The sequence below is a fragment of the Crocodylus siamensis genome, chromosome 1 (genome assembly GCF_052110815.1).
Source record: "Crocodylus siamensis isolate JL-2025a chromosome 1, ASM5211081v1, whole genome shotgun sequence".
NCBI classification, from domain to species: domain Eukaryota; kingdom Metazoa; phylum Chordata; order Crocodylia; family Crocodylidae; genus Crocodylus; species Crocodylus siamensis.
The window spans coordinates 52146171-52218259 of record NC_143395.1 but is presented as its reverse complement, the minus strand read 5'-3'; positions in this window follow the sequence as shown (position 1 = coordinate 52218259).

The window sequence follows — 72089 nt, the reverse complement described above, 5'->3', positions numbered from 1 at the left end:
AATCTTAGGGATAATTTAAGTAATTATATTCAATGATAATAGCTTTAAATTCGGCAGAAGGAATAATCTGGAAAACATATTAAATATCTAGCAAGCTGATTTTACTAACTTTTTTCTAGTTTAAGTATAATGTTTAGGAGGACATTTTTAATAATATATATACATCATTGCTCATAAAAGTGTAATAATATTCATTGTCCACAAGCTCTACATTTTATTATCCTATTAGAGTAAGTCATGGTTGTTACATTACTCTTCACTTCCCTTAAACCAGTATTTTGCCATGAGAAGAATAACATAAGTAGGAAATATAGCTGACAAATGCATGGTAAAATTTCATAGTTTCATAGTTTCTAGGGTCGGAAGGGACCTGATCAGATCATCTAGTCCGACCCCCTGCCATGGCAGGAAAGAATACTGGGGTCAAACGACCGCAGCAAGATGCGCATCTCACGTCCTCTTAAACACCCCCAGGGTAGAAGCCTGCACCACTTCTCTTGGAAGTTGGTTCCAGACCCTAGCCGCCCTGACCGTGAAGTAGCGCCTCCTGATATCTAACCTAAACCTATCCTCTGACAGCTTGTGACCGTTATTCCTGGTCACTCCTGGTGGGGGTGGGGAACAGTGACTCCCTCAATGCCTGCTGATCCCCCCTGATTAGTTTATAACAGGCCACAAGATCCCCCCCTCAGCCTTCTCTTTTGGAGGCTGAACAGGTTCAGGTCCCGTAGCCTCTCCTCATAGGGCTTGCCCTGTTGTCCCCTGATCATACGAGTGGCCTCCTCTGGACCCTGTCCATGCTGTCGACATCCCTCTTGAAGTGCGGCGCCCAGAACTGGACGCAGTACTCCAGCTGAGGCCTGACCAGTGCCGCATACAGGGGGAGGATCACCTCTTTGGACCAAGCCCTGCGGAACCCCACTGCCCACGTCCTTCCAGGTTGAGAAGGACCCATCCGCTACCACCCTCTGGGTGCGGCCCTCCAGCCAGTTGGCGACCCATTTGACTGTGTGGGTGTCTACACCACAGCCCCCCACTTTCTTAATGAGAACGGGGTGAGAGACAGTGTCAAAAGCCTTCCGGAAGTCCAGGAAGACTATATCCACTGCTACCCCTGCATCTAATGATCTGGCGATCTGATCGTATAAGGCCACCAGGTTGGTCTGACAGGACCTGCCACTGATGAATCCGTGTTGGTTGCCCCTAAGCATGCAGTCCCCTGCTGGCCCCTCCTGGATGTGTGCCAGCATAATTTTCTCGAACAGCTTGCCTAGGATAGAGGTAAGACTAACCGGCCTATAGTTTCCCGGGTCCTCCTTCCTGCCTTTTTTGAAGATGGGGACCATGTTGGCCCTCTTCCAGTCCTCCGGTACCTCACCAGAACACCACGAGTGCTCATAAAGTTGTGCCAGGGGACTTGCAATGACCTCGGCCAGTTCCTTTAGAACTGTAGGGTGGAGATCATCCGGACCGGCTGACTTGAATAAGTCCAACCCCTTCAGAAGCTCCCTAACTAAATCCTCACTAACCCATGGCCCAGGTGTGCCTCCCCCAGGGCCTGAGGGGGGCCCAGCAGGGAGATGGCTGTTCTGGCCCCTACTTAGGAAGACGGAGGCAAAGAAATCGTTAAACATGTTAGCTTTGCCGTCTGGTTTGACGACCAAGTTTTCCATCGCGTCCTGCAAGGACTCCACATTACCCGGGACCTTCTTTTTACCCCGTATGTATTTAAAAAAGGACTTCTTATTGTCCTTAATCTGGGAAGCTAGTCCCAGTTCCATCTCTGCCTTGGCCTTCCTAACTACCCCCCTACATCCCCGAGCAACTACAGAATAGTCCTCCCTGGTGATGACCCCTTCTTTCCATTATTTCTATCAAATAGTTTTCAAATCAGAGAAATAAATGCAGCCTTGGGAGATAAATCTACAGACTCTGAAATGCTAAACAGAAATTGCCAGAATAATCCTCTGCATGGCCCAAAGCAAGATGTAATTAAGAAGCAATACACTATGAGTGTAATGGAGCATGTACTTATAAGTTCACAGTTCCATTCATCTCATGTAAACAGCTCACAGACTGTACCTTACAGGAATAATTACAAAATGCTAAAGTGCCTAAAATTACAAGTACTGAGACAGAAAAGAAAGGTATTCGATCTCCTTTTCATATTTCTTTATTTTAAAGAAGTTTAATTCTTGTTATCTTGCTTTCTAATTGTCCAGTTATATTGGTTGAAAGTCAAAAGAATGGAAAAGGCTCAGGGAAAATCAGCAGGGGAGATATGCATGCTGTCAGCTGAAAATAGATGTTAGCTGACCTGTTGGCATGGCAGCAGTTTTCTATGCTGCCAAGGGGGACATTACTTTTTGGGAGAGACCTTGGGACTCCCACCCAATATTTAAAATGCTGAAAATTGGATGAAGTACAGAGATGACACTTCATCCTTTCCAGATGGAATGTATTAAGCAGAGATGTATCAAGAAACTCAAGATATACTATAACAGCATGGGACATCAAGATATTTTTCAAATTCCCCATTAATCAGAAGTTCCTCTCAACCAATACAATTGAATTTAATCAGTAATTACAGCAAGTAAAACCTCCATAAAGGAGCATCAACTGTGTTGTCACTTAGCCAGTAAATCCCTGTATACTGAAAGCTCTTTATTTTATGTATCATCACTATTCTTCTATCTAATATTAGGCACACCTATTTAAGAAGTTGATTGAATATAAAAATAGTAATTATAATAACCCAGATGAGCTGTGAACTCATGAATATAGTGAAATGAAAAATTATTTTTCTTCAACCACAGAGAAATCCAAAAGGGAATATGAAACAAAGCAGTAAATTGTACAACACATTCTGCTTTGTGAATCTAAGCTAGACCAAGCTGCTTGAATTAAATAATTAAATACATCAGTATTGGAACTAGATTCACAGTATTAAGATTACATTTATAACTCAGCACTGGAATACTTGTAGGTGCCTTATCCAATGATATGCAGAACCTGGAGCAAAGTGTATCACAACTTACTTGACAGTTGAAGATCTATTTCACCATTTCTCACCTAAGTGGCAATAATGCAGTTGTCCCACTGAAATTTTTGCCACTAACTCACTATCTTGATTCTATATTCACTCATGTAGCTATGATCACCCTCTATTTCCCCTTTGACCATACTTAGAAAGTTGAACTATGACCACATAGGCACTAGTAAGTCCCAAACCTATAAGCTCAGAAAAAGTGTGATGGGTGCTTAACACCAGTGAGTGTGAGGCTTTGTGTTCTGTCTCACCCACAGTGGAGTTTTTTGTATCTCATATTTAATATTAATTGAATGAATAGCAGTGGGGTGCAAGCCAGAAACCAGGGCCTCCTTGTTTCCATGGATGCTTCAACCTCATTGAGGCCCTCTCTGTCTAGCAAGCTCTCTTGCATGTGGCCTCTTTTGGCTACCTATGGATCAGTTTAAAGGAAAATCATTGGGGTAGTGCTAATCCATTCCTTAATAGTTAAAGCATTTTGCTGGGCAGAGAGAGCTGTAGCTTTAAACCTTCTTTGTGGGGAGGGTGGGGAAAGAAGGCTACATTTTGGGTTTTCTGGTCCTTGTACAGATGACTTAAACATGTTGAAGGTTTGTCCTCCTCCTGATATTTTTGATTTCTGATAGTATACATGTGCCTGGGTAGTCCTATTCTGCCACATACAGAAATATAATCCAAACTGTGCATAATGCCAAAAATTGTAATTGTATGTCTACATAAATGCTACTGCTTAATGAAAAATGCATGACACAGAAAACACGACTATGCTGAAGAATGTTGAAGAGCCCCTATTGGGCTATAGAGTCAGCTCCCATTTTCCATACTTCTGGCTAGGCTGGGCATGATTATTGCATTCCTTTGCCCCAAGAAGGCCATTTTCAACATGGAGTATTTTAACAATTCCTGCAGGATCAGTACTCTGACTGCTGTTTTCCTTTGCTTTATCTGTGTCAAGTTAGGGTGCTATACCTTGGGTGATCAAACAGTTTTAGTAATAGGTTAGTCAAAGATTTGTATGAGATAAGTTTGGATAGGGATGATCCCACCCAGAGCCTCCTTTTCCCCCTTCTTAAGGATAGGTATTGTATTTGCCCTTTTCCAGTACTGCATTCTCACCCAATCCCCACAAGTTCTCCAACGGCTCTGAAATTACCTCAGCCAAATCTTTCAGTACTCTATCACATCCCATCCAGCCATGCCCAACTTGAAAGTATCTAAGTCCTCTCTAATCCCTGACCTGTTCTGCCATTAGTCTAGGCTGTTTGTCTTTTTCCCTATCTCTGCTGCTAGGTAGCTGTGTCAAGTGGTAATCGGCCCTATTTGTGGAAATAGAAGTAAAAAAGTCATTAAATATTCTAGCCTTCTCTGCATTTGATCTGTGTGCCAGAGGTTGAGCACCCCTGACCTGGACAAGCTTCCATGATTGTTTATGGAACTGGACTTGTTAGATTAGGTGTCATGGTGGAGGGAGGATGGATGGATTTGTGGAGGTCAAAACCTGCCTTGATTGGTGGTAGATGAGTCCAATGGGTACTCTCAGAAATCTGGATGGTTCAGTGGATGTAGGTTGCTAAAGACTGGTGGTGTTTGAAATTGTTTCAGTGAATGTAGACTCTAATACCCATGTTGGGTGGGTGGTAAGAACAATATGACTGGCATGTCACCATGCTGGGCAGTTAATAGGTGGGGGCACTGAAACTTCTGAGTGGTAGAGTTCTGCAGTCAGGGGCTGCACAGTCTTCAAGAAGGTTCCGGATTGGGGCTGAAGCTGTACATTGTGGGATACCTAGAGGACACACTAATTTGCTTGCTCCGCAGTATTTCTGTGGGACAACTGTACAGATATCTGTTGTGATAAGAGTGGGACAAACTTTTAGTATCTCTGATCCCACATATCTTTTTAGGACTTTGTCCTGTGACAAGTGGTAAGGAACAACAAAACATTTTCTCCCAGGATAAAGGCGACATCTTTTGCAGGTTCAGTCTGAACTCAGGGAGGGGTGGCATGTTAGGGTGCTTCTACATGTGACTGGGGTTTAGTCCCCTAAATTGAAAAAAGATGTTTTTTTAAAATTATAATGATTAAAACTCACTATTTCAATTTGGAGCTTCCATCCTATTACAGTGAGAAGACCAATCCTCCCCCCGTCACTCAGATTGTGCCCATATCTCCTGTGGGTGGGGGGTGAGGTCCTGGCAGAATGAACAGCCCCAGAGCTGTGGAGTCCTTTCCTCCATGGTGGCAGTTCCCCCCCCTCCCCAGGGCCACCCAGGTGGGCAGCTAGCAGGTTGGATGCTGCCCTACCATGGGCTCGGGGAAGAGCTGGCTTGGACTTGGTGCTGCTTCTTAGCTGGGGCAGCAGCTGCCCACTTGGGTGGCCCAAGGAGCTGCTGACACTGTGGAGGGAAGGAATGGCCCTGCAGCTCAGGGCCCACCACCATCTTGCCCACGGCCACAGAAGAGACAGGCAGGCTCTGTGGAAAAATAAAAAAAGGCTCAGGTTCCTCCCCAGCAAAACATGTCCATTTGAGCTGCCAGAAGGCTCTGCAGCCCCTGACCTGACGGGGAAGGGACTGATCTTTCCCTCAGTCACAGTGACACCCCTCAGGGCTCCCCAGGTGGGGTGCTAGTGGATGGGTGCTCACCAGGTCAGAGGCAGCACCCACCAGATCCAAGTCTTCTCCAAGCCTACCCACTGGAAGCTCACTGGGCATTGGTCTCTGGTGAGACTCAGGGAAGAGTTGGACCCAGTGAGTGCTGCCTCCAAGCTGGGGCAGCACCTGCTCACCAGCACTGCACCTGGGAGCCCCAGGGGGCATTGCCACTGCAGAGAGAAAGAACAGGCCCCTACAGAGCTCAGGGGCTGTGTGGCCCGCTGGCAGCTCATGTGGGCAGACTTCACTGGAAAAAAATTCAGAAGCGAGGGTCCCATTCCTTTTTTGTTGTTTTTTGAGGAGACTGCCTGCCTCTCCCATGGCCAGGGGGTGATCTGCTGGCAGGCTCTGAGCTCCCCTCCACAGTGGCTGCTTCCCCCAGGGCTGTCTGGGTGGGTGGCTAGCAGGTGGGTGCTGCCCCATCTCAGAGGCTGCATCCAGCCTGATGAAACTCTTCCCTGGGCCTGAGCTGGGACAATACCAGCTAGCAGCTAGCTAGCAGCTATCAGGCTGCCTGGGCAGCCCTGGGGGGTGCCGTTGCCATGGAGGGAAGGACCAGGGCCCTCCACAGCTCAGGGTCTGCTCTGCCCACTGGCAGCTCACCCACCTGGCCATGGGAAATGCAGGCAGGCTCCACAGAAATAAATAAAAAAAAAAAAGGACCAGGGCCCTTACCACTTCTGCTTCCAGCTCGCCTCTTCTGTGGCAGTGGTGGGTGAGTTGTCAGAAGGCTGCAATGTTACAAATAGCTATACTGCAAACTAAATTACATCCAGATGTGGTTTAGTTTGCAATGTAACAAACTCATTTAAATTGTAACCCCCCACCCCAGCTCATGTACAGTGTGTGACACAATTAAACAGCAAAAATGAACACCTTCTATCATGTGTACAAGTGACCTTAGAGACTAACTGATATAGAGAGACAAAAGGTTTAGTAGTTGACATCCTACTTTGTCAGATGTTGTAAGCTGTCATCTAACAAAGCTTATGCCTCTCAAGAGCAGTGAGTTTCTCAGGTGGCACCTGCCCTTAATTTTGCTATTTAAAGAAGGACAATTCCATGAAAGAGACTTTGGTATTTAAAGGAGAGCCACATCTGATAAATATATATTAGATGGGGCAGTAAACTGGAAAGATAGGCTATGACCCTTCACCTTTAAATACTGCTAATTTAAGCCCTTTCTGGAATTTTCTTTCCAATTTATTTTAAAGATCTAAAGATGAGCATGAGGTATAACTTTGTGTGAGTATACTACTAAAATAATATCCTACAATGTTGAACCCCTATAGTCTCTATACTTCTTTTGGTCACATCCAGATGAGTTTGGCTGTGCAGTATGTGGCACTGCAAACCCATCTGTGGTGCCACACAATGAACATTCAGGCATTCCCCACACTGCTACCTTGCTGCATGGGGGTGTGGGGTTTGGCCCTGGGAGATACTGAAGTAAAAAATAAACCCACATGGGGAAAAAAGCAGGGCAACTTACGTGGCTGCAGTGCACACTGCCTAAAACCAGAGCCTGGTAATCTGGACCCATGCTCTAGCTGCCAGCCAATCTCGTAGCTGCAGAAGCACCACAGCTGCAGCTTCCCTGGCCCTCAGGATTCCAGGTAAGGCTGCTGGGGCAAGCACAGTTGCTGGCTGCAGACTCCTTTACCCCATCCAAGGCAACCTGCCCTGCACGAGAGGGTGCATGACATAGGCATTCCCTTAGGACAGAAAACAGCGGCACAATGTGTGCCAGTGCTTTTTGTCCCCAGGGAATCAAACATCTGTGTTCATCTGGATGTGGCCTATGGGTGGGGAATGATAAATGGTATTATTGTATATTACAGTTCATGTAGAAATCCCTAATAGTGTGATGGAAATCTTACTGGAATTAAGGAAAATGTAAAGTAAATATTAAACAGATTAAAATGTTGTATTTTGCTGGTTTTGAAACATTGCTAGGGGAAAACTCTTGTAGGCAGAGAAATATCTCTCATGGGACAAAAGTAAAGTGTGCCTTGCCTCAATTTCTAAAGCATGCTTTTCTAAAGTGCTGCTTAAGGGTAAAATATGTTTCCCACTAGAACATGACATGATCCCCCTCACTTTATTTTATGCTTCCTAACTAATGCTTTATATAATGTTCAGGATGGAATCATATTGAGCTGAAATTTATGATTTTGCTCATCTGTACTTGTAATAAATTAGCTATGTGATGAAAATCATGACAGGACAAATACATTTTTAAAAAGTTTATTTTTATGGAAGTAACTTAAATACATACAATTGTTTTCACAATATTATGGCAATTATACATAATACCTTTATTGATATTTTTGGGCAAGCAACATAATGTAACAATATAGTTGTTGGAACATTTGATAGCTCTACTACAGGAGGAAATTTTTTCTACAGTCAAAACAAGTGAGGACCATACTTTTATCTCCTAAGCAGAGGACATGAAGGCATGCATTCCTATTGAATATTTCTTTGGAGAAATAGCTATTGTCAGAACAAAAACAGCCATAATATTTCTGTGATCCTGATTAGTGGAATATAATAAGGCTTGGATATTGGTGAGTTATTCAGACTTTTACAAAAAAAAGAAAAAGAAAAAAAGAGCATAGCCTAAAGTTTAAAGCATCTCTATTCTTTCTGGGGATTTCTGTTTTGATACGACAGAAAATACATTGATTTAAATATAACTGAATATAAAGAACTTGATGAATCAACAATACTCGAAGGACAACCTCATTCCACAGACATCAAAGAACCCAAAGGAAAGAGAGTTAAGTGACACTCACTTTTGTATGGGGACACTAAGACCTAGACTAAGTCCTTCATTTTAATTCTATTTCACCTGCTGTAAAAATGGGTTTGCTCTGCTTACAGAAAATTAAACAGCGAAGGCCTTACCTGTTTTAGCCCAAGGGAAAAAGGAGACCCGAGGCTCTGGTCTTCTTCCTTCCCCTCCCCCCAGCACTCCATAGGGCACAGGATCTGAATCTGCATCATCTAATTCCAACGACAATGCCCTAATAACTAGTCCTAAACTATTCTTCCCTTGAAGCTGCTCCTAATGAGCAGCCAGGTGAAGGCAATACATTTGAGGGCAGGAGGAAGCAATCATGCTAGAGGGTTTGTAGTTCATTGAAACAGATGCATAAGCAGTTATGTATAAGCAGTTCTAAGATTGACTACTTCCCAGGATACACTCTAGTGGATGGGCTCATAAGCAGCCCCCAGATCGAGGACCTCTCTCTTTCTCCCAAGGGAGTAAAACACAACATATGCTGTAAATTTTTATGTCTGTGATGCTTTTTAGACTGTTACCTCCAATACATCCTCAAGGGAACTCCATTAACATGTTCCAAATTAATTTAGCATTAGTTTGTGTCAGAAAGCTAGACAAGAGTCATAAAAAGATGGGCTGGAAGGGACCTTAGGAGGACATCCCATCCTGTTCTCATCTGCCCACCCCTGTAACCTGTCTAGGTCCAATTGCAGCCTATTCCTCCCGTCTACCATGCCCACTTCTCCCCACCTCTTAGTGTCATCTGTGAATTTGAACAGGGTGATTTTTACCCCTGTAAAAACACCTAGTCCATCTAGCTGATGAAGATGTTGAACAGTGCAGGCCCTAGGACTGAGCCCTGGGGGACCCCACTGCCCACATCCCTCTTAATGCTTATGTACTAAAATTTATTATATTATCAAATGCAGTTTATATTTGACAGATTGCACTCATTGCTGAAGGAGCACATAAAGGGTTGGAAGGCAAAATAATATTCCTCCAAAATATAAAAGACTAACTGGAGCCTCTAGGTGTATGTTGTGAAATAGGTCATAGAGGCCTCTCCTTCACACCTGACCAGTTGAATTACCAATCAGGTGACCATCCTGAAAAAAATTCTTATGCTGGGATGGTGGTATGTGCTATTGTCCTCAAGGTAAGTGAGTATCTCAAAGCTATAATTCAGTCCTTGCTCACACCAGTGAGCATATCAATCACTGCTGACATGAATCTGTCAGACTTTTGTTGGGTTAGGGATTTTTCTGCCTTATGAAAACGTCACTAGGGCCTAAAAAGTTACTCCCTTACAGATCACTTATAATTCTGCGTCAAACAGTGATGGCTTGTATGTGCCCTAAGCCAAGCAATGAAAAGAAAAAATTAATACAATTCCCTAGAAGGAAAGAAAAAAATGTATCCAACTTAGGCAAACAGCTCACCCTCATTAGGAAAGAAGCCTCATAAAGGAAAGTTTTGTACCTTATAATAGGTTAAATAAATTTTGTTGTAACTAGATTTTTTGTACCAAACAAGCTAGGGCAATCTAAATTGTAAGCAAAAGGCACTATACCCTTGTCTTTCTTGGCTAAAGAGATGGCTCTTTAATGGTATTTATTTAGAATCTAATCCAACTCCTGTTGAATTTGATGAAAATTCTGCCAATAATTTCAGTAATGGGTGGACTGAGACACTACTGAGAGTGTTGAGAAGAAATGGGGAGAAATGCCTTGTATTGGTAGGATTTTCTTAGACATTTGGAAGAGGACTTTTACAAGAAAAAATCTATATGGACTTGGCTAAGTAATCCTATATGACTATATGCTGGAAAGCATAGAGTGCAAGTAGATCACTTGTTTGAGGACTGACTGGCGTGCCACTGCTCTGGGACACATAGGGATGTTTCCTGCAGGCTTATGTAAGAGCTACAGAATTTTAAAATGTGTACTGGTAGTTGACCTAAAAGTTCAGACGGATTTAGGTCATCTCACTGGCACTGGCAAATGTCATTTGGGATTTAAGAACATAAATCTCTTAAAAAGAAGGAAGTAGTTTCCCACTGTTGTGCTTAGGACAGAATGAGGTTCAGCCACAGCAATAAGGCAGATGGTAGAATTCCTGCAATAGGATAGTACAGGCAAGTACCATAAAAAAGGCACAGCTAACCAGCATAAATTCTGAGTATAATCTAGAGCCTATGTAGGCACATATATGTGTGTATATATGTGTGTGTGTGTATATATTTGTGTATATATATGTATGTATATGTTTGTGTATATATATGTATACACACACACACGACAGACAAGCCGAGCTATGCATTTGAATAGGCTTTGAAGTTTATCTCTTGGCAAGTCTCCATATTTAGTTGCAAAGAGGGTGTTTAGCACTCTACCTGTCAGAGGGAGCAATTCTTCCTACTTTTCAGGTTGCTTGTCACTGTTATACATAGGGAAGGAAAATGAAAGGAGAGATATGGCTTCTTTCTCAGCACAGGTATTTCCTAAAATCAAGATGAAATAACCTGTATAAAGTGGTAAGAATTCTTTTGGTGTGTCAGCAGTCTGTTTAATCTTCTTCTTATGTCTCTGTACCACATTTGATCATTTTGTTTCACATGGTTGTGCTTGTTTATTGTACTTTGTGAGGTCTTTCATTGTACATGTGCCTTCAAGCACTGGGCATTGCAGCAGGTGTTTCATAGTCTGAGGCGTTGTGTCACAGTCACAAGTGGTTGAACCAATCATATAGCCCAGTTTTTAATTCATTCCATGGAGTGCCTGAGTCCGATAAGAAGGCAGTTGAGACTTTGCCACCTTTGCTGTGGTTTGCCAGCCCTTGGTGATAAGGAGTTGCCTGATGGAATGTCTATGTTTCTGCTGTCAGGTATTGTCTTCGGTCTCTCAATGATTTAATACAATTTACTTAATTTTCTTTTTAGCTTAAACCTATGTTTAATGAGTTAATAAAAGTCAGTATCTAGAATTCACTGTACCTGCAGATGCACTCTTTCCCACCACAGCAGTTCAAAAATTGTCCCCAATTTTTCACCAGTCAAAGTACGGAACACAGGGGAGCTCACTGGCTGCTTTCCACCAGGTCAACACAGATCCATCTAGTAGTACTCTCTGGGTCCAACCCCAAAGCCAGTTTCCCACCTATCTGGCTATTGAATTATTAAGCCCATAGTTCCTTAGTTTTATCCTGAGAGACACATGGACACCATGTCAAAGTCCTTCCTAATGTCTCAGTAAATGACACTGACCTCATCTCTCTTATCCAGGTGGTGAGTAACTTGTTTGTAGAAGGAGATGAAGTTAGTCAGACATGACACACCCACAACAAAACTGTGCTGACTGTCATTCAGAATTTTGCCTTCTACTAGTTTACTTCATATGAACTCCTTGAGAAACTTTTTGAGGATTTTTCCTAGGACTGAGGTCAGGCTGATTAGCCTAAATTTCTCTGGGTCCTTTCTCCTCCCCTTCCTGAAGATGGACATAGGATTGGCCCTCTGAAACCTCTCCTGAGCACCACAAACTCTCAAAGTGGTCTAGTCATGACTTTGGCTAGTTTGTTTAATGCTTTCAGATGTAATTCATCTGGTTCTGCTGACTTATAGATATCCAGTCTCTCTAGCTGTTCTTTCACCAGCTCTACATTGACTGTTGGTAGGTGATCATCCCTACTGTGACTATTCTGCATCATATTTGCATTTGGCAGGCTATCGTTCTTAGACTGGTGGAATACAGATGCAAAGTATTCATTCAGGAGTTCGTTTTTCTCCTTGGTGTCAGTGGTCAGATGATCAGATACACTGAGCAGTGGACCCACATTTCCATTGCTTTTCCTCCTGTTACCTATGTACCTATAGAAGGACTTCTTATTGTCCTTAATTTCAGTTACTAGCATGAATTTGGTCACCCACTTTTCTTTTCTAATCTGCCCCTTACAGGTGTGGGCCCATCTTACGTAGTTCTCCTTGGGACCTATTTCCTTACCATTGTTGGTAAGCCTCCCTTTTCTTTTTCAGAAGATCTGTGACTTCCCTATTGAGCCAAGATGTCCTCCTGGCCCCTGTGACACCCTTTTTGTTCATAATCCCATAGGGCATTACTCACTAAAGCCCTTAGTTTATTGAAGTAAGATTTTTTTAAGTCAATAATTTTTATCTTATTGACAGATTCCCCAGCCTTGCAATAGACAGTGAAAGTGAAAGTGTCATTTGAATTATTGCATTCAGAAAAATGTGTTTTGATGCTTTTATGTAGCTTCATCTCTAAAACCATTCCATAGCAATCTACTTCAGAAGTTTTCTTTATGTTATTTACATTTTTAACCAACAACTCCCTAATATAAAATGCATAAACAGTGCAAGGAATAAGAAAGGAGAAGCCTGCCTCTGGAAATATCTTTCTGGATCCATGACTCTTGAATTCTTTGTTGCCCAGTGGGACAGCTTCAACAGAATATGTAGAGTGGGACCATTTCATGCTGACATCCTCAACCCAATCCATAGCCTGATTAGTCAATCTTGTAGGAAATGTGAGTTATGCAGTCAAGGCTATTCAAGCTGATGTGTGCCTAAAGCCCGGTTCTGCTTAGGGCTGTGGAAAGCTTCGACTTAATATTCGATTCAACAAATATTCAACATATTTGACCTTGAAAAGTGAAAGTTGAGTCGAATAGCACCTGGTCAAATAGCTGTTGAATAGAATACCGGAAGTTGAATATTAACAGCGCGAGTCACATATTAACAGCTCGGGTCAAATATTCACCAAGGGTTGACACTGAAGTTGTGACACCCCACCCCACCACACCTGCTTGGATCCTGGTTTGGTGGAGCAGCTGGTGTTCTGCTGCTGATGTTCTCCAAGCTCCAGGTGCAGACGGAGTTAATGCCGCCCTCCTCACTCCATCTGTATCACGAGTTTTGTCTGTCAGCAGCCTAAGGTGCAGTTTCCCCCAAACCCCTGCACCTATCACTGTGAAAGTTGGCAGGCCTTATGGGCTCCTCAGGGGCTAGCAAGCCTGCAGTTTTGAGCTCCCTGTGGCTTTGCACATAGAAGTAACAGGCGGTTTGCTCTCAAGCATTTGGGGTGCAGTTTCTCTGCACGCCCTGAACCTATCTTATTGAAACCTGGCATGCTTTGTGCACTCCTCAGGAGCTACCATCCTGCAAGTTTCATTAAGATCAGATAAGAAATGCCAAAATTATAGCCTGCTTCAACTTTCCCCATTATAGCCTATGGGGAAGTCAGAGCAGCTTGAATATTCGACTGAGCTTCGACCACGAGGTGAAGCAGACCCGCTCCGACTCAAACCAGACAGAAAATCAAAGCAGGATCCGGTTTAATATTTGACATGGCTGTCGAATCAAATATTATCTACTCTGCACAGCCCTAGTTTTATTACTACTCTCTGGGTGTTCTTTAATCAATAGGTTAGCACCAACAGTTGCCTTCTTTTTGTAATGACTGCATGTATATTTTCAGTATCAGTCAATAAGTGGACATGATCTATCACTGTCTGAAAACTTTGAGTGACTTTCAGCATCCCAGAATTGTTCAGTATCACAAGAGCCTAAACAAGAGTTAGGTTTGTAAGTGATGTATTTGAATTACTTCTAAGCACAAACTGTAACCCAAATCTAAAAGCCTAAGAACTCTTCAAGATGAAGATGAATCTAGTAAACTTCTCACTTCTAGAGTGTATTTGTTTTGGATTTTTTTATGACCTCTATGACCACTGAAATCTACCTCAGTCCTGCTTGGATACCAAAAAGTTTAATTTGTATCTGGCCCCAAATCCTAACCATTTGGTTCCATGGAAGGTTCTGAAAGCATTTAGTATCTGTTGTTTTTACATAATGTGTTGCAGTTAGGGGAGGATGAGATGTCAGTGGGCACATCTACGCACCAGCTGCATAACCCATGGAGGCTCCAGAAATGGAAATACACTGACAAAAAGTGTTCCACAGTCACCTTTAGCTCATGCTTTCAAGCACACTAGAGATCAGTGTCTCAAAAGCAACAAGAGGGATGCCCTGGATTATATATATTTCTAGGTTCTGGATACGTATTTGGAGTAGGTAGCTGTAGCATGCTTGGAAATGTCCTGGCAAAGACGCATTGCTATCGGAGTGTAGGCATGCCCAGTGATACTTTTCCATCTTGTCTTTCAGTTAAAGGCTCTGCTCTCTTACAAGTCATATCATGAACAGAGACTGTGTACTGGTTCTGAAGACTGATTTATAAGTAGGCAAACCCTGCTTCAATATTAAAATTAGGACTCAATATTGTCACAAAGTGCAAGTCCCTTCTAATTTGCATGTATGGATTTTTTTCCCCCCATGAAACAGATTCTTAAGCTTTCTCCTTCTGAAAACAAACACAAGATTTCCTTTTCACTTGCCTTTTGGAATTTTTCCATTTGCTCATTATGTTTAAAAATATTTGTCGGTAGTATGCAAATACACATTTTTTTCAGACATAATACACTTAACCACCCAACCAATCTCACACATTCAATAAGCACTTACCTACTCTGAATTATTTTTTCACCAGAATATGCCTTCCTTCCTGTTTGCTCAAATTAATTTCCTTGATTTATTCTGTCAGTTTTAAAAATGTAATTAGATCAATATACCTACTTTGATTAAAATTTAATTTTATTCCAATCTCTACTTATTATCAGAGGTGTAATGAACAAATTTTACACCCCTGTACTGTTGTAGTTACAGGAAGGAGAGAAGGGAGAAAGAGGGGTGATCATGCTTATGTACCCTGGCTGCTGCTGCTGTGTCCCCACACCTAGTTTGTACGGCTGGGTAGTACAGAACTGCTTCTACCTGTCTACCACAGCTGGGAAGTGCAAGGCTGTTCCTGCTGTGATAAAAAAATCCTTGTTCACACCCTCCTCCACAATCAGTTATCTAAATTCTTATTTTTATACTGCTTTAAGACATTTACCCCCTAAAAATCTTTCATGCATGCCATAAAATGTTTTGGACAATATCCACACAAACGTAGACTTCACCGCATTTATATTTTCCCATCTACGGCTAACATATTTCCACATTCTCATTTAATCACACACATATCAGTTTAGCTGTATATATTTTCTTAACTTTCTATGTTAAAGTGCTTTTTTTTCAGATAAAATGGCCAATCCTTCCTTTCTTTCCTTCCTTCCTAATTCCCTTCCAGCCTACCCAGCTTGGTGCACATTGTATAAGCAACCAACCACCAAGAAGACTAGTGACCTACAGTGGCAGTTGCTGCACAACATCCTAGCCACTGGCACATCTGAGTCCCACTTTGACCCAGCCACATGGATGGCCTGCCCCTTCTGCCCCAGGGGCATTAAGGAGAACCTCTTTCATGCCTTTCTCAACTGCCCTGCTTGTGGCCACTCTTTGTTGTCCTCGAGCCGCCACTGTGGGCACCAGGCAGAAAACTTTCGGAGACCACCTATGTGTGCTCCTACCCATACCAGGTGGCTGAGCAGGGCACCATCTGCCTGGCCAAATTTCTACTGGGTCAGGCTAAGATGGCTGATCTCAAGAGCCTCCATAACCAGCTTGCCAGGACTGGCTCAGATAATGCCCTTTGGCTTTTCAGCCTCCTGGTGCAGGTGCGCCTCTCACTGGAGTTTGAGCACACTGTGCCCCAGTGGGCAGCGTCTGCCTTTGAGTAATGCTGGGCCCTTGAGGGAGCACTATACCACATGGAAGATGGCTATCTTCAATACGCACTGTAATGTCATGACCAATCTGGGTGACCGGGCAGGCTCAATGTCAGACTGAGACTCCCAGCTTTCCCTGGGCCCTCACCAGGCTGCTTTTTTCTTTTTTCTTGGTGTGGGAAGTTGAAGGGTTTTTCATGTATATGGTCACATAGATCAGGATACAAATCATTTGTTTATAGAGAGCTTTGGTTTATATGACCGTGTAGCCGGTGTCCCAACTGCATAATGGCATGTTAGACACAATGTGTAATATAGTGAAGGTGTCTGTCACAGTGTCATGTTATGGATGTTATGACATGGTACTCTTGGTTTGATGGTAAATTGTTTGTCTTTGCTTTGTATATTGGACTTGGACCCTGGAGGGGCCAACTTTTTGTACCCTGAACCCCTAAATAAAGTAGTTAAAAAGTTAAAGTCCTTCCTTCCTTCTGTCTTCTGTTTCTAAGGAGCTGTAGTGGATTGCACCCTAATTATAGTGTCTTTTAGGATTTCTTGCCTGGGGCAGTAGTTCAATACTGTCTTAGAGAGAAGTGTTTCCCACTGAGTAAGTAGCCCTATAGTGATCCCTGCAAATGAAGTATTCCTCAGAGGTCTTCAAGTCTGATACAACTTCAGCCTGAGTCTGCTTAGCTTGTTAAGTTGAACAAGGTTATATCATGCAGTAGTACAGCTATCTGAATTCATAGAGGCTCATGGAGAATTTTACAGAACGTTGTTGATAGAAAACTTAGAAACCTTTTCTATATGCTTAATTACTAAATGAACAAAAGAATGAGTGAGAAAAAACCCTAAATAAATTGACAATGTGTAGCTTTTATGTGTTTTTATAATAAAAAATACAAAGATAGAAATTCATACATAAATACAGAACACAGCACTGTGAGCCATGTAAGACTTGCCATTGTTCCTGAATATTGGTATTATCAGAAAGGATGCCAACAACAGACAGGGACAAGAATCAACTTTATGCACAGCTGCTTGTCACTTAACTTTTTCTTCTTTTTTTGTATGGACTCAGACGTCAACTTCCAAATCTATGAGCCACTCTGGTATTATTGCTCAATGTGAAGATTCCATCTACCCTGTCTGGGCATTTGTAAAGATTGCAGCTCTTGATTAAGTGCTATGCTGCTTATATATACCTACATTCACTTTGAAGATTCCCGTCACAACAAGCTTTGAAAATAATGAAGACATCTTACTCTAGAAACTTCCCCTTCCTCTTCAGGGTTAATCATAAGTTAATATATATATATATATAATGGTTGCATAGTGCTATCGTTTAAGATGGAAATACATTGATTTGTTAAGTTGTCCAGTTTAATGACAGTGTCATTATATATTACCCTCCTGTTGTGATTCAGCAGTAGAATACTTATCTGTCATGCTGGTGTTGCACACATAACTATAGCCATTGAAGTACTGAATGCCAAGACTCAGTTTGGCCTTTGGATTCTGTCTGAGCACCTAAATAGAGGATGAGAGGTCTGGAAAGCCTCTAGTCCTCCATAATTCTTCCTAGCAAATGTGTCAAAGGTCTAGGTGACCCCTCACACATACACTGTGATCTAGAAGGATTGATCATTGCTTACTATTACATTATATATTACAAAGCCAAAGACACAGTTATAATGCTGGAAGACATAAGTGTTACTTCCAAAAAAATTCAGTTCTCATTTAAACACCTAAATGAAATGCCAGATTTTCAAAAGTGTTTAACCCTAATAGTTCCTATTCAGTTGTGTGCTGTCATGAAAATCCAAGTAAAAAAATAAGTAGGTATGCCTGAAACTTTAAGGGCTTTGAGTGGCAACAGGGCAGCCAGCAGGTACAGGCCATCCCCTATGTGGTGGTCATGGGATCCTGTAAGGGCCATGTGATTGGAGGAGAGAGTTGAGCAGACTTCATTTTAGCTCAGGCTCTCAGGGGTGAGCCACCAGTCTGCTGCTGGAACCTGGCAGCACAACACCTGGCTGAGTGGCTGGTCAGGAACACCTCACCTTGGAGGTAAGGGCATGAGCTATGGGGATGGCAGAAGGCTTCTGGTCCTGGGTATGAAACTGTGCCCTGCTGGGGAAAGATGGCCTGATGGGGCTACCCATGGTGGGGTAGGTCCCCAGAAATGCAAGGCTGGTTGCCTTCCCAGTGAAATACAGGAAGGGGCACTTTATAACCCTAGCCCCCACTACCTAGTGGGTCATAGGTCAAACATCGGGGCTGGGCATGCTCAGGAAAGGCATCTGTGTCCCTGGGTGTGTAAGACCCCAAGCCCCAGGAAGGGGACATAGAGTTAGCCCCAGTGAGGAGGTAGCGAGTGGCCCCAGAAAAGGGATGAAAGAGCCTAGTGCTGGTGAGGGGCTAATGGCTAAAGTCAGCCTAGTGTTAGGTGCAAGGACTGCCACCTGTAGAGTAGGCTGCAGGAGGCACTTAATGGGCTGTGGGAGGATCAACTGGAGTGGAAGTAGGCATGCCTGATGGCCCAAAGGGGCCACTCAAGAGAAGCAGGGCAGGTTTGGAGTGGCCCAGTGAGGGGGAAGTATGAAAGAGGCCCTGTGAGTGGGAGCAGAGCAAATAAAGCCATGTGAGAGGGTGCAAGAGTGTATGTTTAGTGTGTGAAAGGCCCAGTGAGGTGCAGAGTTTGGCCTGGCTTCTGGCCAGAACGACTATAATTTTGGATGCCATCTTTGAGGCATGGGACATGGTAAAGAAGGTCAGAGTCATGTGTAGACCCCATGGCTTTGGGGCATTAAATGGGCAGCCTCCTATTTATTTCATCTTGTATTATTGAACAGCAAGCTGTGGCAGGTGAGACAGGGAGGACTGCCTTAGACAGAGGGGTGGGCTGACACCTCGGCTGGCCACATGATCTTCTCCCTGCCACAGTAGGCTACAAAACATTTCTGTCTACATTTTCAGATTAAAAACTGCCAGAGAAATTGAATTTCTTCATCCTGCGAACTCTTATCTATGAATCTTAGTGGGTCTGATGTTCTGCTACCTCTTAGGTGTCAAAATGGCTTGGAGGAAAGCACTCAAGCTACCTTTTACTTGCTTACTGAGGATGACAGTCTATTTTTCCTGATCATGGAAGTAGCCCTTTTTTACAGTTATACAATGAGAGGTATTTTCCATATCTGTGAAGATGGATCATGTGCACAAGTGGCTAAAACATTTGTGGTGTGGAAGAAATCAAACTTCGCGTTGTGGTTGAATCAGAACTGACAGAGCCAGCTTTTCTTTATTTAAGGCTATACACTGTGATCACAGGGAGAATTCCATACAGCAAGGGGAATCACCCTTGTCTGTTTCAAAGGATTTCTCAGACTCTCTAAGTTTACCAGCGTATTTATACTAAGGACAGAGAAAGAGATAAAAGGATACATCTTGAAACAAAACAATACTAAATTACACAGAAACTTAGGTCATTTACTTAAACAATTATTTATGCATAGGGCTATCCCAAGGCATACAGGGCAAGATATCAAGATAACCCAAGGAATGCAGGAATGCGGATTCCTTATCTCAGGACATTCGAATTAAGCAGTGTCAGTACTTCTGGTCTTTGTCTGTTTTTTTCTAGTCAAGGAAGCCAATTACTTCTACATTCCCTAATTTTTTTATTTTTTTTTTTACAAGTTAGATATTTATAGCCATTAGCCTTTCAACTTCTAGTTTTTTCTTTTTCTTTACTTTCTGCTATTTCAACATACAAATTATATACCTCATTTCTGGTTGATGGTCTATTCTTCATTGGTTTAGCAGTATGGCTTATGCAACTTTGTATTATCATAAACACTAGGTATACTCCAAAAAAAACAACAAACAATATCAACAAACTATGAATAACAGTAGAGCCTAAGGAACTCAAAATAGAGCTAAACCAAGAATTCAAATTCCAGTTATTTGACTCATGCAATTTAGCTGCTTCTTTTTTTGAATATATTTACTTAAATCCTGGATTTCTTTTGAATTATCGAGAATATAAGTACAGCATTCTTTACCTATTAAAGCATAGAGTCCTTCTTTGCGGGCTAGTATATAATCTAATACAAGTCGGTTTTGCAATGTCATTTGCCTTATTTCCTTCATTTCTGTATTTATTTTATCAAAACTATCAGCAGTAGCATTAGCAATCTTTTCCAAAGATGCTGCAACTTTCTTTATTTCAGACATAGCTAAGCCTGTGCCATAGCTGGGAAACATTATACCCCAAAATCTTTGATTTTCTGTAATTCCATGAACATTGCGAATTCTCCCTTTAGGTAAATGAGATCTTATAGTAAAAGCAGGATACGCTGCGGAGATATAGCACGTTCCTCTCCAACCAGAGGGAAGTTTTTTTATAGGCCTTATCTCCACATACAAAATAGTGACTAGTTAATGCAGTATATCCACCTGTATTACAGCGTGGGGACATCATTCATTGCAAATAATAGCCTGAAAATTGACCTGCAGGGGAGTAGTTAGATATCCAGGAATTATTAGAAAACCAAGCACCATTTATTTTAAATTCTACCTCATATTTACTGACTCCTACTGCAACACAAGATCTATTACAGGTCCAACAGAACTTTCTAGGGGTGGCACACGCTAATCGTACATATTCAGACCGGTTGCAACTTACATTCTGCCAGGTTTCGTTCCCATGAAAATTTGAATAGTAAGGGGCTAACATCTGAGTTGCATTCAAGGGTACCGGTATCATGGGTATTCCTCCAGTAGAATAGATAGGGACATGACTACATATCCAACAATGAGAGACATTTAAATCTATTCCAATTTGATTAACTAAAGACAAGAACACATTTTCATGAAATGATCTTCTTTGTGGGGGCAGAAGTGTAGTTTGGTTTACAGAGTTTCTTATAACTGATGAGTCAAGTTCATATAAGATGGCCCAAAAAGAAATACTGAGAACTATCCAAATCATGACTAACCAACTTTACCTCGGGAACCAGGAACTAGGTAGAGGCCTTTTACCTGTCCCGAAGGGCATAGTGGTGTCATTGGGGCACATCCTCTTCGCTCTGTAGTGGCAAATCCTCTTCGCCAGTAGGCGCTTGGCTCACTACTGGCCTTGAGCTCTCCTGCTGGCAGGCGCTAGGCTCACTACCAGTCTGTGGAGGCTGATTACAAGATTGATATGGAGGAGACTCTAGGTCTAATGGGGCTGATGTTTTCTTACTGTGTGAAGCATGGATTCATGTCTGGAGTCCTTGACACTTTATTGCAGTGTTGGTGGTCAGGAGTACCTGGAATGGGCCTCTCCAGCGAGGTTCCAGAGATGACTTTCTTTGATGGACTTTTACATGGACCCAATCTTCAGGCAGGAAAGAATGGCACGGCTCACCTGGTTCTTTGGGAGAGCTGCCTGTACCTGTGAATGAAAAGCCTTAACACACTTCATTAGTGCTTTACAATAGTCTAGAATGGTATCATCAAGTGAATGTATATCGCAAAAGTAGGAGGCAACAGGTGGCGAGGCGGGGAGCCTCATGGGTCTTCCCATTAGAATTTTATGTGGGCTAAGCCCAGTTTTTCAGTTGGCAGTAGATCTCATACTCATAAGGGCTATGGGAAGTGCATCTGACCATTTTAGGTGAGTCTCAGCACAAATTTTGGCCAGTTTATTTTTCAGAATGCCATTTTGGCGTTCTACTTGACCCGAGGCCTGCGGATGGTATGGGCAATGAAAGTTCTGTTGGATCCGCAGGACTTTGCAGACTTCTTTCATTATTTGTCCAGTAAAATGAGTTTTTCTATCAGAGTTTAGTGATAAAGGAATACCAAACCTTGGAATAAAGTCTCTGAGCAACTTTTTGCTTACAGTTATGGTGTCAGCTTTTGCACATGGGTAGGCTTCTAAACATACATACAATAACGACAACATATTCATAAGAACAACATTTCTGCATTTGAATAAAATCTAATTGTAAATTTACAAACGGTCCCCAAGATGGGGGATGTGCTGCCTTCTTTGTTTTTACAGGCTTTAAGGAGGTAGATGCCAAGAGCAAATCATCAACATATTGCACAAGCACAGAATTTTCTTGAAATATTATGTCATCTAGATCTTTTTTCAAAATTCGAGAAAAAAGAAGGGGATTCAGTATAGCTCTGGGGCAATCACGTCTAGGTATACTGAAGTCCTTGATAGGTAAATGCAAAGAGAAACGGGCTATCAGGGTGTATTGGAATAAGAAAAAAAAATGCAGAACACAAGTCAACAATAATAAAATAACAAGCTTTAGGGGGAATACAGGCCAAGATAGTAGCTGGATTTGGTACAACAGGAAAAGTAGGTAAAACTGCAGAATTTACCGCATGGAGGTCTTATACAAAGCGATAGATATTCTTTCCAGGTTTTTACAGGAAGAATAGGCAAATTACAAGGGCTCTTAGTTGGGACAATGATACTTTGCTTTAAAAGGGCAGTTATAAAAGGGCGTATCCCTTCTTCAGGAAGCGTAAAGGGTATTGAGCAACTTTGGGTAAAGGCTTAGCTGGGTTTAATCTAATTTTACAGGCTGGGTAGTATGGATTTGTCCTACTTCATTAGCTTGCTGGGACCAGAGAAATGGAGGGACAGCTTTTATGATTTCTTCTTCCAACACAGAAAGATCAGGGAACTCAGGTTCAGGAGGTGAGCTAGCTAAAGCGGCAAGTACTGCCATCTCGTTATCACAAGGGACATCTAAATAAACACCATTAGGAGAACAATAGATAGTACAGCCGAGTTTACAAAGCAAATCTCTGCCTAACAAATTAACAGGAGAACAAGGACTAAGGAGAAAGGCATGTTGATCAGAAACAGAACCAAGAGAAACATGTAATGGTTCGGAAACAGGATGAGGAACTATTTGATTTGAAATTCCCACAGCATTTACAATAGCAGAGGAGAGGGGAGTTGTGGAAAATTCTTCAGCTCTAAGAGAAAAGCGGCTTGCACCAGTGTCTACTAAACATTTTGTAGAGATGCCATTTATCACGCAGGAAATGAAGGGCTCATATTGATTAAGTGGGAGAAGCAGGGCTGTGATGATGTTACTATTTTTCAAGCTGGCCTAACAGAAGGCTCCCTGATTCAGGACAGAGAATTGAGTGAGAGGAGGTGGTGGAGGTTTAAACGTCATCCCCGGCTGGCCAGGGCGGTGAGGACATTGAGCCTTCCAGTGTCCTGGTTGGCCACAATAATGCCAACTGTCATTATTTTGGGACTGAAATCCTCCTCGTCCCATCCCATGACCATGTCCCCTGCCTCTGAACTGTCCTTGATGGAAACCTCGGCTTCTGTCCCTATCTAAAGTCTGTAATTGCAATGATATTAGCTTAGTTTCCGTAGATTCCTTTTTCTTTTCCTGGCAGGTTGTACAATGATTTGCAGTGGTGACTAGTTCTGCAAGTGGCTTAGTCTGCCAGCCTACAGCACTTGTGCACAACTATTCCTGGACTTTAGAAAGAAGTCCGTGGACAAAAGCAGAAGCAACTGCTTCTGGGGCAGTTTCAGCTGCATTTTCAATACCAGAATGTCTTTCAAATACTAGTTTCAAGCGGTCCATGTAGTCTGCTGGGGATTCTCCTTTATTTTGTTTACAGTTATGTATTTTGGCCAGTCAGTTTTCCAAGGGCAAATTTTAAGCACAGCCTCAAAGAGGCTTCTTTGGGCATCTGCTAAGTGATCTCCAATTCTGGGGTCTTGAGTAGGCCAAGTAGCCTGTGCGATGAGGTGGTTGTGGACTTCAGAGGGCAGAACACTTCTCATTAATTGGTTCAAATCTGCCTATGTTGGATCATAACAATAGATTACAGTTTCCAATTCATCTTTAAATTTCTGGGGCTCCTCTCTGATGTCGGGAAATTGTTTAACAAGGTTTAGGAGATCTCCTGGGGTCCAGGGGACAGGGACTGTGATTGTAGTTTCCCCATTTGGACCTTGCCCTGGAAGTTGGCGTAAAGGCATAAGCTGAGCCTTCTTAGATTTTAAAGAAGGGGCTGGACCATACTGGGTATAAGACCTTAAACAAGAGAAGGGAGTTGAGATTTCAGGAGACAGATGCCATGTCTTTGGTGGATGTGGGCATGCCCCGGGGGCAGGTGACGATTGTTGAGTGATAGTTTCTTGGTGAGGTGGGCTATTCCTGCCAGAAGTCTCTATTTGGTTACTTTGGACTTCTTCAGGTTCAGATTGTGCCTGGAACTGATATGGGGGTGGCACATTAAGAAAATCAGTTATATCTTCTGCAGATTCATTCTCAGTTATTTGTGGATAAAGTTATTTAGGTGCTGATGGTACTATTGATGGGGGGTCCCCCTTTTGGTGCACCTTTCTGTTCAATTCCTTTATCTGAGATTTCAGTTTCTCTTGGGAGTCTTTAAGACTCTGAACTTGAGATTTTTTTCCCCCTATTTTATTTATTTATTTTATTCTGACATCTTTTGGAAGCTTCTTTATATTAATAAAAAAAATGTGTCCCACTGAGTCTGTGGTATATTACCACCCCTTAACTCAAGGTCTCTCTGGGGATGAACAATTTTACTTAAATCAAATGTTCCCTCCAGGGGAAACTGCCAGCTAAAATCATCTCTGGTATACCAATTCCATTTGTCTAGAAACTTACAACTTTTATGGCCATAGCGTATGTACATGTACAATGCTGGAGTCCCTTTTGGCAGAGCCGGTATGTCTTTTAGACTCTCCGCTCCCCATATCTTTAACCTCAATTCACACAGGTCTTTCATACAGGAATGGCTTATTCAGGGTGTCTGGTCAGGTTGTGAGACTTGCTAGTGGCACAGAGATGTTGTGGCTAATGTCCAAAGACAAGACTCCACTGCAATAACAGCACACAGTGCAGTTACTCACCGTTAGACACAGCTCATTTATGAGGTTGGGGAAAGGGTAAATCTGTCCACTGGGTCATGAGGTTCCAGTTGGGCCCCCTTGTGTTCAAAACTGCCCTTCTGGACAGCCTTGGGGTGGCTGAACCCAACCTTAGTCTCAGACCTGGTCAGTGGCTCATATTTCTCTATTCATACTCTCAATTCACACAAGGGAATTTCTGCATTGAGGCACAAGGTTCAAGAGCATTTTTTTTAGTCTCAGCCTTGGTCATTGCTTATCGTGGAAAAACATTCACACTCTAAGAGTTTCTACCTTGCACCCTTGCTTTCAAAGAGCACACAGAATAAATCTGGTGTCTTCAGGGCGGCTGCACAAGGTTTCTACTTCTGGCCTCAGAAAGACCTCACAGTTCTTTACAGAACTGAACTCAATTCATACAGGGAAATACTTTCACTGACAACAGCAACACAGAGTCTTAACTCTTAACCTTGAGTCTTAACCTTGAGTCTTAACCTTTCTACTTACAGTTAATACTTACACAATGGGTCTGACAGTTTTGGCAGCAAAAGTTCGGATAGAGTGAGCCTCAAGTAGTGAATCAGGAAGACACAGAGACAGCCTCTCACTGAAAAGCCCCAATGGAGATTTCAAAAGGTCTCTTACCTTGGTTTGGCACCAGGGCTTCAGTGAAGAGATGTCTGTGTCCCAACTGATCACTCCGGGCGTCTCGATCCGAGTCACGGCACCAAATTGTGGAAGAAATCAAACTTCGCGTTGTGGTTGACAGAGCCAGCTTTTCTTTATTTAAGGCTATATACTGTGATCACAGGGAGAATTCCATACAGCAAGGGGAATCACCCTTGTCTGTTTCAAAGGATTTCTCAGACTCTCTAAGTTTACCAGCGTATTTATACTAAGGACAGAGAAAGAGATAAAAGGATACATCTTGGAGAAACAAAACAATAGTAAATTACACAGAAACTTAGGTCGTTTACTTAAACAATTATTTATGCATAGGGCTATCCCAAGGCATACAGGGCAAGATATCAAGATAACCCAAGGAATGCAGGAATGCGGATTCCTTATCTCAGGACATTTGAATTAAGCAGTGTCAGTACTTCTGGTCTTTGTCTGTTTTTTTTCTAGTCAAAGAAGCCAATTACTTCTACAGTGGGTACCCCTTACAGATGCACAATGGACTTCAGCACCTGAAAATGTTGTTGACCAGAACCCATAAATTTTGGGCCTAGCCTCAAGATGGGAAAATGGGCTGAGTGTGTGCCCACTAGTTCAGTGCCTAAAGCACACTCCTGGAAAGCTGAAGATCTTAAATTATGAACCACTTCCCTGCTGCCTCCTCCCTCCAATCATGCGGAGGGCAGTTGAACCAGGATATTTCTCACTGCCCAGCATAGCACACTAACCAAGAAGCAAAGTTTGTACAATCAAAAGTTAGTTCACCTCAGAGCTGAATAGAGTCAATATTATCTTGGAATTAACCTGTCCTACCAAAGGTAAACCTACCCTAGTAAATGCCTGCATGCATTCACAATACAGTTTTGGGGTTGGGAAAGACCAGCCATTTGCCACAACCTCAAGGCTGTGCTGTGTTAAACAACTTGGAGGAAAGGACCCAGGCTTCTTTGGTTAACCCCTCCCCACCCCCCTGAACCCTCATTGGGCTTTTCCCTTCTCCCTTCACTATACTCAGTGGACTGGAAACCACTCTCTGTGCACCCACCAACTCCTCTTTCAGATCAGCCATCCCCCACAGACCTGTCAGCCACAACCCTGACTTACTTACCTTCTGTTGCCTGTTCTTCCCAGCAAGCAGCAAATGCTTCCATTAACAGAATGTAACTCAGGTTTAGGGAACTTAAACCAAGTTGCCTAAACTTGTCATGGGCCACACAAACTTTCACCCAGTATCAACAATAATAAATAGTAGTTTACCCAACGCACGACTGGGCAGTGAGTATCAAGGGCTATAGGCTGTACAGGATGGATAGGACAGGGAGGAAAGGTGGTGATGAGGTGCTCTACATCAAGGAGAAATACACATCCTCAGTGAGTAGCACTGACTCAGAGGAAGGGCACAGTGAAGTGCTCTGGGTTAGAATACAAGGAAGTTGAGGGGAAAGGGACTTAACGGTGGAGGTCTACTATAGACCACACAACCAAGGGGAAGAGCTAGGAAGGAAGGGGAGTTGGGTGTCCAAGAAGAGTGGTCGTTCCTTAGGGAGATGATCCTCCAAGCCCAAGGGAGGTAATCTCAACACAGATCAAAGGGGGCAAGAGGGTGCAAAAGCCCACATGGCTCACCAGAAGCATTCAAGAATGTCTCCTAGCTAAAAAGGAGGCTGTCACAGAGCACTCAGGTGCCCTGTGGCTGAGAGCAGAAACAGCTTGGGAGAGACCCCTAGTGGTAAGAAGGGGGAGGCTCAGCTGCCAGTCACCAGGACTGCGCAAGTGCTGGTTGCTAGGGTAACCAGTGAAACCTAGAGACAGGAAGGGGAAATAGCCTTTATTAAGCCCAGGCAGGAGGCCAGGAGGGCAGTTTCCCTCCAGCGGCAGAGGGAGGAGGAACTCAGCCAGTGCAGATGAAGGGGAGAACTCTGACAGTGGGAACATTCCCTGGTTGCTGCTGGGGTTGGTGCGCTCTCTCTCTGGTAGATTAATTCTTGTTTGACCGGATGGTTTAGCTTTTATGTTGTAGCCTGGGGGCTTTGTGTTCTTGTGTTTATTGTTTTGACCAGAGGGGTTATTAGGGGTTGGAGGAGGCCTCATAGGGACTCCACAGTAGTGTGGGGGTTCCCGGCACCAGAGAGGGCACAGCATTTTTGGGTGCATTGGCCCCAGCCCCAGAGCTAGGGTAGCAGTGAGAAGCCCCGGAGCCAGGGGGGAGTGAGAAGCCCCGGAGCCAAGGAGCAGGCACTGGCGAGAAGCAGTGCAGGAGAAGCTGGAGGGTGCCGGTAGGAGTGCAGGCTGTGAGACAAGCTAAAGGGCACCAGCGAGGGTGCAGGCGGAGGGACAAGCCAGACAGCGTCCACATGGTACGGAGAGTAGAATAGACCTGAACAATGCCAGATACATCTGTGAGGCTTGGGCAGCAGTGTAAGAGAAGGAAAGGAGCCGCAGATAGTGCCTCAGGCACCGAGACGGAAAATAGGCAGCCTCTCGCTTGATTAAAATCTTCCAATCAAGCAAAATAACAATGAGGCATGGCAGGCGAGAAGGCGGGCGGTTGGCCCTTAATCAGTGTTACAGGATCACTAGTAGACGGCCCTGAAGAGGCGCAACTGTCACAGAGGCGTACATCCAATAGACAGGAGGGGCCATCACCAGGGAGGACTATACCTCGGATGCTCGGGGCTGTAGGGGAGCAGTCAGGAAGGCCAAGGCAGAGATGGAACTGGGCCTAGCTACCCAGATCAAGGACAACAAGAAGTCCTTTTTTAAATACATAGCGGGTAAAAAGAAGGTACTGGGTAACATGGGGCCTCTGCAGTACATGCTAGGAACTCTGGTTGTTGCACCAGACAGCAAAGCTAACCTATTTAAAAATGTCTTTCCCTTCATTTTTCTGAGCAGGAACCAAGTCACCCCCCCACACCAGGACCCAGAGGAGGCGCACCCAGGCCTAGGGTCAGTGAGGACCTAGTCAGGGAACTTCTTGAGGGACTGGATGTATTTAAATCAGCAGGTCCTGAGGATCTACACCGCTTAGTGCTTAGGGAATTAGCAGAGGCCATTATGGGACCTGGCATGGCTTTACGAGTACTTACGATGCTCTGGCCTGGTGCCAGAGGACTAGAAAGAGGCCAGTATGGTTCCCATTTTCAAAAAAGAGAGGAAGGAGGACCCAGGAAACAATAGGCCAGTTAGTTTTACCTCGATCCTGGGTAAGCTTTTTGAGAGAATTATCCTGGCTCATGTCCACAAGGGGCCAGTAGGAGAGATTATGCTTAGGGGCAACCAACATGCGTTCATTAGAGGCAGGTCCTGTCAGACCAACCTGGTGGCCTTCTATGACTGAGTCACAAAATCCTTAGATGCAGGTGTAGCGGTGGATGTAGTCTTTCTGGACTTTAGGAAGGCCTTCAACACTGTCTCTCACCTCATTCCCATTAAAAAACTACGAGACTGTGGCATTGACACCTACACAGTCAAATGGGTCACTAATTGGCTGGAGGGCCACACCCAGAGAATGGAGGTGGATGGGTCTTATTCGACCTGGAGTGGTGCGGGCAGTGGAGTTTCGCAGGGCTCAGTCCCTGGGCCCACACTGTTCAACATCCAGCAGAGCCCACGCAGTTGCCAGCTCCCGCAGGCAACCCAGGCTCGACCACAGCTACTGGCCCCACTCTCCCCAAGACAAAGCGTAAGGTGTTTGTTGTGGGAGACTCCATCCTGCGGGGCACTGAGGGGGCAATCTGCCGCCCCGACCCCTTAGCCCGGGAAGTCTGCTGCTTCCCAGGGGCCCGCATCCAAGACATTGCGGAGAGGATCCCGCAGCTCCTCCGGCCCACAGACCACTACCCCATGCTCCTTATTCATGTGGGCACCAATGACATGGCTCGGAGCACCCCCAGCCAGGTCATGAGGCACTACAGGGAGTTGGGAGTGGGGCTTAGGGGTCTGGGAGCTCAGGTGGTGTTTTTGTCGATCCTCCCAGTCTCGGGCTATGGGCTGAGGAGGGAGAGGAGGATCCACGCGGTGAACCAAAGACTGCGGCGCTGGTGTTATCGGGAAGGCTTTGGCTTCCATGACCACAGCCCGCTCTTTGGAGAGAGAGGCATCGAGCTGCTGGGAAGAGATGGCCTCCACCTCTCTCCCCTGGGGAGGAGGCTCTTCTCAGCCAGGCTGGCTGACCTGCTCCACCGGGCTTTAAACTAAGCCCGCTGGGGGATGGGGGGACTACTGCCCCTGCTGGCCCGCTGAACAGCCCTTGCAAAGCCAGCGGACCAAGGCACTTAAGGGGGCACTTAAGGGAGCTCACCCCTGCCCCAGCCCTGGCACAATCTGTGGGCAAGGCAAGAGCCCCCAAGGGCACACTTGCCTGCCTGTACACTAATGCCAGGAGCCTGGGCAACAAGCAGGACGAGCTTGTCCTCCTGCTCAGTGCAAAGAATTATGATGTCATTGGGATAACGGAGACCTGGTGGGACTCCACCCATGACTGGACCACGGGTATAGAGGGGTATACCCTGTACAGCAGGGATCGTGTTGACAAAAGGGGCGGGGGTGTAGCTCTCTATGTGAAGGAAAGCTACATGTCCCTGCAAGCTGATGTTGGCGACCGGCATGGACAGCTAGAGAGCCTCTGGGTAAAAATTTGTGGGGAATTCGGCACAGGGGACACAACGGTCGGAGTCTACTACAGACCTCCCACTCAAAGTCCCGAGCTTGACCAGGAGTTCGCCCGGGAACTGACTGAGGCCGCTTGCTCCAGGACCTTGGTTGTCATGGGTGACTTCAATTACCCGGACATCTCCTGGGAAGATCACTCAGCTAAATCTGAGCGGGCGCAAAGCTTTCTCTCATGCGTGGTTGACCTCTACCTGACTCAAGAAGTCTATGGGCCAATGAGAGGCAAAGCACTGCTTGACCTGGTACTGGCTACGGGGGACGACCTAATCGGCGACCTAGTGATTGATGGGAAGTTGGGTGACAGCGACCACGAGCTGATCACCTTCACCATCCACTGTAAAGCTGGCAAGTCAGTCAGCAACACAGAAGTCCTTGACTTCAGAAAAGCCAACTTTGATAAGCTCAAGAGGCTAGTCGGTCAGGCCCTCAAGGACCATGACCCCAGGGAGATGGGAGTTCAAGAAGAGTGGTTGCTTCTCAAGGAAGCGATCCTCAGTGCACAAGCTAAATCTATTCCAACACGGAGGAAAGGCAGCAAGAAGGCACAGCAGCCCCCCTGGCTCTCTAGGGACCTAGCGGACCTCCTGTGGCTAAAAAGGAAAGCCTACAAAGGAAGGAGGGTGGGATTCACCTCCAAGGAGGATTACTCTGCACTGGTCCAGTCCTGCAGGGACCAAACCAGGAAAGCCAAGGCTGCAACTGAACTCCAACTAGCTTCAGGCATCAAGGACAACAAAAAGTCCTTTTTCAGATATGTGGGGAGCCAGAGGAAAAGCAAGGGCAATGTTGGACCCCTGCTAAACCAGATGGGGCAACTGACAACTGACGCCCAGGAAAAAGCCAACCTATTAAATAGGTACTTTGCGTCAGTCTTTCATCAGTCACACGGGATGCCCATGCCTGCTATGGGACAGGGAAATCTGGGTGAGGGGGATCCCCTACCCTCCATCAATGCTGACCTCGTGAAGGAACACCTTGAGAAGCTGGATACCTTCAAGTCAACCGGCCCTGACAATCTGCACCCCAGGGTATTCAAGGAGCTGGCGAGCGTCATAGCCCAGCCCCTGGCACGGATCTTTGAAAACTCCTGGCACTCTGGTGTAGTGCCCGAAGACTGGAAGAAGGCCAATGTGGTGCTGATCTTCAAGAAAGGGAGGAGAGTGGATCCGGCTAACTACAGGCCCATTAGCCTGACTTCTATCCTGGGGAAGATCTTAGAAAAGTTTATTAAGGAGGCCATCCTTGAGGGACTGGACCAGGCTAACATTCTAAGGGACAGCCAGCACGGGTTTGTTGCGGGTAGGTCTTGTTTGACCAATCTCATTTCCTTCTATGACCAGGTGACCTATCACCTGGACGAGGGAGAAGAGATTGATGTCAGATATCTTGACTTCAAAAAAGCTTTTGATCTGGTATCCCATGATCACCTCTTGGCCAAACTGGCCAGTTGTGGCCTTGGCTCCACCACGATCCGCTGGCTGGGAAATTGGCTTCGTGGTTGGACCCAGAGGGTTGTGATTGATGGCAGTCACTCATCGTGGTGCCCTGTGACCAGTGGGGTCCCTCAAGGCTCTGTGCTGGGACCCATACTGTTCAACATCTTCATTAACGATGTGGACATTGGAGTCGGGAGTCACTGGCCAAGTTCGCCGATGACACCAAACTTTGGGGCAAAGCATCCACGCCAGAAGATAGGCGGGTGATCCAGGCTGACCTGGACAAGCTCAGCAAATGGGCAGACGAGAACCTGATGGTGTTTAACACCAAAAAATGCAAGGTTCTCCACCTTTGGAGGAAAAACCTGCAGCACCCTTATAGGCTCAGCAGTGCTATGTTGGTTAGCACTACAGAAGAAAGAGACTTGGGGGTCATCATTGACCACAAGATGAACATGAGCCTCCAATGCGATGCTGCGGCTAGTAAAGCGACCAAAATGCTGGCGTGCATCCATAGATGCTTCTCGAGCAAATCCCGGGACGTCATTCTCCCCTTGTACTCAGCCTTGGTGAGGCCGCAGCTGGAGTACTGCATCCAGTTTTGGGCTCCACAATTCAAAAAGGATGTGGAGAAGCTTGAGAGAGTCCAGAGGAGAGCCACGTGCATGTTCAGAGGTCAAGAAAACAGATCTTACGATGATAGGCTGAGATCCATGGGTCTCTTTACCCTGGAAAAGCGCAGGCTCAGGGGTGATCTGATGGCCACCTATAAGTTTATCAGGGGTGACCACCAGGATCTGGGGGAACATCTGTTCACCAGAGCGCCCCAAGGGATGACGAGGTCGAACGGTCAGAAACTCCTGCAAGACCGTTTCAGGCTGGACATAAGGAAGACTTTCTTTACTGTCCGAGGCCCCAAGGTCTGGAACAGTCTGCCAGCGGAGGTGGTTCAAGCACCTACATTGAACACCTTGAAGAGTAAATTGGATGCTTATCTTGCTGGGATCCTATGACCCCAGCTGACTTCCTGCCCTTTGGGCAGGGGGCTGGACTCGATGATCTCCCGAGGTCCCTTCCAGCCCTAATGTCTATGAATCTATGGATCGTCATCAGTGGCTTGGACAAGGGGGTAAAAAGCACCCTGTTCAAATTTGATGATGACACTAAGATGTGGAGAGTAGTGGGAATGCCAGAAGGGAGGAATAGGCTGCAATTAGACCTAGACAGGTTACAGGGGTGGGCGAATGAGAACAGGATGGGTTTCAATACCGACAAGTGCAAGGTAGTGCACCTGGGGAGGAATAGCCAGCAGCATACATACAGGATGGGGAACTCCCTTTTCATCAGTGCAGAGACAGAAAAGGGTCTTGGAGTCATTATTGATGCCAAAATGAACATGGGTCGACACTGTGGGGGCACAGTCAGGAAAGCAAACCGTACCTTGTCATGCATCTACAGATGCAGCTCAGACAGGTCCAAGTAGGTGATCCTCCCCCTCTCTTTGACATTGATCATGGTGCAGTTGGAGTACTGCATCCAGTTCTGGGTGCTGCACTTCAAGAGGGATGTAGACAACATGGAGAGGGTCCAGAGGAGGGCCACTCGCATGATCGGGGTCAGTAGGGCAGGCCCTACAAGGAGAGGCTAAGTGACCTGAAGCTGTTCAGCCTCCACAAGAGATGGCTGAGGGGGCCATTTACAAACTAGGCAGGGGGGACCAGCAGGCACTGGGAGACTCCCTGCTTCCCCAAGCATTACCAGGAGTGTCTAGAAATAATGGTCACAAGCTAGCAGTAGGTAGATTCAGGATAGTTATCAGGAGGCACTACTTCACTGTCAGGGTGGCCAGGATCTTGAACCAACTTCCAAGAGAAGTGGTGCTGGCTCCTACCCTGGGGGTTTTTAAGAGGAGGCTAGATGAACACCTTGCCAGGGTTTTTTGACCCCAGTACTCTTTCCCACCATGCCAGGGGGTCGGACTTGATGATCTGCTCAGGTCCCTTCCGACCTTACCAACTCTGAAACTAGGAAACTAGGAAACCTTAATGGAATAAGGATTACAAGTTCCTTTTTTCCTACTTCACAAGTTATGTCACACCAATTGCTTTTAAATTAATTAAGACATCAATTAATTTTGTGACAACTAAGAGCCACAGTCCTTCACAAGGACCCCATTTGGCTAGGGATCCTACAGATATAGAAAAAAAGTCTCAGTAGCTGCTCTTTGCTGCTATCCTCATAATTCATGACTATCTAGTTTACTTGTTTCAATTTTCAATGAAAGATGAAAGTGTAGACCTTTTCAAAAAATGAAAGAATGATGACTCTCCTAAAATTCTACAAACTGAACCAATAGCTAACAGTATAATTAGCTGAATAGGAGCCAACAGTGTGCTCTTGTTGCCAAGAAGGCTAACGGCATACTGGGCTGCATTGGTAGGTATGTTGCCTGTAGGTCAAGGGAAGTGATTATTCTCCTCTGTTCATCACTGGTGATGTCACTTCTGGAGTACTGTGTTCAGTTTTGGGTCCCCCACTATAGAAAGGATGTGTACAAATTGGAGAGATTTCAGTGGAGGGCAACAAAAATGGTGAGGGGGCTGGGGGACATGATTTAGGGAAAAGACTGAGGGAACTGGGCTTAGTTAGTCTAGAAAAGAGGAGACTGAGAGGGGACTTAATAGCAGACTTCAACTACCTGAAGGGAGGTTCAAAAGAGGATGGATAGCAGTGGTAGCAGATGACAGAACAAAGAGCAATGATCTCAAGTTGCAGCAAGGGAAGTTTAGGTTAGATATTAAGAATAATTTTGTCATTAGCAGGGCAGTAAAACACTGGAACAGGTTACCCAGAGAGGTGGTAGAATTTCCATCCTTGGAGGTTTTCAAAACCCAACTAGACAAAGCTTTGGCTGGGATGATCTTGTTGTGAATGGCCCTGGTTTGAGCAGGGGGTGGGATTAGATGATGTCCTGAGGTCCCTTCCAACCCTAACTTTCTATGGTTCTATGAATATCTCATTTCTAGCTGAGCCTCTGGCTTCTTTTTTTTTCTTTTTAATTTTTTTTATGCTCAGCATGCTGTTCTGCTGGGTTCTGGTCCACTGGCTCTGCTGTGATTTAAGCCAAGGGACTTTGGACAGAGTTCAAGCCCTGCCCCTAGACTGGAGTCTCTATACACAGTCTCATGATGCAAAGCATCTTCCTAGCATACAATCCCTAAGACCTGGCACTTAGGATTCAATTACTTGGACCTTGGGCATTTTTATTATTTCTCAGATTTTCCAGTAACTTAAACATATCCTTGCCCAGAACTCCAGCTATATAGCTATTTTGCACTATAGTGACCTTTTCAAAGCCATTTGATAAAGCATGTTCGCACTCTTGAATCTTTATTCAGTCTGAATACAAAAAATAGTTCAATTATCACAAAAATCTTTGAACACTGTTAAATTTTCTCATTCATACTTGTAAACTGCTTAAAATACATAGGATCTGATTCTATTTCACTTATTTGTCAATTTAGTGTATGTACAGGCATTACATTTAGATAGCTCTAACCTAATTGTGCAGAGGGCTTAAATCACCCCAAAATGGAATACCTGATTTAAGTTAGTTCACCTCAGGAGACATACTAACTTAAATCAAGAAAGGGTAACCTGATCTAGAAAAACATTAATCTCATCTCCCAAACGCATGCATGTATTTGCTGCATAGCCCCAGGGCTGGAAGAGCCCAGCTGCTCATCCCAGACTTGCAGCTTTGCTCTTCCCTCCCACCAAAACTCTGAGTGATCTATGCCCACCCATGTCCTGACCTGACTACCTACCTCTGTGGACCCCCCCCATTAAGGTTCTTGCATTGCAGCCTGTGTAACTAGGTCAGCCCCACTCAGCAGGGCCAGCTGACCCCAGACCCTTCCCCTGATTGGTTCTGCCACTGCTTTTAAGGAACTCCTGCAGCATCTGGGTGTTCCTGCACAAGATGGGTAACTACTTGTGATTTCCCAGGTTCCTGCCTTAGTACCTCTATGTACCTATACGTTTGGATTTTGGACCCTGATTTGACCTTGGCTCACTTCCTGACCTCTGACTCTGGTAAATCCTCTGGCTCAGCGCATGGACTCTAGCTTGACCTTGGTGTGCTTCCTGACTCCTTGTCTCAGTATTTTAAACATTGGCTTGGTCTCAGCTTACTTCCTGAACCCTTCTCCTGGTTATTCCCCTTGGCTGATACTCAGCTTTTGAATTCTGATCCCCTTGCTTGTCACTTGGATCTGGCCTCTGTTGCTCCAAACTGTAGATTACCTCTACAATCTCCAGTTAACCCCCCTGCTCTACTTACTAGGCCTTATACCTCTGTGGACCAGGACAATGCCTACCCTTTCCCTACCTTTACACAGGGCTCCCTGCACTGTTCCTGGCCGCAGCAAATGACTGTATGCACCATTCCAGGTCCAATATTAGGTGGCTTAAAGCAAGCTGAAAAAAACATAGATCAGGTACAGCAAACAGCTGTATGTACCCCATGGGACCTAATATGATTGATGTATACCCTGCTAAAATCCATGAAAAACTAATACCAAAAGATGAATGGATCCTTCTCCTCCTCCTCACTGGGATTGGGGGTTTGGGCTGTTTGGGTTTTTTAGTTTTTAAGCTTAGGAAGACAGTATGTTACAGAAGTAGATCAATTAATGAGCATTCAGGGATCAGAACATGGTAGAGCAGAATCACACTTATGACCATAATGAATGTAGTAGGTCTTTGGTTGTTATGTATCACATTTCACCAGTAGATATCACAATGCATTATAAAGACGTCATTGTCATTACTTCAGATCAGTTGTAAAATGGCAATTATCTTCTAACTTATGAATGCATTGCAAAGCTGCGACATTGCCCCTCCCTGCCCACTGTGGAATGGGTTTGAAGAAGCTGCCTGTTCCACCCATTCCTACCTGATCTCTTAATAGTTTTTTTTTTATATAGTGGCTTCCATGAACACATTAAGAAACCCCACTTGTGTCATTCAAGCAGTGTAAAGGGCACCCTGTGTATCCTTTCTGACAGCAACCTCTTTCCAGCAAAGAATTATTATGGAGCTTAAAATATGTGATGTATTTATAGAGGTCTTGAACATCACTTCTGCTCTATAGAGTGAGGTTTCTCTAACCGAACAGAACATATTTTGTAGTAAAAGAGACTAAGCGATACTCTTATTAATTTAATTCTGTTTTGTATTTAGCCAAAACTTCTTAGCAATGTACTTCAGATTTGAGCACCTAAGGTGCTACTTGGGACAAGATAGGAACTACGAAATGGGAACCTATCTACATGCAGCTTATCATGTACTTTGCAAAATATCATGATTTTTTATATTTCTTGTATGGCACTAAATTCTATTTTTCTGTATAACAAAAATAATTTATCTCTGTGCAGAATAAAATGTACTATTTAAAAGTTTTGCTATATTTGCTCAGTTTTCATAATCTGTTCATTCATGCAGGTATACATTTTTAAAAAGATTCCCAGTGATTTATCATTCCCCTACCTCTGATTTTTAAAATATGCATGCTGGTGTCAAGCCATAGGGAAAAGTGTGGTGCTACAGGAAGGTAAGAGGGTTGTTTCTGAAGACTTATATATGTATATCCTGTTCTTTTTAACAATGATTGCTATTGCTTTCATACTGTTCAGGCAGTTTGAAAGCAAAGGAAAAAGAAAAAAGAAAGGAGTGAAAAGTACTTTTTTGATTTTTATTCCAGTTATATCACAAATTTTAAGGGAAAGAAAGCTGCTAAGTTCAATCTCCCTCTGCAGCCAGAACAGGATATCATTAGTTCAATAGATGGGTAGTGGTTTTATCCTTCTGATTCTCACTTACACTAAGCCCATTCACACCACCTTGGCAGTATAGAGGTGGACTAAGAAGTAGTTGGAAGTCAGTTGCCTACCTAAATTATGCTAGGAACTCTGCAGAGTACAAGAGGGATGTGCAGTCTTCTTTGTATAGAGGAGAATCAGATTTAGTGGACTTGCCGCAAACATTAGAGCAGGCATGACTTAGTGGACTGATTAAAGGATTGGGGCACATGTTTAGAATTTTGAAATGGTCTCATGTCATAGTAGTACCGTGACCATTAATGCTTTTATTTCTCTTTCAGTTTGTTATTGTGACGTCTGTAGGTATTATAGGACTTGCTAGTACTGCCCAGTGCTGGTGCCTACAGGTGGCGACAGACCACCAGATCCTAGGCTCTGGATCACCAGGTCTGCCAGGAAGTGGATCTTACGTTTGTCTCACCTGCCACAACTTTGATGACATTTATATTCCTGGGAGGCAATGCCCACGGTGATCCTACCTTGTCTTGATCCCTCTGTCTTCGGTGGGGCTCCAAACCTCCCCTTTACCCCAGCCTAACCTTTCCACATGGTCCACCCATCCAGGGGCTGGTCTTGGCCTATGTTCAAACCAAATAACAAAAGTAGACAGCAAAAGAAATCGCAGAACCGCCCCCTTTCCCCACTCTGGCTGCTTATCAGCCTTCTTGTTGGACTCTGGCAATGTCCCCAAAACAAATCCCTTAGTCCATTCTCTGCTGTGCGAGCCTTCCCTGTGCCCCTATGAACATTCACAGTCTTTTGGGGTCTCCCTCCCTGTGCAGGAAGGTTCTACCTGTGACTGTAGATTTTTTCCCTTCGGACCCTCCTCCGGATCCTCTGCTGGGAAAACTGCAGTCCGGAGATTCACTCTGGCCTCATGAACTCTCTTGCTCCGGATCCTCAGCTGCAGGTCTGCTCCAGAGATTCCCACTAGCCACTTGTTTGCAGGCCTCCACCTGCCTCCGTCACTCCTGCAGCATTTTTCAGGAATGCTCTGCAGTTTCTGCCTGCTGAGAACGCTTAGCTATCCTCTCTCCCTGCAGCCTGCAGGGAACTGACCCCCCTCTGCCCCTCTCCAGGGCCGGAAATACCTTTGAGCAGCCTCCCTCTGGCAATCCTGAATGAAATGCTGCTCCAGAAATTGGATGGATATTTTCCTTTCTATCTGGGCTGCAGCTGCAGCCCTTCCAGCCCTCCATGGTGTATGTTCTATCTTACTACTTCACAATTATGAATTAAGTTAAATCTTTAAAAAAAGATAGAATACTTTAAAACCATTTTCTCATATGTGATAGTGGACCTTGCCTCTCTGTATCCTTTTATAATCTCCCAAAGAGTTGTAAATACCCTGACTTTCCCACCTGCCACGTCTTGGATGTTATTATAATATGTTCTGCTTTATGATGTCACTTGTCAGGAGGGTTGTTATATATATATTTGTTGTTTTATTTTGCTCTTTGGGTGTCTCTATTAGGAATCCCGGTATTATAGAGGAAAACTTCACTTGATTATTCCCACACACTCGCCGATATATATATTCACAATCAGATGCATATTAACACTTGTCTTTATCCTTATTCTTTATAACACTATACAAACTTTCATTATCTTTAAACAGAAGTGCTCCTTTTTTTTAACAATTATATCAACTTTGTAATTTTATCTACATACTGTTCTTATTTAACCTTTATCAGTTTGGTTGGACTGAACTTGGTGTTAATAAACAAAGTCCCTTTAACTCTGGTTTGTCCGTTTAGTTCCTTTTTTTTTTTTTTTAAGAGCAGGCTTTTCTCTTCAAGCCTTGTTATTTCTCTCTCTTCTGCTATCTTGAGTGTGTACCTTTCATCTGGTACGTGCCAACATCCCCACTATACAGACACCCTCCCACACCCCCCACTGTACACATAATATACAAGAGTGATACGTTATTTTGAACTATTGCAATTGCAGCTATATACACTACTCAAAAAAACATAAATCAGGGATATTTTTTTAAAGGAAATCAAAATGTGGAAGATGTTTGATTTTTCGTATATAATTTTTTTTATCTATAATTTGTTTAAATTGTATCTTTTGAAAGAACTTATTTGTGTGGTATTTGAAAACTCATGAAAACTCATTAAGTGGCACTCCAGCCAAAACAATTTTCCACCCTCCGGTTAGAGTCCTGGAGTTAGTTCCCTATATTTAAGTCATGACTTGTAGCACAATTAACTTGTGGAATTCATTGTTAAACTAGATGGTAGAGGCAAATAGTATAGCCAGATTAAAAATAGGACTAGTAAAATCCAGGGATTGATTAATAGCTATTAAACAGACCACTTGCGGGGTGTATCCTCTGGCACATGTAAATAGTGTGGATTCTAGGAAGGGTGTAGCAGGGGATGAATTACACTACACATGCCCTGTAGATATAATTTCCCATTAAAGCATCCACTTCTGTCTGTCTTGGAAACAAGTTACTGGGTTAGATGGACCACAAGTCTCACCCAGTATAGAACTTCTTATATTCTTAAGGGATTTCCAATCTCTATATGTTTCTCTCTATTTCAGTAATAGTGTTAAATATGTTATATAGAGAATCAACGAAAACAGCTTTAATTGTTTTAATAAAAACCAAAGAAAGACAGCAAAGAATAACACAAGAAGAGGTAAGATTTGTTTTCCTATTTTGAGTCTGTGCATGACCAGGCAGCCCTTTCCTAGGGCAGATAAAATAATGTTAATATCAACCAACTGCAGGTGCAGTCAAGGTTACTTATATGGGGGAGAGATTCTTCCAATTTTTTTCTTCGAAATTTCTTTATCAAAAAAAGAGTTTGTATCTTTATTGCCTTTATAATATTTTAATAGATTTCATATTGTGAATTATTTTTTGTATATGATAACTTACTCATATCCAGATGTATTTAAGTAAATGATATCCCATTATTTGTTGATATTAGTAATATGCAATCATATAACTCAAGGACATAATTTAACATTTATATATACTTTTTCATAATGTATTCAATTAATTTAGAAATAAGCCTTGCAAAACTTCCTCCACTCTAGAATTAAATATGCCATTTCTCTAACCATTGAATTTCTATACTAATGCAGTCAAAGCAAGAGTATTTCAGTAAAATAGAAATGTGATCCAGAATTGTCAGCAAGTACATTTCCCTTTTTGTTCATTTTCTTCTGACATTAAGTTTTAATGAGCAATTAGGCCTCTATCTCACAAGAGACTTAATTTAGGATTAACTGAGAATTCTTCAGAAAAAACATTTTCTGATAGAATGAATCATTGCTCACTGAAAATTGTCTTCTAAAGAATGTTTTGAATGACTCACATATAGTCTTTGAATATATAATCCTGACATTAGTAAGACTCCTACTAAAGTTAATAACTCCAAAAATATCTAACACCTAGATGTACACCAGCTGTAGTTTACCACTTATCGTCTCGTACTTTAATAAGACTTCTGCCATCTAATTTTTGTATTGTGATTAGCTATCTAAGACATAATCATTTATTTCTTATTTTTACTGTGGATTGGTCTTGAGCCATGGGGACTGAAACTACTTTCAATTATATTCACATAGAAATGGCGTTACTTCACTATTGCAAAGTAAGTGCAAAACAAGTGTAAAATTAACTGCCAATTGTAAAAGAGACACATGCAGGCAAGTAAATTTACTGTGTGACTCTATGACAAGGTGTAAATAATTTTATGTGTTTGTGTATGTATTGTGAAAATGTGGCACACAACTTGATTGACAGCCAAAGTACAGTCAAGTTGCAGCTCACAGATGACCAGAAGGAAGAACTGTCAGACAGACCAAAGAACAGATACTGAAGGAAGTAATAATACTGGACAAGCAAACCAATACAAGATGGCATCTCTGCAACGTACATCTGCCAAGGTGAATCCAGTCATGACATGGAGCACTGAATAAACATGGGGCCAAAATAGCTGTACAATATTTATTGGGAACTAGCTAATGCATTAACTCCCCAGCATTGGTTGAGAAAGAATTATGAGACACCATTGAAAGTTATATTTATATTTGTATCATGATGATCATATTGACACACATTAATGTATGTAAGCACATATATTATTTCAGCTGTTGTTTGCTGCTACACTAATTCTGTATACTGCACATCTCACCTTTTTTTCCTACTGCCATTTCTTCCTTTCACATTTTGTTAGCACCTGCCAACAATTCAGAGACTGGGCAACACACCACTGTCCTACCCTAATTTGTATGTTTCTACACTATTATGCAGACAATAGGCTGTGTGCCAATGATAATGTCAACATGGGATATTCCATCCCATGATGTATTTTCAATGTAGGGTCATTTCTTGAAATATGATCTGTGCAACAGAGATGACTAATACAATGTGGGATTTAAATAGTATTTAGTCTGCATATTCTGTCATGGAATGATGGTTATGCATGGTACTTTAAGTGGGATAGATACATTAATTTGATAGTAATGAATTGTCTTAATTACGTTCACCGTTACATATTCCTTCATTAGACTAAGACCAATATTGCCAAATGTAACCCTGACTGTGGATGCCTTTTTCTTTTTCTTTTTTTTTTCCTTTTTAGTAGCTTCACCTTTAGAAAAAAATAACACTGATTTGTTCCCCTCTCCCCCCACCCCAAAGTGTCAAGTCCCAACAGAGTGGTTGGATCTTAATTAAAATGCTAGGTGTTTAAAATATTTAAAGATCACCCCAGATCTCTGGAAAAATTCTAACCAAGAAAAGAAGGCATTTAGAATGTGAGACTAACTTTTTAATGGAGGCCTATGTGACAGTTTTCTATGAAGAGAATTCCTTCCCAGGTAGGGCTTTTGGGATGTATTCTTATTGGCAAGGAGGTAGCGTAAGTCTGTTCTTTTCAGTGGCATTGTGCCTATGTAAATGAGGTCTGACATTGAACTCCCACTTCTATTCATTTAAATTAAGTTGGTGATGCAGTTCAGATTCTTCTGCTCCCTGCATGACTTACCTGATTACTTTTTCCAACCTGGGAGCTTGTTCCACTCCTTAGATTGCTAACAAATTTTGTTCTTTGTGGTTTATGCAAAAAGCTGAATGTCTGCCTTATGTTACTGTACTTTAGCAATAGGTTATAAAGAAAGATTATAGGTTTAACATTTTGCACATTAAAAATATCATAACAACAGTGATTCAGGTTATAAAAAAATGCCTCTGAGCCAAAACATATCCTTTGACAGAAAAAAACCAAAACATTTTTACACAAAATCCCCAATGATAATTAAACAGAAGCATGTCCTGTAAAATAGTCTTCCTTTTGCAACCTGCATGTTATACACCACAAAACATAGAATATGTGCTACTCTTGATTATTTTGTAGGAAGCCAGAGGTCTGGATCCAGTATTTAATAACATGGTTCACATTTTTCATAGAACGTTTTTCAGTAATGCAATTCTCAATGGAAGAAAAATTATCTTACTTTGCTAAGAAAAATAGGAAATTTAATGTCTTATTTACCTTAGGGGATAGTCTAAGGACATATTTGGCTTTTCTATTTCAGAAAATATATATGCATCAATACTTATAAAACATAATCTTAGATAATAATAGGTAATTTTGTGGGGGGGAGGGGGGGAGGATGGGAGTTAGGACATGTGACTTTCATGAAGACAATACCATTAGCAAGTTTGAAAATTAGATCAGAAGAAAATCCTTACACAATATTTATGACTACAGGTTTCCCTCACTTCAGGCTGTAGATGCATTCCTGGAAAAATGACACATAACTTGAATTCACATAAAGAGAACCCACTTTACAATGTAACAAGACCTTGATTAAACTGACCCTCAGACCCATTACTACCTCTTTTATGAGACAATTTTGGTAATCACCAACAGCAGACAGTGCACACAAGCACAGGGCACTATCATAATGGGGTTGGCAACTCCAGAAACACGTTGCAGACAATGAGGAAGGAGCACCAATCCACACAGGAGATTATATTTTGGTGTGTGTCACTCCCACAGTGAACTACACAAAGCAGCTGACTGCAGGCTTCCACCACACTGGTTGCATAAGAGTGAATTTACTTTGCATATAACACATTTTTGGTATAAAAAGGGCCATCATATAAGAGTAAATTGGCACATACAGAACCTGCATAAAGCGAGGGAAACCTCTATTCTACTAGGTATATATAAAAGCTTATCTCCAGTAAAACTGTTTTAAATGGGCAGAAAGGGAGGGAGAAAGAATGAGAAAACAAGGCTACAGTCCTTAAATATGTCTAAGAGCTATTTAGGTACCTGCCATGAACAAAACATTTAGGTGCTCTTTCAACCTAAATTCCTTCTCTGCGTCCTTCTGAACATACTCAGAAGACAGTCACTATATCCACACAATCTATATAACCATGGTATTTCACATAGGAAGGCATGTAATACTGATGGAGCCCATGAAGCTATGGTCTGAGGACCATAAGTCAGGAGTATTTGATGGAGGAGGTGGAAAGGAGGCAGAGTCTACCATACACCAAAATCTAGTATAACTATGTCCTTCAGTGCCCAGTAAGGGCCCCTCATACAGGTAAAGGTGAAATATGATCTGATGCATGATCCACACAGTCATGCCCCCTGCCATGTCACATTTGCATAACAGGAGATGTCTTTGGGGATAGTGAATTACATCCCATTATGCCTTATTGCTTGTGGAGGGGATGCCTGATCCTGGGCTCCCTCTGCACTTGCAAAAAGTAAGCTTCCAAATCTGAGGGATTACCAGTAGTTGAAGCTGCCCCATGGCTGGAAGAAGCAGCTACCATGGTCTACTAGTGTCAGGGGTGCATGAAACCCCTAATGCTGGGAGACTGCAGCTGTGCCCTACAGCAGCCACAACCCAGCTCAGTCCCAACACTGGAAGGGATGCAGCTGTGTGACTCTGAGTCTCAGCATCTTGAGGATTCTGGGTCCCAGCCACTGTGGGATTCTGCTACGACCCACGGTTGGCAGCTGCTGAATCTGAGAGTACCCTCAGTGTCAGGACACCCAACCCTGTAGCTAGGAACCCTTCTAGCTGACTGGGCTCCCAGCTGTGGGGAGACCCTGCTACATGTGCAAATCAAAGCTTAATAGCAACCAACTATAAAGTTAGTACACATTTTTGAGGTCTAACTTTATAGTTGGTTGGAGCTTTATATGGTGTGATAGGTATTCTGCATGTGCAGCCAGTATCAAACTACATGTAGAGAGGGGCTTGGATAATATCAGACATGCTTTCTTGCCAAACTTTCATAAATATTAGCACTCTTAAGTGGAGCTTGGAAATTGGATCAACAAAAAAAGATTTTAAAGAAAAAAACCAGCACAAAGCAGCACACCCTTTTTAAACCACATACTTATAAGAATTTGTAATTAAATTCATTTGTACCCAAATGCTCATTTTAAACATCCTCTTTCCAGCATTTCCTCCTTAGTGTCACTCCATCAATTTGGTAACCAAGTGAAGGTAAGAATTGCAACATGTGAAAGTCTTTATAACTGTATAAAATTGCAATAATCGCTGAAACAACTATATCTTTAGACTTTCTTTCTTAGTGGGGACCACTAAGATCGATAGGTAGGGCTGTAAGGCCCTTTCACTCTTTAGCTAACAGATTTTAGTATATTCTTCAAGTCTCTTAGACTTTCAGACCTTCATATCAGTACAGAAAATTCTTGTGGGAATGGAAAAGACATAACTCTGACAAAGCTGAAGCATTTTTGGCTTCTACCATAAAAAATTGGGTGTTTGAGAAATAATCTACATTGATTGCATGGCCACAGAAATATGTGCCTTACAAAAAACTGCCAAGGCTTTTATTATATGTGGCCTAATTCAAACTGTGAAGTTAATGAGAATAAGAATTTTTCCATAACTGATGATGGGTTTTAGATCAGACCCTTTAAGATTAAAGGTACTTTTGTATGTGTCTTCAAAGAGCCAAACTATGATATGAGGTGAGAAGGAGTAATTCCATCAGTCAGGAGACATCCATACTTACATTTAGTCTAGGGACATACATCACTTAAACTATTATAACTGTTTCACCTGTCTACTTTATTCCATTGTAAATTGAAGCTAAATTGGGACAGAGAGGACAGACGGACCAGCTACCATATATCAGGGCTGGTATTTCTCCTTGTATAAAATCCCCCTGCTATAAAATAATCATACTCTGATTTTTATCCCACAGATTCATTTTACTTTCTTCTATTCTTAAGCATACCCTTTCTCTTCAGATGCTTTGTTCTAGGAAGCTAACTGCTGTGGTGTATGTAGAAAGCATTCTGAGGATGACCCAATTCTTTCCCAATACATTATCCAGCAGGACTTTGTATTATGAGTGGAATGAGTAGGTCAGGTGTTTGTATTTTGCCTACAAGTTCTTTAAATTTAAATCTTATGCAGTCCTTTATACAACCTTTCATAAGGAGTAATTCTTTCCACTGCTCAAACCCTGGCAAACTATTCAGTGTAGCTGTAACAACCGCCCCTCCCCCACACACACATACAAAACTGTTAATATTCATAAATAGCAGCCTTGTCAGTAAAACTACTGAAAGAAATCCACAATGCTTATAGGCTGCTATGACATTTTCTCTAGTACAGAAGTAGGACAGAGGATAAAAGAGAAGAAACCACTTACCTTTCTCTGTACTTTGGTGAGCTGACAAGGTAGGGCTGTTGGCACTACTTTTTCTTCTGAAGACCTGATTTTATCATCCTTTAGCATAGGGAATAGTCAGTCCATAGGACTACTTGGGTAAATGCTAGTCATTTACACAAGTAAGGGCTGCAGAATAAGGCCTTTTTAAGAAGGAAAAAAATATCATTAGATATAGGGGTATTATTTTTTAACACTGTTATCTTGTGGGTACTATCATACTGTTCTTTTCAATATAGCATGCATACCAATAATAACAGCAGTAACATAATGCTTAGGAATGAAGACCTGCAACTAAATGATTTATTTTGTTGACTTGGAGCTGTATTGTAAAAAAAATACTGTGTGCATGTCCCTATGTTGCAAAAAGTATACATCTGAAGGAATGCTCTAATGTGTATATTGCAAGTGTTCACACTGACTGCAGACACACATTCAAATACCCTGGGAGAATTCTCCCAGGTTTGCTCTCCAGGTGGAGAAACTTAGCCAAAGTCATGTGTATGCAATCATTCAAATGCTGAAGCCCAGAAGAGTGGAGAGCTTGCCCTGCTTTGCTGACATTATGCAGCTGTGGGGGTGGGGGGCAATAGTTTGTCATTGGCTCTAAAACTTGTAGGTAAAATGAAGTTGGTGTTTTGTTTGTTTTGGATTTTTGTTTGTTTTTAATATTCCCCCAACTCAAATGCAGAATCCATGTAAAAAAATGCCTGTGGTGCAGTTTAACATGGATTATCTATGAACTAAACCAGGCATAAACAAATAGATACCAATTAAACCAAAGGGTTTAAAATAAATATACAGAAAAGCAAAAATAGATATGTTCAAAGGGTTTTGATTTATCTAACAAAAATATTTTTTGCATCATACGGGAGTCCACTGAAGAGGAATAACCTTGTTAAGAGATTATTTTTCATTTGAGCATATGTTTTTAAATATTTAATGTATATGAAGCACCAATAAAATAGATTGAATGGTTGCAGTGCAGAATCCAAGAAACAGATTACCTTAACGTAAGCACTTTAATTCAAATGATCAAACAACTCAAATGTACCAGGGCCATAGCAATTTTACATTTAGAGCCTCAGCCAAGCAAACAGAAGCTTCTGTTAAATTATACCTCCTAAATTCTGCATGTATTTTTCCCAGTTGATCATATATTCTGGTACAGAAGTAGCAATGTACTGGTGCTTGAAGGAAATAACCTTTAATAGTACCGTAGTAAAGTTTTGTATGACTAAAATATCAGACTAGTCATCCAGTCTTCTGGATCAAATATTAGTTTGAATTTGGAATTTAATTAAAATTTTGATTAGTATGTTTGCATATCCAAGGACTGAAGCCAGGGCAAGATGAGGTGGATGGGCACCTCCCTCAGACGACGTGTCTTTTTCATATGCAAAAAACTAATATTGACATCAGCTGTTTACTGGAGTGCTACTAGAAAACCGAACACAAGATCTGTAAATCAGCATTAATACTAGGACAGCATTCACCAAGACACCAACAACCTCAACCAGATTCGCAATGGCATGTTTATATGCTTAAATTACTTAGAGAGCTTTTCCCCCCAAATCTTAGCACAAAGGCATTTTATAAATAATCATTCACGCATGGCCTTGCCTGCTTTTTTGTGGCATTTATATTTACATTGGATATTTATCATGGTCCATGAGCAATTAATTTCTTTTTCATCTCTCTCAGGCTGTCTGAAGAAAATGATGGAGTACTGGAAAATTGTTACTCCGTATTCATACATAATTTGGATACTGGGGAGAAGAATATAACTTACATTCAGTAAAAGTCTACTTCCTTTGGAATGTCTAAATGCCAGTTTCTTAGTCACATATTGGTGACTTACATGCAGTACTAGATCCAGAAACAGGGCAAAGGGGATGTGCTCCATGCACTTTGACTGTGTCTTTCACGAACGGTGAGCTCCTGGCCTCACTAGCTGATCAGAGCCACTTGTTTTTCTGCAGCTCTGGAGCCCAGGAAGTTAATATTGATGCTAATTACCCTTTCTCTTTCTTCCCTTCCCCACTGAATTCAGCACAGCAGTAGCAGTGCTCACCCCCTGGGCTTTGGAACTGTGCAAAAACAGAAGCTCAGGCCAAAACCCAGCACTGGGAGCTCACATGTGGCACAGCCAAAAGGGGATGTGATCATGCTGCCACACCCCCTCTGCAACTGCTTCTGCTTCCTTGCAAGCAAGAATTCTGTTTCCCAGATGTAGCCTATATGTGTATACAATTTTGGACACATGTACCTGAGCACAAGGCCCAGAAACAAAATTTGTAGTGCTGAGCTGAGTGGCTAAGGCATTTACAAAGGAAACTAGAAATGTAAGTTCAAGCCCTAACACCAAAGGCTTGAACCTGAGACTCTGACTTTCAATCACAGTGTTTTGACCACCATACCATGTTAGCCATTTCCTAGGCCTGTCTTCTCCACCCCTTTTAAATCTGAGTCCTGACCCCTTTCATTTAATAGTAATTGGGAAGAGATGGATGGAAAGCTGTATGGTGGGGAATATTCTGCCTCAGTTGGAAGCAAGACTCCATGCTAGAATAGAGCCACACCCAAACCTCCCCAAAGTCCTGCACCCTCACCCAGGCAGCAGCATCCATTTCACCAAGCCATACAACCGTTAGGTGATCTCTACCTCCTGGACCCACATATCTCCTCCCTTTGTTCCCTACGTGAGTGCACTGGGCTCAAAAGTCAGAGAAATATAGAATCAAACCACATCCAGGTGATGAGGATCCAGAGCACTTCATAACTAAGTTAACAGGTAGATTCTCTGTCTCCACCACCCACTTGCCATTGCCTGGGGTTCCTACATTTTATGGCTGTGCATAGCCTCGCTAGTCACATTTAGCTTAAATTGCACCTGCTTAAGTGGTGAATTATAATATGCTCAGTTTATGTGTGCAGTATGAGTGCACACTTAGGCATCCACGCTGTCAGGAAATAAAACTGCTACTTTGCCTAGGTGCCAAAAGTATAACTTACACTACCTAAAAACTGCCACTTTGACACATAAGAGGAAATAGAATTCTACCCATTGTGCAAAAAGTTCAAAGAAAAAGAATCGTTATGGCCAAATATGATGTTCTCTACATTAAAACACATCACTGACCAACTCCTGTGTATACTTTTATAAGCAGTCATACATGTTAAAAAGTCTTTAGACAAATATAATGTCTAAGTAAAAATGTTAAATTAAAGGTATAAATCTGTCTGTATTATCATGAGCTTGGCTATAGCTGAGGTTTATTTTTATCACTAATTATATACTTTCTGAAGACAGAAAAATACTAGTAATTTTTTCATTACAATAATGAACCCACTACTTTATCTATATGCCCTTTATGACCTTCATCATCTACTGTGATGACAGGTATTAGTTAGCTATATAATACTGGAATATCTCTGCAGTGGAAGCAGAGCCTGAGGGGCTAACTTTTTTAAAGATTCCAAGGATTACATGGCATTATGGATAATCAATATTTTCAATATGAGATTAAAACTGTTCATTAAAAAGTAATCTTCACTCATATAAGTTTTTTTTAAACAGATAACAACTATATACTGAGAAGACACACACACACACACACACACACACACACACACACACACACAGTTATTTATGTGACATCTTAGATCCATTATACCATATCTCTAATTATACATGTGTGTATGTTTGGAAAATGAAGACTTTTATACAAGGCAATTATTATTTTTTAATTGTACATATCTAGGCTCTAAAAATGGGCTTTAATATATCCCCCCATTCTCATGTAATCAGGTAATTATAAAATGGAAGCAGCTCTATTCAGATGGCTTTTACTCTAAAACATGGAAGTTTTTTATGACTTGGACAGATGAACAATTACAGTGGTGTAAAGTTGGGCAGGGAAGGATTGTGTCCTCTGGTGAGTGTCAGCTGAACTAGCTGCCATGTATCTGTTGTGAACCCACAAATAAATGAAGCCAAGTAAACTGCAGTAATACACTAATGTAACAAACAGTCCCTTCCACCTTCATTCTCATGCTTCGACTGTCCACACCTTTTGTGTATTTCTAGAGACAGCACTTAGTTTTTAGAATTTACAGAGCCTTCTATTGCCCATAATATTAATAGTTAACCTATTCTATAGTAAAAATTGTTTAGAGCTCAGAGTAGTAATTCATCAGAATATTATAAAACAATAGTTTGCTCATTATCAGTAGTTATCTATATTGGCAGAAAAATCAGGCCTAAATTGAATTTTTATAGTTTGAGTGTCTCTTTATAGGGCATGTCTACATGAGATGCTATGTTGTGGAAGTGATAAGCTTCGTAGTTTCATAGTTTCATAGTTGGTAGGGTCGGAAGAGACCTAAGCAGATCATCAAGTCTGACCCCTTGCCATGGGCAGGAAAGAATGCTGGAATCAAGTGACGCCAGCTAGGTGATTAGGCTTTTGAAGACCCCCAGGGTAGAAGCGAGCACCACTTCCCTTGGAAGTTGGTTCCAGCCCTTAGTTGCCCTGACTGTGAAGAAGTGGCTCCTGATGTCTAGCTTCCAGGTTTAGTCAAAGTCTGCCCATTGACCGAAGAAGTAAAGTCAAGGTCTTGGACATGTGCTCATAGCAAAAAGACATGTAAATGAATAAAATGTAAAGGCAATCTCATGCTGACAAAACAAACAGTAAACAGGGGCAAAGCTTGAGATGGGAGGAGAAATGGGTGGAACAGAAGGAGGGATGGAGGTGGACTAAATGTTAATAAGCATGAATCAAAGTGCATAAATGTGGAAAGAACTATTGTTCATTGCAGGTCCCCTGGTTCAGGGGCTCTGTGTCTGTGAAGAACCTTTTCCTGAAGCTGTCTACATTCTGAATAAATATGTTGAGAGCAATGTGTGCTGAAGTTTGCTCCCTGCTTGCTTTGGCTAATGAGTAACAGGATCCATGGGCAATTGGATCATCATCTCCCTAGTCATTGGGCGCTGCATGGAGTCGGAGTCTAACAATAATAATAAGGCTATACAAAAACTTAAGCAATGGTTAAATAAGGCTGAATATATAAAAAAAATTCAAATAATGTTGTAAGTCACCACTTAAGAAGGTGCAAATAAGCTAAATGTGACAAGGTACCCTAATACCCCCAGCTCTGCTGGAGGGGGTCCCCTACTATCATGCTGCCTGGATGCCTCATGCATGTGTGTATACACACAACCACATAGCACCCCCTGCCTGATCACCCTCCTCCTGCTTCCCTCAGCCCCTTGCAGGCTTACATTTTGCCAGCCTTCAAGGGGAAACTCTCAGTTCCCCATGTTTTTCTCCTTTCAAGTAATGCCCCACCCCCCGCATTTCTCTCCTTAAAATGAGAAAATCCATATTTTGCTGCATTTTTCTATGGTGAATAGAAAACCCAGATCCCTGGTCATAAGCATTGGCAAGCAGTTGTTGCATATGGTTTTCAATATTGCCAATGTGTCTCCTCCCAGAGTACAGAGACAACCTCTATTGGGCTGTAAAACAAAATCTACTGAAGTAAAGGGAAAGACACTTTACTTGCTACACATGCATCCAGTTTGGGGGAGGTGCATAAATTTTATGGAAGTCCCAAAAACTTTAGTCGGACAGAAAAAAAATCTATAGATAGATATATAAATAGATATGTATATATACTAGGGCTGTGCGAAGCTTCAGTTCACAATTCAATTTGGAGAAGATTCAGCCTGATTCGAAGGTTGACTCTCCAAATCTGAATCAAATTGGAGCCTCCAAATTGATTCAGAAAAGATTCAGAGATTCAGAGATTTGGAGGTGGTCTTTCAGGGAAACAGAAACTTAGAAGAGGGAGGGGGAGCAGGGGGGAAAGGACTGACATCTGTAGCTGGCCAGTAACTGTGATCTCTCCCTGAGTCCCCTTCCAATCACTGTGCTCTGGGGGAGGGACATAGAAACAACATATAAGCCTCTGTCTGCAGGCTTCCTGTGCCTTTTGTGAGCAGTTTTCACCTGAGAACAGTGTCTGAAAGGTACGCTAATTGCTTGGCTTCCTAGTCAGTCTCCTACTACTTTTTGCTCTTGGAAAAGATTGGATATAGCTTAGTTTACTAACTAGAATCCCTCTACTTATCCCTTTCTTGCAATTCATATTTCTTTTTTGATTTTTTCCCCCCAAAACTTTTTAAAAAGAAAGCTGTATTTTCCCTGGCAGTGTGATCCATCACTGTGCAGGGAAGCACACATTACACACACTCACACACATACATCATAGAAGAAGAAGCCAGATATTATTACAACACAGAAGAAGTCACATATTCATAGAAGAAGAAGAGATTATATGTAATTAATAATATTATTAGTTATAGCTATTAGTTACATACAGACCAAAAACAACAACAAAGTCAGATTAACACAACACACAAGTCAGATACGCAGTCCTAGAAGAAGAAGAAGAAATTTTATTTTAGTCCCACAATACACATATAACAATAAACACAACACAGAAGAAGTCACAGATTCAGATTAACATAACAGAAGTCAGAGCGTCCCAGAAGAAAAGGTCAAATTACATACAGTTATTATTATTAATCATACTTACAATTACACTGCAGACAACACAGGAGTCAGATACAGATTAACACAAGTCAGCGAGTCATAGAAGAAGAAGAAAAAGAAGAAGAAGAAGAAAAGGATAGATATTTTAGGTACACTACACAACAACACAGAACAGTAAACAAAACACAACACAGAAGAAGAAGAAAAGTCACAGATTCAGATTAACATAATGAGTCAGAGTCACAGAAGAAGATATCACATTATATATAGTTACTATTATTAATCATACCTGTAATCCCACTACAGACAACACAGAACTCAGATACAGATTAACACACCACAACAAGTCAGCGAGTTGTAGAAAAAAAAGACGGGAATAGGTATTTTAGGTACACTACCCAACAACATAAGAAGAGTAAACAAAACAAAACACTGAAGAAGTCAGACACAGTCAGTCATGTATCGGAGAAGAAGAAGACATATATTCTGTTATTAGTTACAGGGGTATAAATTGTAGCCGTGTTGGTCTAAGGACATAGGCAGACAAGGTTCTTTTGGTGAATCTGATATATTTTATTAGACCAACTTAAATAAATGGAAAAAAGTGTTAAACAAGCTTTTGGGTTTAAAAACCCTTCGTCAGGCTGAGGAAGTTTCCGCAGTTCTGTGCTCTTCCTGGATGGAATGAAAAGTAAAGAATCCAGAGGCTGGGCTAATATGCATAAAGATATGCAGTCACTGAAGATGTAAATTGAGGCATCAGGGGGTGAGAGACAGGCTGGGTGAGGGGGAGAGTAGGGGGATGAACATTCCCTGCCTGCCTTTCAAGTCACTGAAGGGGGTCTGAATTCCGGTTTCATGATTGCACACTGCATAGCTGCAGCCCTGGGTGAGTTCATTAAAGGCTTAAGCAGTATTGACAAGGGGGCAAATTGGGAATTTCAACTTACCTCGGGACTGAGTTAGTGGGGATGTCCCTATGAAGCAGGGGGCACATCCTCCATGGGGCTGGCTTCTTTGTGGGCTTGACATGTACGGCCTTTGGGTTGGATCCATCTTGGGGTGGTGGGTCATCAGATCTGCATGGTTTCTCTGTGGCCAGAGGACTTGTACTTGGATCTGCCCCCGTAGGGCTTCTGAACTGTTTCTCCCAGAGCTGTTGTGCTGTGTTGGCCATCACTCAGGGAATTTTTGCTCCTTACCTGCCACCCCATTTTTGCTTTTTTGATTGCTGTTTGGCACACAAATTAGCAGCAGACTGGTGATGTTAGCTCCCACATACTGGCCATGTTGAAACAGTAGTTCTGGCAGCTGTGTCAAGAATCCCTGTGGGCTGTATTTGGAGTTAAGTCATCCAGATCTGACACACTAACTCCTTTAAGTTTGGTATCCATGCTTTAAAGTAGGGGTGTCAAATATACAGGCTAGATTCAGCCTGGATGAACATCCCCCCTTCTCTTTTAAACATGAAAGCTTGCTTAATTTTTTCTTTTTTTTTGCAACTATTTAAGTTGATCTAATAAAAGATATAAGATTCACCCAAAGAACCTTGTCTACCTAGTATTAGTTACATACACAGATATATTTTCCAGCACAGGAAAAAATAATATGAAGCATGCTGAAAAGGCAGGTGTCAGGTTTTCTGGCAGGGGAGGGAGAGGAGCTAGAAGAGTAGGGAGAGAGCTAGTGCTACAAGTTTCCTGCCCCCCAAACATAGATGCATCCTCTTTCCTGGCAGCCATGTGTCTTCTGCTGCCAGTGGAAGCAAGGAGGTGGGTGTAGTACCTGTACCTGCACCTGCACCTGCACCTGTACCAGCCCCCCTAACTCCAGAAATAAGCATCAGCAGCAGAATAACAGTCTTCAACACCCCAGTTTCATCTCCCAGTGAGGAGGAGCTGTATCTGGAACCAGGGGACCTGAGCTCCCTAGCAAAAAAATTCTGGGGGCCGATGGGGAATCTGACTGTGTGCCCCACACCCCTCAAAGTTCCCATAGACCCAAGTCTCCTTGTCAGGAAATCACCTCAGAGGAGGTTGTGGAGGCAAGTGGCTCAGCTTAGTCAGCTCCTCCTGCTGTTGTGTCGCTTCCTGCTGAAGAGGGGGATAAGGCAGGATCCCCACCCTCAACCCAGAAGCAGGGGAGTAGTGTGGGATCATTTTTAGGTGTCAGATGATTTCAGGTTTGTTATCTGCCGGCACTGCTGAAGGCAGATCAGCTGGGGCAAGGAGGTGAAACACTTACCACCACAGCAATGCTACTGCATCTCAGGAGGCAGCACTCATATGCCCTTCTTCCTCCTCAGCCTGGCACCAGTATGAGTGTCTCCAAAGGGAAGTTCCCCACTCAATCCAAAGTCCCCTTCCCCCGCAAAGCAGAGACAGACCACCCTGGAGCAGTGGGGGAAAGATGCAGACAGAGTGGGGTGCATTTCAAGGGTGAATGAGATCACACAGACCATTGGGGAGATGCTTGCTCTGGAGGCACCTTTTCCTTAGGTGAACAGCCAGGGTTCAGGTGATTCATGAAGCTCATGGCACCATTTTACCAAGTGCCTGCATGTACCACCTTTAGCAGGACTGAAGTACTTGAGGAAGGAGCTGCACAAGGCAGAGCCACAGGTAGCTTTGCACTTCACCTTCGATAGCTGGAGCAGTCAGGGTGAAGATCATGACTACTTCACCCTCACAGGGCACTGGTGTGATCAGTCAGGCCATTGGTAGGCTCTCCTTCAAACTGAAGTGCTAGATGAGTCTCCATAGGTGGTGGGCTACTTCCTTCGCAGCATCAAGGGGGACAAGCAGCTGCGGGAAAAACAGGCAGAGTAAAGTATCCTGCAGCACAAATTCATGCAGGATGTGGAGGCTCAGTGGAATTCCACATACCTGATGGTAAAGAGGCTGGTGGAGCAACAGAAGGCATTCCATGGGATGGCCTTGCTCAGGAAGTTTGGGATCAGCGGGCCCCTTAACAGAGCTGAGTGGATACCATCTCCTAGATCTTGGTGGTCCTCAACCCTTTCCTCAAACTCACCAGGACCCTCAATGCTGCTGATACCCTTCTTAGCCAAGTGATCCCTGTAGTGAGAGAATTTGAGAACCAAATGGAGATGTTCCAGGGGCAGGCCGCTGTCACCAGTTGTGCAGCTGAAGGAGGGTATCAGGAGATAGCTAGATTCTTGTGGTTCAGTATGGTCCTCATGCTGGTGGACATGTGCAACCCAAGGGTGAAGGGGAGCATATGCACTGGCACCACCAATACCCTCAATCATTGGACACAGGTGCCGTTCAACAGAGTCAGGGAGGAAGAAGGGCAGAGGCAAGGAGATTCCTTCCATTAAGTTAAATGTTATGAGATAGGAAGGGGACTTTTAGCATGGTATAACTAAGGGTTAAACCTGTGAACTCTTCAATAATTCATAATGAAAAAAGGATGAACAATTAAAATCTGTTAGCATGTACTTTTCCCTTTTGTCCAATATTCCCCAAAATAAAGAGCATGTTGCTGGCAAATTTATAGTAGATCTATAGTGAGATAATATTAAATGAGTTTCTGAAGTAAATAATTAACTTGAATATGAAGGCTTAAGGAGTTTGATCTTCAGATGAATTCTAGAGTGTGAGTGATGTATAATAAACATGAGGGAAAACCAAGCTTTTGAATATACATGAAGACTAAGATGTCTGCTCAGAAAATAATTTGTCATTATTTTCTGTATGTTGAAAAGTAATATAAGAACATATACAGTTGGATTTATTTAAAAATAGAATAAAGTTTGGTGAACTCATCATCTGCATCCAGACAAGTGTGGCTGTGCAGTATGTGGTGTCACAGACCCATCTGTGGCACCATGTACTGTACATCTAGGTGTTTCCCACACTGATACCTTGCAGCATTGGGGGTTTCCTGACCCCTGGATGTCCAGAGGTCAAAAAAACCCTCACAGAAAAAAAAGCAGGATGGTGCACATGGGGACAGTGCACAATGCCCAAAACTGGAGCCTGGCCAGCCAGAGCCACGCTCCAGCTGCTGAAGAAGCTCCAAGCTGAAGGAGTAACATGGCTGCATCTTCCCCAGCCTCCAAAACCCCAGGTAAGGCTTCTGGGGCCATCACAGTTGCTAGTCTCAGCCTCCTCTACCCAACGGGGGGTAATCTATTACATGCCATAGGGCATGTGGAATAGGTATTCCTGTGGACAAGTAGCAATGGCACAAGGTGTCCCACTTTACTGTAGGGGTAAGTACCTATTATACATCATTTATGCCAGTGTATTAAAAATTGGCTTGGTAGCATTTGTCCCCAGTTTTGCGCTAATCTAATACTGATAAAAATTACTCAAAAAATGAGAAATAACAATCAGATCCCAAAACTGTTATTGTCTTTCTTTCTCACTGTTAGCTTGAATATTTAATATTAAAATAAAAAAAATTGTATCACAAATTTTCACAATGATTTTTTATTTTAGTTAAAAATAATCATGATTGAAGAAAATTTTCTCTAATATGCCTGTTATTGTTGTAATTCATATTCTCTCACACATGGATCCATGAGTTTGACCTCATGTTTTTGTGATGATTCACCCCTCAGTGAAGTCAACAGAATGCTTGTCATTAAAACAAAGGAAAGCAGAATTTACCCCCTAACTGTTATGTATTGTGATGTAGTAAAATCAAATTAAAAATTCAGTAGGCATTTTATTAAAACTATTAAAAGATAAATATATCTCTTTCATTAGTGAGAAATGATTAGCCTCTACACATGAATGCCACAACTATGATGTTTTTAAATCACCAAATGACGCTAGAGATTGCCTGCTATATTAATCATGGAATGCAGTCACTTCCATAAACTCTTTATTGCACATCAATACATGCAGCAATTTCTGTTCATCACTACCAGGAAGTAAAAAGGAGAATCTGATCATATAATGTCAGAGTTGATCAGATAGACCAGTCAATGACCAGCAAGAATGTAAATTAAGCTAACACCATTTTACTACTGCTCTATGCGTTATATTACAACATTGTAATCTTAATGCATTTAAACTGAACTCCCCAACCACTCTGAAATGTTATGATCATTTACTCTTTTCCATTTTATTGCTAAAGCAGCGTTAAAAATTCAAGTACTTTAGGTGAGTTCTGCAACCCTTACTGAAACCAAATAGGACTTTTTTCATATAACCTATCCTGTTTTATTTGGATTATTCCTAGCTGTAAGGATTGTTCCCTGTATACACCTTGCATATGGAATGCACTCAGAAGTCATTTAATTATGTCTAAAATAACAATTCTTCACCAATATAGAAATCGTTATCTTCTCTGTTCCATCAACAACCACAGGGGACAGATACATGTTATATTCAATTCTCCATTATGCTTTGTTTTCTTCATAAGGACTTTCCGCCAGGCCTCTAAACATATGAGTGGCTCTCCTCTGGACCCTCTCAAGGTTGTCCACATCCTTCTTGAATTGCAGCATCCAGAATTGGATGCAGTACTCTAGCTGCAACCTAACCAGTGCTGCACAGAGAGGGAACATTACCTCCCTAGACCTGTTTGTTATGCATCTAATGCATAACAAAGTGCAGTTAGCTCTGCTAATTATTTTGTCACTGTGAAGAGGGGCTGGATAACAATGAAATAAAAAAACAAACAAACAAGGACAGAGATTGAGTGGGGAGAAGAATGCCATTTCCGGAGCATCTGTTCTCTGCAGATAAAGGAGGGGGCAGAACAGTGTGGTGCATGGGAGGAGAGAGTGTGGAAAGAAGTTTCCAAGAGAGAAAGCTCAGAGAAGACTGCAGGGACCAAGGAATCAGAGGATTCAGTCTGATGCACTGGAGAGGGCATTTACAGCGTGGCAAGCCTGGAACAACCAGAGAGGTAACTTGAATCTTGGATGGCCGGGGAAAAAAGAAAAGGCTGAAAGAAGCAGGAGCAGGGAAGCTGCAAGAAGAAAAGAGCTCTTTAGATGCCTCACAAGTTGAGTTGTTTTAGTTTTTTGTTAGGTTTTTTTGGACATTGACGTGGACTAATGCTGTACTAGGGGTGTGGGAGTAGAGAAAGAGCCTGAGTTATGGCAACTCCCCTATACCTAGAGAAAAGAAAAAAAAAGGCATGGGAGTACCCCAAAGAGTAAAGGGAGGCAAGACCTCACAGAAGAAGAGTAAAGAAACTGAAAGTGAAATTCCCTGCCAGTTTAAAAGTAGAGCAGTATTGATATTGTCATTGTTGTGTATTACTTAAGACAAAGTTCTATAAAAAAAATCCAATGTTTCAAAAGAAACAACTAAAATGTATATAAAAATATTTGGAACAGCCATAATTTATTGGCATGTGAAACAGTTGTGAATGTAAAATAAATAAACAAACACATAATTATTTATTTAGAAAACATAAATAATAAAGAGAATTGTTTAACCCCTATGCAACTTGGACTCAGTTAATAACATAAATCTGGATATGGTTGAGAGAGCCACCAGAGAGTAGTATAAATAAGATCCTATATAGACTGTCAGTGCCCTACTGCGCCAGTAACACCTCCCAACTAATAACATCAAAATTAATCAAGATGTAACAGGTGAGAGTTGAAGTAAACCACAGAAGTCACTAGATGGAGCAATTGATAGAAACCCCCACAGTCACATAGATGACTCATATTCATCTTGGAGCCAACAATGATTCTGAGATCTCTTTCTTCTGCTGTGCTGCTGAGAAGGTCTATACATGTGCTGATGATTCCTTCTCCCTAAGTGCAGCACGTTGCACTTTTCCTTTTTGAATTGCATCCTATTGTTCTCTTCCCACTTCTCTAACCCATCCAGGTCCACCTGGATTCAGTTTCTTCCCATCAGTGTGTTTGCTTCATGCCATAGTTTGGTGTCATCTGCGAATTTGGACAGAGTACTTTCCACACCCTCATCCAGGTTGCTGATGAAGATATTGAAAAACACCAACCCAAGGACCAAGCCTTGGGGGACCCCACTGCCTAGAACTTTTGAGGTTGATACCAACCCCTCCACCACCACTCTCTGGGTACAACCCTTAAGCCAATTTGCCACCGACATGACTGTGTAATTATCTATGGCACAGCCGTTCAATTTGTTTATAAGGCTAGGATGGGATACCATGTCAAAGACCTTCTTAAAGTCCAAGTAGATCACATCTACTTTGACTCCTGCATCTAAGCATTTAGCAACCTGGACATAGAAAGAAACAAGGTTAGTCAGGCAGGATTTACCTGTTATGAACCTGTACTGGTTGCCCTTCAGCATTATATCACCTACTGGACTTCTACAAATGTGATCCTTGGTAATTTTTTCAGGGGTTTCCCCGAGGATAGAGGTGAGACTGTAGCAAAACCCACAGTTTTTCATTTTTTTAAATTTATTTTATACTGCATTCCCTCCCCTTCCCCAAACCATTTCTGACTTTTTCTCTCCCTCTCTATTCCCAGTAGAAAAGTATAAGTAACCTAAGATATAGGATAAGTTTTAACATTTTATTTTAGGTAGTAAGTTTTATTTTTCTCTCCCCTCTTGGCAAATAAGTGCCCTGCTATTTTGATATAGATATCCACTGTTTTATAAGGGATAATTATTAAGTTTGTATTGATTTTTTACTGCTTTTATATTGTGTGATTACTGTTTTAGGCCTATATATGTAAGTTAGCATAAGTCATGTCAAGTTTCCATCTTGTAATGCCAAGCCTCCATCTTATCCCCTTGCCCAGTTGTGTAACCTATGGCTCATACTGCCCCTCCTATGTAACTTGGTTTCTGAATGAATGGGGATGAATGAGGGTGCTTGAGAGACAATGGCAGTAGGACTAAAAATAGTTCCTTCTGAATGACCGAACCATCAACACCAATACCTGGATCATCAGCCCTTGGAAGCAGCCTCAGCATTCAAGAAACAAAAAAGATGAGGCAACCCACCATTGTGCCAAGGCTGCACATGCTCAGTAAGAATGCCTGGAGCCCTCTGGAACGACTGACCTTGCCTGGACAGGCCTTCCCCATAGGAGATCAGAGGTATCCATAAAAAGGGATGGTGAAGACTGACTCTTTGGGATACCCTCTCCATCTGGACCAGCACCATGCCATACCACCTATCCACCCAGAGGCCCTGCTGGCAACCCCCTTCTGGACAACACCTACTGGACAAAGACTCCTTTCCAGCCTGGATAGGTAGCTATCACCCCCCACCCTGTCTTCAACCAAGGACTTGGACTCTGCTTCTCTTCCCTACCTGGACTCCAACCCTTCCACTGAGTCTGTCTCTCACCTTAACCTACCCCCAAGTATCCTTGGTACCACAAGCACACATTTACATACTGTACCATCCACGTTAGGAACTTACCTATGTATATGTGTAAGTGCGTTGTATGTGTGTGAACTTGTGAGTGTGTGTGTGTGTGTGTGTATATAGTACCTCAGTTTGGCCCTTCTCTGATCCCATCTTGACAGTAGAAGATGTATATTGCTTCTTAACATAAAGAGGAGTTCCCCCCACATATACCTTTTCCCCCACTCTATCCTGTCTGTGCAACCTACAATCTTCAATGTCTGCCACCCAATTGTAAGTAGGGTCCTACCAGGTTTCAGTTAGCTTGAGCAGATTGAAGTTGTTGCTTACAAGCAGGAGTACAAGTTCCTCCTGATTGTTCCCCATGCTCCTAGCATTAGTGTAGAGACACTTAAGCCCCCCAGTAGGTGCCCTTGGTACCCCCTCCTGATGTCTATTGGGCCCCTTAGTGCTTACCTGGGCTAATCCAGCGCATGACTTATGGTTCTTGTTGTCCACTGCACCCTGCCTCCAGATGAACTTAGTTTAAAACCCTTCAGAGGAGATCAGCCAACATGTAAGAGAACAGACTCTTATCTTTAGAAGAAAGATGAAGACCATCTCATCCCAGGATACCTCTCTCATGGAAGTGCAGATCATGGTTGTAGAAGCCAAAACCTGCACAATGACACAAACTCTGGAGCTCCAGGCTGACTTTTCTGATGCAGGCATCTTGGAATTGATGGCGACCGATGACTGGGAGGATTGATGAGAAGACCACCTATGCCCTCTACTTCCTAAGCCTGGCCCCCAGAGCTTTGTAGTCACTCATGATGTGGTCCGGACTACTCCTGGCAGAATCACTTATGCCCACATATATGAGGACCATGGGATAATAATCAGAGGGCCAGATGAGGTTGGGAATCCTCAGTGATGTCAGATCCTGGCACGAGGCAGGCAGTACACCTTCCATGTCGTGGGATCTGGTCACAAATAGGCCCCTTCATGCCCCTCATAGAATCAAAGAATCAATGAGTTGGAAGGGACCTAAACAGATCACCTAGTCTGACCCCCTGCCATGGGCAGGAAGGGCACTGGGGGTGGCAGGGGTCATAAGACCCCAGCCAGGTGCCTATCCAGTCTCCTTTTGATCTCCAGGGAAGGTGAGAGCACTATCTCCCTGGGCAGCCTATTCCAAGCTCTGCCCACCCTTACTGTGAAGTAGTTCTTCCTAATATCTAATCTAAATCTAACCTCCCTCAGCTTGTAGCCATTGTTCCTGGTGACTCCAAGGGGGGCCCTGGTGAACAGACTTTCCCCGAGTCCTTGCTGGTGGCCCCTGATAAGGTTGTAGGCAGCCACAAGATCCCCCCTCAGTCTCCTCTTGCAGAGACGGAAGAAATTCAGGTCCCTCAGCCTCTCCTCATAGGGCTGGTCACGGAGGCCCTCAACCATACTCACTCTCAGGAGTGAGTGTCCCACCATGATGACCTACTGTCTCTTCTTTGGGCTTCCTGGTTGTCACTCACCGTGCATGGTTGTTATGGATGTGTCGTCCCTTGTGAATTCCTTTGTTGCATCATCCTTCAGTGCTCCCAGGGCTTTATATCTGTTTCCCGGTTGTGTTGTGGAAGCAGTTACAGCCACACAATGTCTGGCTCTGGAGGTAAGTATCTTCCATTTGGATGCCTTGGAACCCTCTCATGATGTCTCTGTACTAGGTGTCTGGTCCTGCAGACAATGAAATTACCTATCAGTTTCATCCTCTGCAGCAGTGATCCCCTGCAGCCTGCTCACTTCAACCTGGAGCTCCCTCACCTGCCCCTCCAGAGCCTCAATCTGGGCACATGTCAGACAGGCGAGGGAACTCCAGGCCCCCACACTGCCCCCAGACCCTGGAGGTCCTGCCAGGCAACTTCTGCAGACTGGGGGGCAGACCACTGCTGATCCAGTCAAGGACCCTGTCTGGGTGGGGGCCTCACAGGAGCTCTGGGGTGGAGGCAGCAGCAGGGCAGAATCCCTGGCTATGCTCCATGTCATCACCCCCATAGTAACACCCCTTCTCATTCACTCACCTGAAGACTGTGTCTGAAGCTGCTGACTCTTAGAGTTCAGGCCCCTCCAGTGTGTCCTCCTGCATGAACTCCTGTGCAAACTCTGGCACGCCCCAGAAGAGCATGCCTGTTTTCCCAGGCTGTTTGTGCATCTCAGGAGCATAGCTCCTTTCCTGGCTTGACTATATGGGGATGGGAGGGTGAAAAAAACCTTTCCTGATCTCCTACAGCTGGCCCAGTTTCTTACTACTCCCCCTCACTCTCCCCAGCTTACCTGATCATCACTGCTCACCTGTCAATCAGGCTTCTCCATTCCACTGTGCTCCGCTGTGGTTGGGGGGAGCTGAATGTGGCTGCTTTGGCATCTGGGCCTATCCAGCCTGTCTTGCATCAAGGCCATACTGAATTCTAATAAAATTTTCCGAAGTGCATGCAACCTCTCTCAGTTGCTTGTCATCCACAGACTTGACCAGAAAACTCAATTCATGCATCCAAATCATTAATAAAAATGTTAAATAACAATGAACTAAAACAGAACTGTATGGAATCCCATTTCAACCACCTTCTTTTTTAACATTATCCATCTATAACTCTAACACGCTTTTGATTATTCAGATAATGATGTTTCCAGCTAACTCTAAATATTTCTAGCCTATTTTTCTCTAGTTTACTTATGAGAATACATGTGGGTTTATATAAAAAACCTTACTAAAGTACATTATGTCCAACACATTTCCTACATACAGAGCTAGCTACCCTATCAAAGAAGGAAATCAAGTTGATTTGTCCATGAATTGTCTTAACAAATCCATGTTGGCTAATAGCAATTACTATTTCCCTCCCCAGGTGTTTACAAATTAGCTGTTTTATAATTTGCTCCAGTAACTCCCCAGATATTCAAGTCAGACTGACTTATTCTATTCTAGGAGGAATGATACAGGATCTTCTGTTTTTCCCTTTTTAAAGATGGACACTGTTAGCCCATCTACAAACTTCTAGGATCTCATTTCCATGATTTTGCAATAGTTGCTGTCAGTAGCTCCAAGATCTTTTTATTCAATCCCTTAAGCACATTGGAGTGAAATCCATCAGACATTACCAACTTAAATTCATTCAGGTTTGTCAAGAGCTCTCTGATATGGCCTTTATTATAATACTCATGTTACTCTTTATTGGTCTATATTAATTTCATTATCCATTAGGTTGCTGTTTGTTTTTTATTTGAAGTAACTGAGAAGCTCTGCCTTCTTTGCATCTTTCATTAATTCCTATCTTCCATTATTGAGCAGTGGATTGAACTGTCTATTTACAGAACCCTTCTTATTATATTCAACATCCTTTGCCAGTTGTATCCCATTTTAATTCATAGCTTTCCTGATTTTGGCCCATCTTCTTGTCTTTTTTTAATATCCCTGACTGACGTAGCCATGCTGGCAAAAGTCTGTAGAATTGAAATGATCATAGTACTATGTTATTAAAAAAAAAAAGAAATAGAAATTCACTGAAACATGAGGAAGGGTAATAATTGCCTTTTTCTGGATATGCCCTGAATTTACGTGGCTAATCCAGGATTTTCTTGGAAATTGAAAATGAAAAAGTGACACTCAGTAGCCTACTGTTGCTATGGTGTTGTAATTAGAAAAGAAACAAAAATCGGTAGAGTAATTGAAATTTTAAAGAAATCCTGGCATTGAGTGTTTCCAAGCTTTAAATGTAATATAAGAAAAGTTCAGTACTGTGACCAGTGCTGTGCAAAACAATTTTTCATCATGCAGAGGGAAAGGGAAATTATAGAGCATACGTTTCTCAAAAAGAGTGAATAGAGTTTTGTGAGAGAAAGGGTGATCTTTCTCTATATATCTTTTTAAGTTATATGTATCATGAATGTTTGAAAAATACTTTAACCTTACATTTTCAGTGAGAGCACATCTTTGTTGAGCTTCATAGCACCAATGACTGAATACAGAAAAATATATCCACTAAGCATTTTATTTTATTTTATATTTTTTATATGTCAGGGTGTATGTGCCTGTATGTGTGTGTGTGGGGGGGATATTTCTTGGGGGGGGTTGTGGGGGTTTTTTGGCTTATGTAATGTTTGGATTCCTCTGCTCTCACTTTCCTTTTTATTGCTGGTTTTGTCTATAACTTTCAAAACTCACTGGGACTTCTAAGATCAAGGCAAATGCTTTACTCTGGTAGCCCTGCAAGCTCTATATGCAAATATTATCAAGAATAGTTGCTCAGAAATAGTCCAAAAGTTATTTGGATAAAATATTGGAAAACAGGAATGATAAAGAGATGAACATATATATTTTAGAAAATGTTACAGAAAAGTTAAATAATACATTTTAGCCCTATGGACTCGATACCCATAGAAACTTTGGTGGGATTTGGGACCAAGTCTACAAAGGGCCTTAAAGTGGCTCAATACTGAAGGTTGTCATTCCTAACTTTTAGGTTCCTGATCCCACAGTCCTCAGTCACTGGGACTCTGTAATCCACAGTCCTCAGTCCAGCACCTAATTTCCCTGTATAATGCAAGGAGATGTTTCAGAACAGTATCCAAAACAACTAGTATACTGAATAGAGAGTTGCTGAAAGTCAACAGAGTGAAGAATGGAGAGCTGTCTAGCACTAACAATAGAGAATAGTTGTTTGTTTTGAATTCCACCCCTCTTCAGAGTTTAGACAACACGTGTTGATTATGCAGGGTGCCCAACTCCACGTTCCCCTGCTGCCCCCACTGCTGTAGGGCACTGGCTCTGGCCTGACTCCAGACCCACATGCCATGACCCACCACCAGTGCAGTCCTTCCCTAGGGGGGGAAGGGGCATGTGCTCTATCACATAACTTCCCTCCTCCCAGCATTTCCTATTGTTTGAAATCTAAGCACATTCTTTTAAAAATAGAGAAGGGATCATTATTTTCCTTTAAAACATGGCTGCAGATGAATGAACTCTCTCTTCTGTTTCCTCCAATTGTTAAGGGGTTAGAACACTCACTCAGGTTGTGGAAAATGCACATTTGGTTCCCTGCTTTGCCTGTCTATTTGTAGCACTCATCCCATGGCCCTAAGGCCCACCTGGCTAACAAGTAACCCCGTGTGGGGATAATGAATGAGTGGTACAACTGAATTCTTGGACAACTAATGAAAAAAACAGGATAGGAGTGTTGTGTGAGCTAAGGGGTCAAAAAATGAAAATAAGTGTGCCTGAGGGGGACACTGAGCAGAGCCCCCTGGACTGCACTCGCTGGTCCTCAAAGGCCTCCAAGGAGCCAGCAAATGTCACCCAGTAGTGCTCTGCTCAGAAACATGCAGAGGCAAGAGACAGGAAATCAGTTCCCTGCTCTGCCTGATGGCATATTAACCCACATCTCCCAATTCTGTAATGAGTAGCCTAAGAATCAGTATTTAAGCTAATTGGATGTGCTTGCGACTTTTAGTCTCTATTCCTTCTACTTTTATTGGTCAAAAGTGCCAAAAAGAATTCAGATGTATTAGATCTGAGAGAGACAAACAGACAGACAGGCAGAGAAATAGAGAGGGGGGAGAAAGCCATTGTGATTGTGTAGTGTAGTGGTTAGGATATTCACCAAAGATAGGTGTGATTTAGATGTCAGTGGTTCTCAATCTATTTAACCTCAAGCCACCCCTTTCATATTTTTTTCAGAATTTAGGGGTACAGCATGTGAGAACCATTGAGTTGGAATCTCCCTCATGTAAGGTGAGGTGCAGGGAAGCCCCTCACCCCACTGTATCCTACCTTTCCCACAACCTATTCCCTCCTAGCCCTTGTTCTGTATCTGCAAGGGTACAGGTTGCTCCTGCAGTGTCTCAAATGGTAGCAACCAGTCATGTGTGCCTGCAGTCTCTCCTGCTAGCTCCAACAGCATGAGAGTAGAGGAACAAGCTGAACTGAAGAGTCTAGTCTGTGACATTGTACCCCTCATTTTTTACTGCAATGCTGGCATGGGAGCATCTGTGGAGCAGGTAGCAGCTATGAACATTGCTTGTTTGTGGGATGCTGTGATGCCCAACACCAGGCCAGAGAAGGAATGATCCCTTACACCTGAGCACAGGGATCAAACATCATGGCACTTTTGTGCCACCCCAGTTGAAAATTGCTACTCTAGTCCAACAAATACTGAAATATTTTATTCATCAGAAGGACTGGCATGTGCTTCCATCCAAGAATTATGTCATAACTGGATGGCATCTTCTGGTTCTGTTAAAAAGAAACTACTATCACTACTACCCTGCTGTTTTAGACATTATTTGAGGTCCCTACCAGACTGCAACCCCAATTTGAACAAAGGAATAATTCATTCTGGGATCTTGATATGACTTTACTTTTAACTAGGTATGGAGCTGTTTAACAAAACTGAGGTATTTTGAGTATATGTCAGTACCTAGAAATCTTTTATGTTAAAACCGATGCTGCCTATGAAGTTCAGGTAGTGCTATGGTTAGGCAGCAGTTGTATAGGAGCGCTCACTATCACTGTGGCTAGGGACAGACATTCAAAAAGCCTGAGTCTGAATTAATTCAATCTTTGCAGGTTAGTCTAACCTGTCCAGGCTAAATCAGCTTGTAACCCTGATAGGCATCCCAGAAATGTAAGGACATGCCTTCAGTGGCTCAGGGTAGAGGATGAAGGTGCTAGAGCAAACCTATCTTTGCTTCTACAGGGCAGATCTGAGGGGTGGCATGGCCAGACCATGGCAGGACACTCTTTTATTCCTCCTCATCCTGAGCTGCTTGGCAGGAAATATTTATCACTCTTAACTCAGTGTTTATCAACACATTAAGAAAACAAAGCCTCTCTCCATTAACTAATGGAGCTCTTCTTAAACAGCTTTTCCAAGGAAGGACATTAAGCTACTTGTTGATTAATTCCAAAAAGCTTGTCTATCTCTGTCCTTTCCCACAGCATGGACTGTAGCCAGTGTGTAGTCTGCTAGCTAAAGCTGAGGTGTCTACATAAGGCAAAGGGGATGGGAGAATAACCCTACTTAGCAGGGAGAAGCCAGGCAGATGCTCAGTGCCTACAAGTCTGTGCTGAGCTCCAGCCAGGGAGCAGAGCCCTTCTCATTAGTAATGCCAGCTCTGCTGTGGGACAGAGAGCTTTCACAGCCCAGAGAGCATGCTGGTATGCTGATGGTGTCTGGTTTATCTTAATCCAGAAAAGGGTCTGGACCAGACAGGGCATAATCGAGTTTGAGCCAAATCAGTTAAGTCTGATGCTACATTCAAACACATTTTCTCAAACCAGTTTCAGCCATTTTCAAGCTGGTTTATGTGCACTGAACATCAGTTCTGTTACAGGTTTAAACCAGTTTCTAATCACTTGAAATGTTCATGTGTAATGTCTTCCCCTAGCTAATGGGTTCATCTACACAGCTACACATGCACCTGGTACAGCAGTTGAGTTGGAGCTTTCATTATTACAATGGGTGCATCTACACAGCTGCACATGCATCTGGGACAGCACTTGGGACAGCGCCTGCCTTGACCTGGGGTGGAGCATGCCTGAGGTGGCAGCATAGGGCTGTGGAGAGGTTGGCTGGGCATGAGGATGCAGAACCTATGGAGTCAAGTGGCTAGGGAGCAGCCAGGATTCTGGCCCCAGCCTGGTCAGCATCTACACATGCATTTCACTTCAGTTAAGTACTGCACCATAAGATAGTTCTGTCCAGCCCAGCGATGCTCCCCCATTTCCATGGACTGTGGAACCCCTGCACTGAGCCACTGTGAATCCCAACCAGATGCAGAGTGGCTGGTTGAGGTGCAGTATGTCTTGATATGGGCTCCACATGCTGCAGAGCCCTCACTGATGCATGTGGAAAAGCTCCCCCTTGTCCATGCGTTGTGTAGCAACTTGTATAGGTGTGTGTGACTTATCACAAAGGATGCCTCCTAGCTAGCCCCATGCTGAGACACCCTGTGTCCCAGTCAGCTAGGAAGCATCTTCATGTGCACTGCTATACATAAAAAAAAAACTCCACAGCAGGCAGTATTTACAAGTACTATCCTGCTCTGGAATTTGTTAGTTTCATGCTCCTTAATGCAACCAGAGGCAGATTAAGGTATAATGGGCCCCTGGGCAAACACAGCATTGAAGGATCCCTCCCACCATGGAAGCTGGGCTGCAGTGGGGGAGGGGCCCTTTCCCCTCCTGGTGCTGACAGGAGAGGGTGGGTGGACCCTGCTGGGCTGGGGGGGTGTGCATGAACCCCTCTTCTCCCTATTCCCCACACCTCCTCTCCCACTATGGCCAAACATGCATGCACACACAGGCATGCACAGATGTGCACACAGACTCAGACACAGACACACAGATACATGCACACACATACACAGACACAGATGTACCCAGACACATGCACACACAAACAGATGCACACAGACACAGATCCACACATAAAGACACACACAGACACAAGCAGACACACACACAGATGTACACACACAGATGCACACAGATGCACATACAACACAAATACAGCCACAGCCACAGCCACACATTTCCCCCCCCCTCACAGGACCTCCCCCACTCTCAATCACTCTAAGGCAGTGCCCTCCCCTCCACTATGAGCTGTCCACAGCTCTGTCTCACTCCCTGCCAGCCCTATTTCACTGACCAGTAGAGAGCAGCTCCCTGTCTGCATCTGTGCAGCCATGTACATGCACATGGCCAGGCCAGCTCAGACCAGGAGCATCACACTGTGCCGCACCTCTGCAGGTGGGTAGTGGCACTGGGAGGTGTAGCTACAAGAGGCTAGGGTGAATTTTGGAGAGCTATCTCCCCCCAAAGCCTCCCCCTCCCCCAAAATGCTCCCAGTTTAAAACCTTGCTTTTGCTTCCCTGCTGATGGGACTCTGAATTGGTGGGGGTCCCAGGGTTTGTGTCCAGCTGGCCCATGCATTAATCCACACAATTATAGAAACTGAGACATTTGCTGGGCAGTTAATTGGTTAACTGCATAGTGCATGACTTGTGTAGACACACCCAGTGGGTATGTCTACACATTCATTAATGCACTGTAATTGGTGCTACTGAGCAGTAGCACCAGTGCACATTTTTTTTGTGATGATTCATAGACATTAGGGACTCACAAGATTGAGTCCAGTCCCCCTGGCATAGGCAGGAAGTCTGCTGGGGTCAAATGACCCCTGCAAGATAAGAATCCAAACGTCATTTGAATGAGTCTAGAGTAGGTGCTTGCACCACCTCTGGGGGAGTCTATTCCAGACCCTTGGCAGTCAGAGCATATAGAAGTTTTTCCTTATGTCCAGTCTAAATTGGCCTTCTGGAAGTTTATGGCCAATTTAGACCTTATGTACTTATAGGCTTCCACCAAGTCCCCCCAAACTTTCTCTTCTCAAGGCTGAAGACTCCCATGTCTCTCAGCCTCTCCTTATAAGGCTTGTTCTCTTGGTCTTTGATTATGTCAGTGTCTTTCCTCTGGACTCCCTCAATCCACATCCATCCTAAAACTGGATGCAATACTGTAGATGTGACCTCACTAGGGCCAAGAAGAGCAGGAGGATAACATTCCTGATTTTGCTTGAGATGTATCGGTGGATACTTGCCAGATTTTGGTTTGCTTTGCTGGCCATGACATCAGATTAGTGGCTTATGTTCATCTTGTGGTCTATCAGGACCTCCAAGTCTGTTTTGGTCATGGTGCTAGCGAGTACTGCCGAGCCTATGAGTATGATGCTGTTCTTTCCTCCCAAGGTGGAGGACCCTGAACTTCTCTGTATTAAATGCCATCAGGCTTTGGTCTGCCCACCGTGCAAGCCTGTCCAGGGCAGCCTGTATCCCCAACCTGTTCTCTAGTGTGACCACCTTCCCCCATAGTTTCCTGTTGTCTGTTACCTTCACCAGTTCACATCTGATGCTCAAATACAGATCATTAATGAAAATGTTGAAGAGTATTGGCTTGAGTATTGAGCCCTGAGGGACATCACTAGTCAGTCACCTTGTACCATGTTGATTTACTCCCATCAAACAGTGCTCTTTGGCTTTGACCCCAGAGCCACTTCATCAGCCATCAGACTGTGATATGTTCAAGGTTGCAGTTTTCCAGCTTAGGCTTGAGGACATCATGGGAGACCAAGTCAAAGGCCTGCTTGAAATCCAGATATATGACATCAACCTTGTCTCCCTTGTCTAGGCAATGCATAACCTGGTCATAGAAGGAGATAAGGTTTGCAGACAAGATCTTCCAGCATCAAAGCCATTTGGCTGGCACTCAGAAAGTTGCTTTCCAATAGCCTGCTGCTGATGGACACAGACACACACTTGATAATTTTCTCCAGAATCTTTCCAGGGATGGATGTCAGACTGATTGGTCTGTAATTCCCTGGGTCTTTTGTTCTTCCTTTCTTGAAGACTGGGACCACATTGGCTCCATTACAATCCTCTAGGACCTCTCCTTAGTGCCATGTGTTCTTAAATAGCTTTGGCATAGGGCATGCTATGATGTCCACCAGCTTCTTCAGGAATCCTGGGTGCATACCATCCGGGTCCACAAGACTTGTGGATTTCAAGTCTTTCAAGGTATTCCCTCACTTGACCTATGTCAATTGTGGGCCCATCTCCTTCCCCCTGGATGATTTGTATCCTATCTGACAGGGTGACCCCTTTGGACAGGTGGAAGACCAATGCAAAATAATCATTTAGGAAATTGGCTTTTTCCTGT